Here is a 71,389-nt window from a genome sequence, read left to right as displayed (position 1 = left end):
AAAAAGACATATTTGTAAATATGGGCCATTGAAAATTGTTTTAAAAAGTTATGTAATAATGAAATATAAATAGTATTTTACTCCATTTTAATGAATGAATGAATTAGCACACAAACTATTTGGGCAGATAAATAGCATTTTCCAAAAAGACAAAATAAAGCAAAACCTGGTTGTATTCGTTATTTAAACATATGATAGAATAGTTGCCAAAACCTAGGAAGGTTTTGAATATATCAAGTAAGATTTAGAAAGTTTGTAGCATGCGACATCAGGTTAGGACTCTTCTTGGTATAGACATGCTCCCCCAGACTCTCACAGAGGTCCCCAGGTGGACCTGGAAGAGTCTGGCCTCTATCTAGTCCATAGGACACACACCTGGAGACATTCTGTCTTGGCCACCATGCCTGTCCTTACCTTTTCCTCAGTTTCTCTGGAGAAGCACTCTAGTCAAACATGCTGGAAAATGACCTGGTGGCTCTGGAGAGGGAAGAGCTGAGTAAACACAGGTTTCTGATGCAGAGTTCAAACGTGCAGTTGCTTTTTTGTTCTGACTGCCTGGCAGCTGCATACAGAATTGTGAAATCTGAGGGTGCCCTATCTTTAAGGGCTCACAGATGTACATTAATTAGTAATGAAGACCTTGAATAATTTAAGGCCATGCTTATGTCTCTGTTTCAAAGAGCCATTTTCCTATTAGTTTTGTGTGTAGGAGAGGCAGGTAGAACACCTTTCAGTGCTACTGAGAGCAGGGCTTACCTCAGGATCAGGAAGCATAAGAAGGGCTCCTACTCCAGGTATCCACCACATTACAAACCATCCCAGACAGGAACGACCTAGGAATGTAATCAAATTCATTTTATTAATTCCTTTCTAAACACAGTGATATGATTACACATCTTTAAAAAGACACTAAATATAATGCAATTCTTCAGAATGATGATAATAATTCATTATGAATGCATATTTTCTCTTAAATTTTAGCTGTAATCTACAAATGCCTTATTTCTAAAGAAGTTTAGATGAAAAGAAACCTGTTTTCCTCCTAATAGGGCTTTTAAAACGTGATGTCATGTGAACCAAATGTACTGGAACTTCACCATGAATGCCTTCAGGCTGCTGAGAAGTAGGGGAGTTGATTTTAATGTCTTTCAAAAATGTTAGAAACCAAAGAGTACATGTGTTACTCCAGGAACAGCACCTGGCGAACCAGCAGGTCTGGGAACTCAAGTCCCAACTGATACACTTAGAACACCTATGATGCTACGTGACCCAGGTTCACTCTAGAATGTCCTGTAAAAAAAAAAAAATCAGTTTTGCAAAGTGAGTATAATATCCAAGGACAGCTAACTTATTATTTTCTTTTTGAAACATATTAGTATCACATTATTGGTTTCTTAAAAACTGAAACTTGGCAGGGCATGGTGGCTCAAGCCTGTAATCCCAGCACTTTGGGAGGCTGAGGTGAGGGGATTGCCTGAGCCCACGGGCTTGAGAACAACCTGGGCAACTTGGCAAGACTTCATCTCTACAATAAATCAAAAAATTAGCTGGGCTTGGTAGCGTGCGCCTGTAATTCTGTCTACTTTGGAAGGCTGAGGCAGAAAGGTTGCCTGAGCCCAGTAGGTTAATACTGGGGTGGTCATGAGTATGCCACTGCACTCCAGCCTGGGCAATGGAGTGATACCCCAACTCATCCCCCTACCCCCAATAAACATACTTGTGCAGGTATCTTTTTTATAGAGTGAATTGAGTTCTTCAGGGTTTATTCCCAGTAGGGGGATTGCGGGGTCATAAGGAAGGTTGATTTTTAGAGCTTTAGGAATCGCCACACTGATTTCCACAGAGGCTGCACTAGTTTACACTCCCACCAACAGTGTAGAAGTGTTCCCTTTTCACCACACCCTCTCCAGCAACTGTTATTTTTTGAGTTATTGATAATGGCTGTTCTAACTGGAGTTAGGTGGTATCTCAGTGTAGTTTTAATTTGCATCTTCTTGATGACTAGTGAGGTTGAACATTTCTTCATGTATCTGTTGGCTGCTCGCATATTTATCACAGCATTGTTCACAATAGCAAGATCATGGAACCAACCATGCTGTCCATCAAAAGAGGACTGGATTAAAAAAATGTGGTACATATACATGATGGAATATTACACAGCCATAAAAAAGAACAAAATCATGAATTTTGCAGCAACCTGGATGGAATTAGAGTTTATAATACTGAGTGATCTCTCACAGAAACAAAGATCTGAGCATCACATGTTCTCACTCATAAGTGGACCTTGTACAACTACTGTAATACTATAAGAAAAGGATTGACAGTGGCGGGAAACTATTGAGGGGGGACAGAGAGGGGAAGGGAGGTGGGATTAATGGTAGTCAATATCTGTCTGGGGAAAGGGGGGCACACCTCATCAACAAGGGTACCTGCACAATGAATATTTGTATATCTAACCCTTAACTAACTTTAAAATAAAAAAATTTATATTCAAAAAAATAAAATAAAAAATAATTTAAAAGAAAAAACTCCAGAAACAAACAACCCATAAAACTGAAACTTCGGGCATTTTGAAAAACAGAAATTGATAAGCTATGGGGCAAGAATAGGACTGAGTGAAGGGAGACAAAACCTAATATTTGGCTTTACCTAATAAAAGATGTTGGTTTTCTGGAGGCAGGTAAGGCAAAAGCCTAGGAAGAGGGAAAGTCTATCCCAATGGAATCTCTGTTTGAGTGCTGCAGATGCAAAGTTAAATTGTATTTCAAATTTTCATTTTATGTCATGTCTGCATCAAGACACACTGTAGCATCTGATATCTTGGCAACAGCACGAGGTTTGAACATTTGTCTGAGACCTGCCATGTTCAGATCCAGTAGACCTCCGACACTGACTCATTCTGTGAATCAAGAATCTTGGTACCAAAAAAAAAAAAGGTTCAGTCAAAATAACATAATTAAATAGACACATGTTTAAGTACATAAGAATTAACCAGAGTGTGCTGGAAAGTAACTGAGGCAGGTGAGCATTGGTCATTCTGAGCTCATAACGTGACTGGCCTTTGGACAGGCTTAGAGAACATCAGGGCTATCTTGGTTTTTGCTTCTGTCAGCAGGAACTCTGTGGATACTGCTGCCCAGAAAGACCTAGCATGAAAGACCAGTTCTTTTCTTCCAGTAAAGCTTTTTGAGCTATAAATCAAAACCAGTTTTTTTTCTTTCTGTAAATGTTTTGGGTTATCATCACATTTATGATCTTAGAAGATCATAAATAACTAACAAGGTGGCATGTATTGCTAGCTGGTCACTGACACTTTGCCTTCTGAAATAACCTACCTCGAGCAAGCAGGGAGCAAGAGGTTGCCATCTCTGACCCACAGCTGGCCCAGCATGGGTAGACAGGTCCCACACAGCCTGCGACTGGCCGGCGCTCCTTCCCATGTATAGGACTGCTTCCAGTCACTCTCCTCTGAGGGTCTGTCTACATGCATTTGAAGACTGCAACTCTGGGAAGAAAGAGGGTCTATATACATGATGAATAATTTCAGAGAAAAAAATTAAATTGCTAAAATTGACTCAAAAAAAAAAAAAAGAAAACATATATCAAGGAAGAGACAGCAAATGAGCTTAACATATAATGTTCTGAGCCCAGATCATTATATGAGTCAACACTTTGAAGCTTTAAAAAGCAAAAGCTTCTTACACTATGAAAATGGTTAAAACTCTAAGAGTATCAAATTAATTTTATGAAACCAGCAAAATAATGTATGGCAAAATGACAAAGCAATGATAATCTCTTTCTGTCTCTTTCTCTCTATTCCACACATACTCTCATACAAAAAATATATGGGTCAATGTTTTTTATACATATGGATGAAAAAAACCCTAAATAAAGAACATCGGCACCATATATTAAAGGAATAATTGAACCACAACTGAGTAGGTTTTATTCTAGGAATAAGAAGATGCTTGATATTTGGAAATTTATAACATAATTTAACTTATTAATAGATTTAATAAGAGAAATTAAGCGATAATTTCTGTAGATGTTGCAAAGACACTTGATATGATTATTTCAAATTAGTTAATTATTTAAACTGACAAATAAAAATTGCGTATGTGTATTGTGTGCAAAATTATGTTTTGAAATATGTATACATTATGGAATGACTAACAAAAGCTAGTTAACGTGCATTATTTCATGTACTCATTTTTGGGATGAGAACACTTAATGTCTACTCTCTTCGTGATTTTTCAAGAATACAACACAGTGTTATTAACTATAGTTACCATCTTGTACAATAGATCTTTTGATCTTATTCTGCTTGCCTAAGTGAAATTTTATATTCTCTAATCAGCGTTTTCCCAACCTCTCCCTCACCTCAACTCCTGGGAGCCACCATTCTACTCTCTGCTGCTATAAGTTCAGCTTTTTCAGTTTAGGTTGCATGTGTAAGTGATATCATGGAAATATGTGTCTTTCTGTGCCTAGATTATTTCATTTAATGTAATGTCCTCTAGGCTCATTCATTTTGTTGCAAATTTATATGACTGAAGAGTATTTCATTGTGTATAACCACATTTTCTTTATCCATTTGTCCTTTGATGGACACTTAAGTTGCTTCCATATCTTGGCTATTGCAAATAATGTTGCAATGAACATGGAAGTGCAGATATCTCTTTGATATATTGATTTTATTTTCTTTGGATAAATACCCAGTAGTGGGATTGCTGAATAATATGATAGTTCTATTTTTAACTTTTTAAGGAATCTCCATACCATTTTCTGTGATGGCTGTATTAATCTACATTCCCACCAACAATGTGAGAGTGTTCCCTTTTTCCCACTTTCTCGCCAAAACTTATTGTTTGTCTTTTTGGCAATAGCCATTCTAACAGGTGTGAGGTGATCTCTCATTATGGCTTTAATCTGCATTTCCCTGATGATCAGCAATTTTGAGCATTTTTCCATAAACCTGCTGGTCATTTGCCTGTCTTCTTTTGAGAAATATCTATTCAGATCTATTGCCCATTTTCAAATCAGGCTATTTGGTTTCTTGCTATTTAGTTGTTTAAGTGTCTTATATATTTTGGATATTAACTCCTTATTAGATATACAGTTTGCAAATATTTTCTCCCATTCTGTGGGTTGTGTCTTCACTCTGTTGATTATTTCCTTTGCTGTGTAGAAGCATTCTAATTTGATGTAATCTCATTTGTCTATTTTTGCTTTAGTTGCCTGTGTTTCTGGGGTCAAATAAAAAAAGTCATTGGCCAAACCAATGTCATAGAGATTTCACTCTATGTTTTCTTTTTTTTCTCCCCCACATTCATGCTCTATGTTTTCTCTTTAGTAGTTTTACAGTTTTGAGTCTTATGTTTTAAGTCTTTAATACATTGTGAGTTTAATTTTTTGTATATGGTGTGAGATAATTTTATTCTTCTCCTTGTGACTATCCAGTTGTCCTGACACTATTATTGAAGAGACAGTCCTTTCCCCATTGCATGTTCTTGGCACCATTATAGAAAACTGACCATAAATATGTGGATTTGTTTCTGGGCTCTCGGTTCTATTCCACTGATTTAAGTGTCTTTTTATGCCAATATTCTGCTGTTTTGATTACTATAGGTTTGGAATATATTTTGAAGTCAGACAGTGTGATGCCTCTGGCTATGTTCTTTTGTTTTAAGATTGTTTCACCTATTTGGGAGACCTTTGTGGTTCCATACCAATTTTGGGATTTTTTTTCTATTTCTGTGAAAAATGTCATTGGGATTTTGAAAGGGATTGTATTGAATCTGTAGATCACTCTGGGCAGTATGAAGATTTTAACAATATTGATTCTTCCAATCCATAAGCATCAGATATCTTTTTATTTATTTGTGTTTTGTTCAATTTCTTTCATCAATGTCTTACAGCTTTCAGTGTACAGCTGTTTCATTTACTTGGTAAAATGGTACAATAATAATAACACCACCTATATCATTATTTTCTCCATTTTACTGAAGCCTCATTTATTCTAAACTATATTATTATATGGTTGTGGATTTTCTAGGTGTTATTACCTGTAAATAATTACAGCTTTATATTTTTCCTGTTGTTTACATCTTCCATTTCTTGTTTCATGGCATTGGTCACTGTTTTCAGAACAAGTTACACACGTAAAAAAAAAAAGAAAAATTCAGTTAGAGAATATAACAGAAAGATTTAATTCACGGTTTGACAGAGATTTTAAAATATTTTTTAGTAGAAAACTACCAGAGGCTATGAATTCATGGCCGGGGCTTCTAAAATTTTATATCAGAATTATCAATGACTTCCTTCTTGCTAAATCCAAAGTATCTTTTTACCTCCATTGTAGCTTTTTATTATTAAACTTGAATTTTTCAGTTTCAAAATACATAAAAGTTGGAAAAATAGTACAAATAACTTTCATATACCTTTCATTTGGATTTACCAAGTGTTGTTATATAAATATATGTACGGAGACATATATATTGTGATTTTTTTGAAGCTTTTTTGAGTAAGTTGTGAACATTTTGGCCCTTTACTCTGATGTACTTTAACTTGAGTTTCGTAAGGAAAAAAAATTCCTTTCCATAGCCACTGTATAAATTTTAAAGTCAGGAAATGTAACATTGATACAATACTATTATCACCTAGATCGTTTTTAAAATTTTCATATAATATTCTTTACAGCAATTTTTTCCTGGCCCAGGATCTAATCCAGCATCACACATTGCCTTTAGCTGTCATATTTCTTTGATCCCCTGCAACTGAGTCTAATTCCTCAACCTCTCCTTGTTGATCATGCAGTTAACAGTTTTGAATAGCACAGGTCAATTAGTTTATAGAAAGTCCATTAAATGAGTTTGCTTATTTTTTCTCTGTGATTCTTTTCAATTTTTATGTTTTGTACACAGGGATACCATCAAAGATGCTTTGTCCTTCTCAGCACATCACATCAGGAGGCACATGGTATGAGTTCATCTAATTACTGGGTGATATGACAAATGTATATTTGCTTAATGTCTTTTCAAGCTGGTGTCTGTATCCTTTAGACATGTCTCACTTAATTTTTTTTTTTTTTAGTATTTCTTTATTTTCTATCTCAGCAAGATATTGCAGATTTATCATATATCTTTCCTGTGCCAGTCCTAGAATCAATCATTTCTTCAAAAAGGCTTCATTTCTTCTGATGGAAAATGGCTTTGGAACCCAAAATTCAGGTGCTAGATGTGTCCATTGCTATGAGGATGCCTTTCACAAGTTTATGGTAGCTTCAATTCCAGTCCAACTATCCAGAACCAAAGGATTCTTCTTTTCTTCCTCCATCCCATATCTGTTTCACCATTCTCCAATACTGATCATCCTGGCTTCCCGAAACATTGATATATGTGTTCATTTGCTCGATCTTTAGCTTATCATTTAAGCTTTTTCCCTTTAAAACTCTCTCTCTTGAACTCTGCTATGCCACTCTACAGGTTCTCCTCCCACCTGAGGGCTGTTTCTTCTGAGTCTTTTTTGTTGACCCACCTGTTCATCAAATATTGGAGTGTCTTCAGGATAGGTCTTGGGCTTCCTTCCTTTCCCTTCCCTTCCTACACATGTTGTATAGTGTCTAGATCCCGTACCTCCTTTAAGTTAGTAATTCACAAATTGATAACTCTAGCCCTGGCCTCTTTTCAGAACTGTAGATTTACTGATAACTTGGCATCTCCATTTAGGTGTTAAACCTGGCATGCTCCTGATTGTCTATCCTCAAGTCTGTTCTCCTGTTATTACACATATCAGAAAATGGCATTACCATCCACCCAGGTATTCAAACTGAAACCAGGTAATCTTTTATTTCTCCTTGTTATTCACCTTTCTTTCTATTTTCATTATGTATTCAAATCCCATGAAGACTACCTTCAGAATACATCTTAGATTTTCCATTTCTCCCCATCCCTGCTGCTACCACCTCATCTAAGTCGACACCCCTCACATGGACTCTTGTAATGGTCTCCTTGCCTCTGTTCTTGCATGACTCCCAAGTTTTCTTTATAAGGCACTTACAGTGGCTTCAGAATCCAAATTACCTACAAAAAGACTGAATGAAACCTTCCATGAACTGTCTCTTTCTTAAAACCTATCCCATACCTTTCTTACACACATATGGGCTAGTTTCTTTTTGTATTTAAAAGCTAACTAGTTGACCGGGATTGGTGACTCAGCCTATAATCCCAGCACTTTGGGAGGCTGAGGCGAGTGGGTTACCTGAGCCCGCGGGTTCAAGACTAGCCTGGGCAACTTGGTGAAACCTCGTCTCTACAATAAATCAAAAATTAACCAGGTGGTAGCACGCGCCTGTAGTTCCAGCTACTTGGAAGGCTGAGACGAAAGGATGGCCGGAGCCCAGCAGGTCGAGGTTGCGGTGGCCGGTAGCGTGCCACTGCACTCCAGTCTGGGCGACAGAGTGAGATTCCAACTCAAAAAAAAAAAAAGCTAACTAGTCTCCTCACTGACCCCCTGTGCACAGGGCCTTTGCACTTGCTATTGTCCTTCCTTGGAATGCTTCTTCCAACTCATCTCATGACTGTCCCACCTTCATCCTTCAGGTTTTTCTGAGGTCTTCCATGACAACCCTATCTGAAGTAGCTTTAACACATCACTCCATATCATTCATAACTCTTAGCTCAACCTGTTGAGGCAGGAGATAGCTAAAGAAAGCCTAGGCAGACAGACAGGCCCAGTCCTCAGGTAACAATGTAGCAAATTTCCTGCAGGCCTCTCAGGCTGATACATTGCATTGGTAAACAAACTCCCTAAGAACCTCTGAAACTAGAGCTTAAGTATTCACTGCTGGGATAGAAAAATGACTAATCAGCTCACAGCTAGTGCTAGCCAGTCAGCTCAGTCTTAGGGCTAAATAAGCCCCAGGTTTCAGTTTCAAATCGGCAACCCCTTTGGGTCCCCTCCCACTTGTGGGCACTTTTCTCTCAATAAATCCTGCTTTCTTACTTTCTGGTTGTCCGTGTCCCTTATTTTTCCTGAGCATGAAATTTTTGTTGCTTATAAGCTATCAGTCAATGGTATTTTGTTGTAATGGCCTGATTGGATTAAGGCATTTGTCAAATGCTACTGTTAGGTCAAGTTGACATGCGATCTGCAAGCTCATCATGGAATGTTGAAAACATAGTGATAATTGGGGGTGCTGAAAGCTTGATTTAATGGCATTAGTTGAGTATGACTAGTGTGTGTTGGTCTTGAGCAAGACACCCTAGGGCTTGTAGCTGCTTTCCCAGAGAAGGCGGGAGACTGGACATGCCACAAAACCCTTGCTATGGCCCCTTTGTGTAGGAATCATGCTTTTTAGTACCAATGGAGAGACTTCTGATTACATATCTCTGTGGGCTCATAATTTCTCCCAAGAAGTTAATATTAGGGGGCAGAATAGCTGCTCACTATTGGGAGGCTACAGTTTGCTTCTAGACACTCCTCTGCAAACTTGGGTGACTTTTCTGTGTCCACTGTAGATGGGGCAACATTCAGCTTTGGCCCAGGAGCATCTGAGAGTTAAAAATGTTCATTTTAAGGTCAGCAAAGAAGCAAATGGAAGTTACATATGACATTTTACAAGTACCCTGGTAGGATGTAGAGGGAGGAATAGTCTTTATTCAATTTCTTTCTCTTAGAATCTCATAATTATTTTCTCCCTGAAACAAAAAGAAATACATAATGGTTTGGTTAAGAGAGGAAAGAACACTCCACTGTGTCAGACCTAAAGAGGTTCAGTGGAATGAGGTTTGAGAACACTCCAGGCAGGGCAGATGATATGTGTAAAGGCAGGGAGACAGCAACCCCAAGACTCCTAGGACAGTTTGGATGGCCTTAGGAAATGCTAAACAGTTTACTGGTAAGCTTGGATAAAGTCAAAGTCAGAAAGTGAAATCCAGATTAAAGCATGTGGGGTGTAGGGAGCTGGGGAGGGGCTGACTCGAGGGGTGATGGCCACCGTCTAGGGCAGTGGTCATCAAATGCACATTCTTGGGCCCCACCTCAGACTTACTGAATCATAAACTCTGGAGAAGAGGCCAGCAATCTGTTTTAACGAGTGATTCTGATTCACACTAATGTTGAAAATCCCTGGTCTAGGACTGAGCGAGGCTGATGGCATTTACTAGGTGGTATTAGGGGACGATATAAAAAAGATAGGAGTCAACACAGGTTTTGAGCCTGGCTGGGTGGAAAGTCAGTTGTTTAAATTATCTGGATATTTTTCTTAATTCCCTTAAAACAAATATTGAAAGACATTTCCCTATTAAGTTACATACCTGTGAACAAGTATATATAGACATTGTTGATAAGCAACAAAAACCACAATTAACAAGACTTGAAATAAAGTTATTTACTGTTTGACAGAAATTCTGGAGTTGGTCCAAGGTTGTGTCAGAGGCTCATTAGGATCACTGAAGCCTCAGGCTTAGGTAACAGGCCTTTCCCTTCTGCTCTGCTATTGCCCATGCTGGTCTCTTTCCTCATGACCACAGAACAGCTGCCCAACCTTCATGCTGTCCTGAGAACAGCATTTTAAGCAGAAAGGAAGTGGGGGGAGCAAAGTGCTTTCTTCCTGCATACTATTCTTTCTCAATCTGTGTCTCTGAAACTGTCTCTCTGAATCTCTGTTTCTTTCCATCTGTCTTTCTTAATCCCTCTGTCTCTCTCTGTGTGTCTCTCTCTCAATCTGTCTCTTGGTGCCTCTCTCACACGTCCAGACTTCTTATGTATTGTTGTCCAAAACTGGCCCACATACCTGCCCCTGAATCAATTTCTGGCAAATGGGGCTATATCAGGTATCTCAATATCTACTGGGACCAGTAGTGTTGGGCCCATTAGCATCCCCCCATCCCAACAAAATCAGAATTCTGTTAGTCAAGAGGATGGGGCAGGGCTGTGGGAAGGACAACCTAGTGCTGGTTACAGTCACAGAATGTATATAAACCTAACTCATGTTCCAGTGACACACAAAGTAATCGCTTTATTCATATAATGTCTTTCTCCAAATCATACTCTAATTTTCCTACTGAATATTGCTCCATCTTTTACCATGATAGTTTTCACACATACATTGTTTTTAATACCCTCACATTAAAATTACTTCTAATGGAAAAGCAGACTTGAGAGGTCCCAGTATATATATGCCACATTATATACCACAGGCCACTGTGGTAAGAGCTAGTGCATCTGCTGGGGGGGGGGGGGGGGGGGGGGATCTCCCTGAAAAATATCTTTGAAGTGACACCATCATTATTTTAAAAATAAACAGAAAACATGAATACTCTTCCCCCCAGTGTAATTCCAGACTTATATTAATTTGGGACAAATGTATGGTGGTATATAGGGAATAAAGTTAATTCTAGGACACCTGGCTACCCTGCAGTGCTCTACACACATGGCTGTCCTCATTCATGCAAGACGGCTGGGGCAGGGGCTAAATGGGCTCCTAAAGGGGAGAAAACTGTGTGGGTCTCTCCCTAGTCCTTCCCAGATGTCCACTGAGTGGAGAAGAGCTTAGGTTTGACATTCTGGGAGGTCTACGGGGCAGGACCAAGACATGGAAAGGTGACGTGTATGCATGGCTGCATCCTCCCCTGCTCCCAGGAGGGAGTGACTCATGTGACTGACTTGAGAGTGTGTGGGGGAAGACTTGCTGGGGCTGCATCTTGGTTTCCAGTCTCACTCACTTTTATCATGAGAGCCCTGCCTGTTGAGAGCACCGCCATAATGTGTGCCGCTTGTGCAGAGTACCGCCTGATGTTCACCCAATCACTGTCCTCTGTGGTCATATTCCCATGGCTGAGGACCCCACAAGGACAGGCAGCGGCAGGGGTGACATTAGGGCGCAAAGCCCATGTTCTTGACACAGACACTGTGCTCTCCTCACAGTAGCATCAAGTGCTGACGGGAACAAGCAAAGGCCACCATGGCACTGAAATCAGCTATTTGTTATGGCAGTGCTGAGGCAACGCAGGAGACCTTACATTCCCTGAGTTTTCAGAACATCATCTGCACTTAAGAGCTAGTAGAAAGACAAAGCAAAGATATCAGCAGTTTTTAACCTGACTCATAGGCCTTCAAAAATTCATAACTGGCATTTGTGAGGGTCTGGAAAATAATTGAGCATACTGGTTTGACTACTACTGCTTTAATAAAAGATGATTTTTTACTTAAACCATGCAATTATATAGGAAAAATTATACTTTCTTTCAAAATTCAGTTTATTAAAGCTGCATCTGGTGTCAAGAAGCAGAAGCCAATTCACTCTAAGCTAAAGAGGTGATGTGTTGCACAAATTGTATGCCACACAAACCCAAGGAGAAGTAGCCCACAGCTGGGTCTTGTGAAGGTGGTGTTATGGCCAGTTCTGTAGATCCCATGGCAGGTCCTTCATTGCCATTAACCCGATGCAGATACCAGCTCACTCAGCCACTGCTTCTGTGCACATTTTTTGAGAGAGAGAGGAAATAGGAGTGGCTCCCCTAGTTTATGGTGCACATATTTGGCCTGGTCAGCTGAGACCATGGAGGCGAGGACACTTGAGCAATTGTAGCCACAGAGGCCACGTCCTGGGATCAGCCAGTGGAAGGAGCAGGCTCTCCCAGGAATATTATGGGCAAGGGGTAATGACAGAAAACTCTGTTCAGCATAGTTCAAAAAATAGCCATTGATACCAAAATACTTGAGACAATATAATTATTAATAAGCAAACAGTAGAGGGTCAGGTGACAGAGTGGCTGAGCTCTGATTTCTGGGCCATCAGTTACTGAAACGCCTGCATAGTATCATCTGAGACTGAAGTAAACCTTTCAAATTATCCTTCCTAAACACAGACATTCACATATATTCTTTGCATATTTATTGCACTACCAAACATTTTATATTTGGTCTGATTTGATCTGTAAGGGTTCCACAATTTGCCTTCAAACTCTGTAAAAAGAACAGAAATGAAAAAACATAACTATTTAAAAAACACATCAGGGCCTATGCTATGTTTTACTGGCTTTTCTTCAGCTCCCTCCTCCCTTGCTTCCCGGATTCTGGCATTTACAGATTAGCGGCAGTGAAAGAGCATGAGTTGGGGGGAGTCTACTGGAGACAAAGCCAGAGCTACTGGCAGACATGTTCACACAATGAGTCAACTGGCCTCTTGCGCCCATTCCCCATCCAACTTGTATATGGCTGCCGGCAGCACCTTGTCTCTTGGCTATGCTTGTCCTCCAATTCCCACTCCCCATGATCAGCCCTGTTCCAAGGCCCATCACACTGAGTATTTCAGAGTGAAAGATGCATGAAACTGAGTTCGTTTAGCTGGACAATTGTGAGAAAGAGTGAGGTCTTGGGTGAACATTGTGGTGGCAGTCATAGGGAAGCCACACCAGTCCTGTTTTCAGCTCAGCTGTACACATGAAAGCCTGGACATGCAGGTTGGTTGTGTCCACTTCCTGTTCATTGTGAAGGAAAGATGATGTTCTCCCTGTTAGGGCTTGGTCGTGAGAAAGCCCTATCCTCTGCCACCCGGCTCTACTGCATAACAGGAAGATACTTGTTGATGCTTTGTGTACTACCTACCATTGCAGGCTCACGGGTCTGGCTTTTCAGAGGCTTGAGAATCTGATTTTAAAAATCCACTGCAGTAAACAGAGAAGTAAAATAATGGTTTTCTGTATTAAAGTGCATGTTCTGCAGTTATTCTCATTTCTCTATCTTGTTCCTTCCACTCTCCAGGCCCTTGAATGCACTGCCCTCCTAGGAGCTGCAGATGCTGGGCCCCTTCACATGGTATCTCAGCCCATGACAGGCTGAGATTGGCTCTGTTGTCCAGGCACAAGGCTCAGTGCCACCTCCTCCCACCCCCTCCCCTTGGAGCCCCAGGTTACTAGGTAACTCCTCAGGGCTGCCAGCCTTCTACAGAGGTTCCAGTGAGAAGGGGGTCAAAGTGGAGACAGACTGAAGTATTATTTTTTGATATATGATTTGTATAGGGAGATTTAGAAAATCTATAATTCTCTACATAAATATCTGCAAGTGTTCACACACACACACACACACACACACACACTTGACAGCACCAGGCTGGGGGACCAACCCCACACAGTCAAATAATCTGTGCATAATTTTTGACTTCCCCAAAACTTTACTAACAATAGCCTACTGTTGCCTGGAAGCCTTGCTGACAACATAGTCAATTAACACATATTTTGTAGATTTTATGTAGTATAGACTGTATTCTAAAGAAAAGAAAATGTCATTAAGAAAATCATAAAAGCTGGGCTCGGTGGCTCAGCCTGTAATCCCGCGCCTTTGGGAGGCTGAGGTGAGTGGATTGCCTGAGCCCGCGGGTTCGAGACCCGCCTGGGCAACTTGGCGAGACCCCATCTCTACAATAAATCAAAATGAGCCGGGCGTGGTAGCGCGTGCCTGTATTTCCAGCAACTTGGAAGGCTGAGGCGGAAGGATCACCGGAGCCTGGCAGGTCAAGGTCGCGGTGGCCGGGAGCGGCCACTGCACTCCAGTCTAGGAGACAGAGTGAGACTCCAACTCAAAAAAAAAAGAAAAAAAAGAAAATCATAAGAAAGAGAAAATGTCTTTACTATTCTTTAAGTGAAAGTGGATCGTCATCAAGATCTGCATCCTTATCATCTTCATGTTGAGTAGGTGGAGGAGTAGAGGGGCTGGTCTTGCCATCTCAGGGGTAGCAGAGATGGAAGAAAAGCCATGTGTAAGTGGACCTGTGCTGTTCAAATCCGTGTTGTTCAAGGGTCAACTGTTTATATATGTGTGTGTGTGTGTTTGTACATATATATATACATGTGTGCACATATATGTGATGAGGCATACACATATACATGGAGATTAATCTCCCAGCTCTTCCCTGTTAAGAGAATTATGAGGTGGCTCTGTCAGTCCTGTCTTCTGGGGAAGAGCCTGTCTTGCCACATGCTATGTCAGGCTTTGTAATGAAGAACTGAGGAGAAAGCGAAAGTGAGAAGGAAGAGACATAGGGACAGAGCTGAGCTTAGAGGATTGGGGAGAGTTCATAGTGAGTAGGACATGGGTGCAGTTTTATTAAAAAAATTTTGCTGACCTTTTTATCCCCCATTCAAAGTGCTTATAAAGCATAAGAAAATAAATGGAGTCAATAAAAAATCACTTCAGTTGCTGGGCTGTGCTCTCCTGAACACAGCATCATCCTTTAAGGCTGGATGCACCAGCCACAGCTGTTGGGAATCACAGTCTGTCCATGACCCTGCACTTACCATCCAACATAGCTAAGTCCTTCTCTTCGTCTTGGACTATATCAGAATATAAGCTATCTTTATGTCCTGAAACTAGAATTAAACAAAGCATATTGGGTTTAGAATATAACCAATGACTCAGGAGAGAGTTTAAATCAATATTTTTCAAATTGTGTTGACCACAATAGACAGAAGACACATTTTACATTAGAGTCCAGCATGTGTACTTGTGTATGTATCAATGAAATGAAAAGTTACAATAATACCCTTTTCCAACCTAATCTTGACCCTTTTCTACCTTTCTACTTACCTTTTTCATCCTCCCCTCCTATCCTAGTTTATTGGAAAACAAATAGGGTCTTCTTACTCTTTTTAAAAATCAGTTTTATTCTATATTAATGAGGACAATGCTTGTGAGTAAATTGATTTCATTAACCACTTACTCTTTTTTACAATCCACCAGAGGTTATGACACACTGCAACACCTCATACTGCATTGCCCTACTCCTGGAAAATCATGTCGCCCTATCCATAGGAGGCCACAGCTCCTTCCTTGCATGGTGCTTAACACCTGCTGGGCCACTGGCAGCAAGAGCACTACCACCCAGATGTCAGAACCCTGTCTAGCCCCTTGAGGGTCAGTCTGCTGGGGTTGAGCTCACCAGCTCCTGGGGACAGTTTCCAAGCCACATAGGGGGCTCTCAGGCTCATGGCCAGCCACGTTAGTCATCTAAACCTAATCCATCTCCTTCATGTGTCATCCCGCCACTCATACCCACTGGGCACATGACTGACTAACCTCAGCCAAACCACAGGTGTCCCATTCCTTTGCACCTGGGATCCAGCCCAGTCACCCTGCTGAATATTTTCCGAATACAGCTTTTTACCACCCGGACTGTGGTTCTGGTCCTGCCTGATCACCTGAGATGACTCCTCTGTTGAATCTGCATCCCCAGAGGGAGGGCTCAGTGAGTATCTGACCATGTCCTCCAGAGATTTAAGCAGATTCTAAACATGATCTCTGTGAGTACAGGATGAGGGCACTTCACGGCTGGTAGGAAACTCCATTTCTTCTCTGACATTTGGTGGGAACCTTTGGAAAAAAGAGCCATTTCTTTCTAGTGCGTGTACCTACCACCTGGGATTTGCTGCTTTTCCTGGTTGTCATCTGTGATGGGTAAGGAGATCTTGGAGATCTTTTGATCTTGTTTGGCTAGTTCAGTTTCTAAAAGTCAGATTAAATATTGAGTTAACAAGGGAATTAAACAAAACTCATACTCGGATCATCTGCCCCAGAGACCTCTACACTGCAAGTAGCAACCATGCTCTGTTTTCAGAGACCTCCAAGCATGGGGGGTGGCCACATTATGACTGTTGTCAACACCCTGGGATAATGGTTTGGGAGCAAAATTCGAAGGTGACAGAGTCAGAACCAAACAGATACATATATACTTGACCAGCTTTTTTGTTTTTTGTTTTTTTGAATTGGAGTCTCACTCTGGAGCACAGTAGCATACTCACAGCCACCCCAGCATTGACTTGCTAGGCTCTGGAGATCCTTCAGCCTCAGCCTTCCAATAGCCGGGACTATAGGAGGGCACTAGCCGGCTAATTTTTTTTTTTTTGTAGAGACAAGGTCTCGCCAAGTTGCCTGGGTTGATCTCGAACCTGTAGGCTCAGGCAATCCACTCACCTTGGCTTCCCAAAGTGCTGGGATTACAGGCTGAGCCCCCAAGCCCAGCCTACCTGACTAGCATTAACTTGTTTTTCACAAAACTCTCTATCATGCAAGTGTAGATGAGTAATGTAGACTAATCACTAGTGGAGGTGTTTTAGAGCCACTGCTCTGTAGCTCATACTCTGGAAGGAAGCTCACAGCAAAAGGTCCTACATCCTGAGAGTCAGAGTTGGAGCCACCTGCTCACTGGATTCTCGTGCCCCTGGCCTGCGCCCCCAGCTTTCCAGTGGCAGTGCAGGCTGTTGCGGGTCCCCACCTGGAAATAGGGAAGGCAGGACTCCAGAGGGCACTGGATTAGAGATCTGTGCATAAATAAATGCATTTATTTCTGAATGTCTTTTTCTACATTTAAGATGGAAGTTCTTTTAAGGCAAAGAAGGTAGCCTTCCTTATGAGCTTATGATTAAAGAAAATGCCAAAAAGAAAAATAAGCTTATTAAAGTTTATCAATAAAAAATATTTTTTACAGTGTTGTGTGTTGAATTGTGTTTCCAGAAAGAGATGCTGAAATCCTAACCCAGGCATCTGTGAACATGACCCTACTGGGAAACAGTCTTAGCAGACATAATCAATTTAAGCTGGGGTCATACTGGATTCAGGTGGGTCCTACACACATTGGTTGATATCCAAGTAAAGAGAGGAGACTTGGAGACACAGACACTCATAGAAAGAGGACAGATGGGAGGGGGGAAGTGGAGGTCAGGGTGACATGGCTGCAATCCAAGAACCAAGCATAGCCTCTGGAGACTGGAGGAGGCACAGAGCCTCCTTCCCTGGAGCCTTCCCAGGAGGCAGAGCCCTCCTGACATCCTGAGATAGGTCTGGCCTCCTGAGCTGTGAGCAATATTCTCACACACTGCAACACCTCACACTGCAATATTCTCTTATTCGAAGTCACCCAGTTTGTAGCAATTGCTGATGGTACTTGTAGAGAACTGATAATTCTGGTATGCACAAAATTTATAAAATCAGAGTGTTAAGATGTGTTTTCTTTGACATTCTTAGGAGATGTTTTATTTCAAGGGACACACTGAATTAGCAATTTATTTTGTCTTGAATTTAGGTTAGAAATGATAAAATGTGGAGTTATTTATATTAATAGTGATTCATTTATAACAAATATTTTAATACTCCTTTAATAGCAGCACAACAAGATCTCACATCTAAGAGATTACCTGATTGGTATGGCTGAAAATTCATCTTTACTCCAAGTGCAACAAGCTTCTCCTGTTGGAAAATTTTACCGTCAGAAAATTAAATTACCACAATTTCTGACCTAAAAATGTTGTGATTTAAAAACCCTTTGACTCCTGATTTAAAAGTAGCCAACAAATATTTTTTATATGCCAGAAATTATATAACTAAATGGGCTCTATTCTTCTGCTGATTTCTTCAAAATTTTCTTGCCTCATTGTTTTTAGGAACAAAAATGGAACCCACAGAAAACCAATATATTTGTTGTCTAGGAGAACCAGTTAAGGCCATTATCAAAGTCCCTGTGCCTCTTCCCTTGTCTACTCTGACATTACCTCAATCAGGTCATTTGTTATTCTGGTCATTATCTTTTCACTTATTTCAACATCTTCGAGGTCTGTCAGAACCACCCATGTTCCATTCTCAAATTTCACAGGCATAGAAAAGACAATCTCTGTAGGAATCCCAAACTGGCCTGCAGTGGGGAAACAAGGCAGAGTAGGTCAGAGAACTCTGAGAGGGAAGGCCTTCCTGCCAAGCACTGTAGAGAAGGGCAGACCATGAGACTCAGCTTCTAATAACAACGATGGGATAATGTTTCTGGGGGTTCCTCTCCAGAGAGGGCTGAGACACCTATTGGAAGTGTTGATTGAGCACCCACCCACGTTTGGACAACCCTCCCGTCCACACCCCCATCTCATACAGGGGTAATGCAGCCCTTTTCTTTCAAGCCTCATCTATTCCTCCTGTCCCCACATCTTTTCCTTGACCCTTTGTGCAGTCCAAGAGTCATCAGTGGTTCACTTTGACCTTCCACTCTCTTGCCTATTATGGCAGTCACATGGCCAGGTATGAGGGAGGAAACAGAAGGCAGGGGAAGGATGAGAAACAAAAAATTCGGTTATTTCTCTGTAACCCCAGATCCCCATCTGGATGTGCTCAAAATAATAAGACTGAAGATATTACTGAGTACCACTCAGACAGAACTGCCTCCCTCTTGGTGCCTCAATCACTTAACGGAATTACTCCTGCCATTCTAGACATCAATAATGTTGTCACCAGGGAAAAACATTGAGGACAGTCAAGAAACTAAGATGAGTTGCTCCTCAGAGGGCTCCTTAGTTCTCCCGTCATTCTGTTTGTTTTATCAGTAAAGAGCCTGCCTCATGGGCAGACAGTGTGTGAGGGTTCACCTCTCAGGTACGTTTTAGGGAGCCCATGATCACCTGACCCCTCCTCCAGTATTGCAATGTTTATTTTCTAATTTAATTTAATTTAATTTTTTTTTGAGTCAGGGTCTCACTCTGTCACCCAAGCAGGAATGCAGTGGCATGATTATGGCTCACTGCAGGGATTATGGCTCAACCTCCTGGGCTCAGGCGACCCTTCAACTCCAGCCTCCTGAGTAGCTAGGACTACACTTGGCTTATTTTATTTTTGAATAAAATGTCTACAGATATTAAACTTTCTTTCTACAAATGAAGATAAGGTTTAAAATGCCCACTTCCCTAAAAAGATAATACACAGGTTGGAATTCACATTCTGACAATGTTCATGCCCTTCAACCTCAAGTGAACATGTTTCACATGTGTAAATGCGGCTTCTAAGAAGGTACAGAAAGACAACCCAGACAAAGACCCTGCCTCAGGGTATACCACTCTAATGAAGGGGACACAAGCAACTAATCACTCTGTCAAAGAGGGCAGACTCCAGTACACTCCAGACAGAGGAACACAGTGGACAAATGCTCTTCAAGTATGGGGGAGGCAGATGGATTCTGACTTGGGGGTTCTGGAAGGTCTCCTCAACCTCAGCACAGTCACTGAGACAGTGGGGATATAAAGATGCAAGAGTGGGTCAGATTGGGAGGGGCAGCATGCAAGCCTAGAGGATGTGGGACAGAAGTGACAATTGGCTTTCAGGTGGCAGCGCCTCACAGGTTGGAGCTAGGCAAAAGCCTGGGTTGGAGCCCTGGGAGGGAAGAGGCTCACTAAGGGAAACTAAAACATGAAGGGAAGAGATGCCAGAGACAGAACCGACAGAGACACAACATCAGCTGTTCCCTCCCCTCTTGTAAAAGGGCGAACATCTTCTGGATGGCACTCAGTAGACTGAAGTACGGAGGCTATAAATGTGTAGAAAACATTTGTGGATGGAGGCAACCTACCCACAACCCTGTGCCACCTGGTGCCCTGTAGCCTCTGAGTCCTGTATTCTGCACCTGCATGCCCCCACAGCATCTCCAGGGTAGCGCTGTGCACATCTGGGTGTCCTGGCAGGCCATCTTCTTTATAAGCTGCCTTGATGCCTCCTGCCCCTGCCTGACATGGTGTTATGATCCTTTCTTGGCTAGCACAGCAAGGAATCTCACAAGACCACTGTGTCCTGAAGGCTGAGGCCAGGTCCATTTCCTGTGTGTGTTCCCAGGGCACTCACACAAAACACTGCTGAAGTTCTGAAGGAATGAATGACTTTTTGAATTTCTGAATGAGTTCATGGACGATTATGGAACTGTGAAAGTCCAGATAGCATACAGATGATAATGACAGTGAGACAGGTGGGACAGAGGATGAGGGGCACAGGCATCTATGGAGGTTCAAATATCATGAGATGAGAAAACCCAGGCTTACCTTCACTCAACACTCCCAGAGACATGATCTCCCCAGGTGGCGAGCCATGGTACCAGTACTTCAACGTTGTGGCTATACTGTGTGCAGCCAAAATGCCTCCAAATTGTCTGCCTGTAGTAGTCAAGTTTTTAAGAGTTGCTACAAATTCCCTGTTTAGCCACTCGCTGTAAGGAGAGAAAAAACCCAACCTTACAAGGGAGAGAGGAAAGGAAATGAAAAAAGACATTCCCTGGGCTGATGGAACAAGGGATAAGGAGTCTCATCCCAGTCAAACAGAAACATGGCTTCATGAGCCCTTCTTCAAAGTCTCCAATCACGCAAGAAGCCCATGGTGAAATGAAATGTCCCAAGATGCAAAACTAAAATAATGCTCATGTAAATCTGGAACACAGAAAAGTGGCCAAAGATGTCAGTAGCAATTACCTCAATACAAATAACTTGTTCTATGCAGATACTGTCTTGGAACCAGTGGTAGCCTTCATTTTAAACAAAATAAGTTCATAAAACATTGAATTACAAGTTGGGTATCCCTCATCTCAAATGCTCAGGGCCAGAAATGCTTCTGACTTTTTAGGATTTTGGATTTTGGGATACCTGCATACACACAATGAGATATCCTGGGGATGGAACTCGGGTCCAAAGTAAAATTCATCCACGTTTCACATACACCTTACACATAGAGTCTGAATGTCATTTTGTGTAATATTTGTAATAATCTTGTGCATGAAACAGCTTGTATGCTTGGCCTTCGGAAGCAAGAGAGTCAGGTGTGGGAATTTCCACATGTGTCGTGCTGGCACTCAAAGTTTTGGGTTTGGGGGGCATCTCGGATTTCTGAGTTTGGGATGCAGGAATTAGGAAGATGATGATGTCCCTGTGATCCAGAGTCTAAACTCAGGGACCATCCAGCTGGACTAGAACTAGGGCTGAGAGCATCTGGCCTGCCCTGTGCAACACTACTCTAAGACCCTGGCCTGGAGTCGTGCACATGGGAGGTGAGCCTGACAGTAGTCCCATGCTGGATGGAGCTGCTGTGGCCTGAGGAAGAACTGAAGTGAAGGATGAGGAAGCTGTTGTTGTAGCTGGGAAAGTGCCATGGGGTGCGGAAACAGGCTTTGAAGGCACCCCGCCTGCTCCTCCCCTGCCCTTGCACCACACTGGTGTCCACTGAGGCCGGCGCACTCCCAGGCCTTCACCCAGAGGAATCCATTTCATCCTCCTCACAAGGCTGTTTCCCCTTGGCAGATGAAAACATGAGGGCACAGAGAGGCTAAGTAATTTCTCTAGAGTCACGCAGCTAAACCATGGCTGGTGAATTAATTTCAGGCTAGCTTGGTACCGGGACAGTGCTCTGCCTCTCCTGGGACAGAGCACCCTACACGACCTGGGCCTACTCATCATCTTAATTCCTCTTCCTCAAAAATGTTTCCACTAATTTCAACTTGCATACACACCCTTGTCTTTACACAAAATAAGACTCCCTACAGATGCCTGCTTTAGAGATAACTTTAGAGCAATGTATGAGCTATTGGGTAATCTGAAGTATAAAAATTCATAATTTCAAAATCAAATAAATTGGAGGTGAGGATTAACTAGTTGATATTCTGTGGAATTTTTTGTTTCTTCAACAGAGAGCACAAATACAGGTTTGGACAATGCAAGTTGTTTTTGTACAAAGATTTAAAAGATTGTAACAACCATTATACACTTAATTAACATTATTGATACTTGACTTAAAAATATATTGTACCTGTCAAAAATCACGTCTAAAACGGGGCGTGGATATCGAAGTGGTCCCCAAATGGCACTATCGTATCTGTAAACCTTTGTTTTTCTCAAATCAACATAGTTATTTCCACTGATATTACCCCAAATTATCACATCTTTAATATCTGTGAAGAACAGAAATAAAAAATAATCATAAAAATGTACATTACTATAAAAAATTACCTGAAGCCTGTGTGTGTGTGTGTGTGTGTGTGTGTGTGTGTGTGTGTGTGTGTGTGTATGTGTTTTAGGATTGATCTTTTGCTATAAAATGAATCTAAGTGGTTGGGCGAGGTGGCTCACACCTGTAATCCCAGCACTTTGGGAAGATGAAGGACTGCTTTAGGCCAGGAGCTTGAGGTTGCAGTGAGCCATGATTGTGCTACTGCAGTTCTGCCTGGGTGACAGAGTAAGACAAGTTTCAAAAAATAAAATCTGGTCGGGTTTGGTGGCTCAGCCTGTAATCCCAGCACTTTGGGAGACCGAGGCGAGTGGATTGCCTGAGTCTGCGGGTTTGAGATCAGCCTGGGCAACTGGGCAAGACCTCGTCTCTACAGTAATCAAAACTTAGCCAGGTGGAGCAGCACATGCCTGCAGTTCCAGCTACTTGGAAGGCCAAGGTGGAAGGATTGCCGGAGCCCAGCAGGTTGACACTGCGGTGACCATGAGTGTGCCACTGCACTCTAGCCTGGGCGACACTGTGAGATTCCAACTTAAATAAAGAAAGAAAGAAAGAAAGAATAAATAAATAAATAAATAAAAGATCTGGGTCACCTTAAAAAAAAAATCTAGGTTTATGCTTCTTAAAACTGTACAAAACATGTAATCATCTCTCTAACTATTGGGGTTTGGCAATCCCTAACAACAAATACTCTGGGAAGTGTGGGTTTATGAGTAAATTCAAGGAATAATGAAATGTTACCTGGAAAAAACTGTTACTGAAAATTATATCACTGGTGTTTGTCCTCACTTTATTACTTCACTTGCTTCTGAGTCTTAAATAAATAGATCTTGGCATATCAAATACTTGTTTATTAATTTTTATAATAATGGACAAAGTCAGTCAAAAATTGTCTGCACAGTGGCCAAATCACAGAACAAGAAGTTCTTTGTATCTGCTTTATACTTCTATTGCAGACACTCAGAATAACCCTAGAAGGCAAAATTGCCTTGTAAAATAATAAAGGTCCACAGGTCAGGAATGTAATATGGCCTGAATTTAGTGAAGACCTAAATTCTAGATGTTTGTTATACTTATTTTTTCTCCTTGACCTTTGCTCTCTCCATGTCCTAGTCCCCAGGGCTGCCTGCAAGATCAACCAACTTGCTTTTCTCTTGAAGAACTGTGGCCTGTGGGTCATGCCAACTTCCTTGATGGCATGCACAAGTAGAATTGGCCAAGGGTCTGAGCAGTGTCAATCACCAGGCTTCCCCTCTTGCATCCACTGTTCACAAGATCTGTAACTTCCCTGATTGCTCCTACACATCTCACAAACCTAAACTGGTATTGGAGATGTTTTTCAGACTCTGCATTCTGGTAGACCATCTGATGCCACCTGGATCAGTGATGCCTGATCCCCACCCAGACACTGACTTGGTGCAGGAAGACAATCTCAGCTCGTGATTTCATTCCCAACCAATCACCAGTCCCAACTCTCTGCAGGCCCCTACCACCAAATTACTCTTAAAAATGCATGTCTGGCTGGATAGGTGGCTCACACCTGCAATCTTAGCACTTTGGGAGGCCCAGATGGGAGGACTACTTGAGCCCAGGAGTTTGAGACCAGCTTAGGCAACATAGCTAGACCTCTTCTTTACAAAAAATCAAAAAAATAGCTGAGTCCAGTGGCCACGCCTATAGTCTCAGCTACTCAGGAGGCTGAAGCGGAAGGACTGCCTAAGCCCAGGAGCCCGAAGCTCCTCTCTCTCTCAACCTCTGAGTTCTTGGGGAGGAGGATTTGAGAAGCCTCTCCCGTCCCTACCTCCCTGCTCAGCTGCGCATGATTGTTACTAAAAAGGACATCAGCCTACACCAGTACCCCGTGTTCTCTGGCTGCTCTGAAATCCAGCTGTCAAAACCCAACAGAGTGCTGCACTCACGGGCGGGTGTTGTCCTCAGCCGCCTGGCGAGGGCAGCCTTGACCTGCCCTTCCACACCCAGCGCCACAGCCACGATGCTGCGAACCAGTCTCGGTGCAAACGTTGTCAGCAGCAGCACCCGGAGGTTCACGAAGCTCTTCCCCGCCACGACCACCCGTACGGAGGAACTCGCATTGCGCTCCAGCAGGCGCCCGTCACGCCGGCATCGCAGCAGCTCCTGGTGGAGGCGGGCCTCTAGGCTGGGGGCATCGCGCAATGCGCAGGGCTCCAGCACCACCACTACGTGTGCCCCGCGGAAGGCCTCCTGCGCTCGTGTGCACACAGACACACTACGCAGCACTTGCGACGCCAGGTAACAGATCTCTGTCGCCAGGTCCTGCAGGTCCTCCTCTGTGTCCTCATCATCAAAGAGAACCAGGCTGAGCTCGGAGTGTGCCCCAAACACCTCCCCACTGACCAGGAGGGGAATGAGGCTGCGGCAGGCAGTGGTAGATGCGCTGGGAAAAACGCAAGGCCAGACATGAATGGTCAGCTCCCCCAAGCCTCGACTCATAAGGAACACTTCTGCAGGGCATTGACAGGGCGACTTAGCATTTTAAATAAGCACGCACATGGCTGCATTGCCATCTTAAGGCTAGAAATAAAAAGTGGAACAAAAAAAATTCTCACTATTCATCCCTGCTCTGGTCATCTGAAAACAATCCAAAATAAGACATGTAACAGTTGTTAGGTTTTTCAAGTAAAACAGAATTCCCCATATGCTAAAGGCAAAATTTCAAAGATCTAGATCATATTACTCTAGTTACATGTTTACGTTTCCTCTCAAAAAGATAAAGACAAGTTTCAGTTAATCAGAATTCATTACCAAAAAAAAAAATACTCTTATCTACCCAGTAATGACAGTTTCTGGAAAGGACCATCTTTTCCAAATTTTTACAAAAAAACATCTTTACAAAGACAGCTAGGCTGCACACAGGCCATGCATGGCGTGTCTGTACCACAGTTATGCAAGGGCTTGGGCACTCTGCAGCTGTGACTTCCAGCTGTGAGCTGTGATGACCCCGTGAGGAATTCAGAGGTGTATCTGGGCATTTCTGGTGTTCAGTGGCTTTGGAAGGGGTACAGTGGGGGTTTCAACAGTTTCTGTACCCTTTTAATCCTGTAAAAAATAGGGAAGATGTAAATCAGTAAATCAGGTGACAGGGTCATGGATAAAAGTTTATGATATCACTCTCAATTCTTTTCTGCATTTGAAATCTCTTATAATAATTAATACTTTTCAAAATGAATGTACCTATTAGGATACACACATGTGTAGTGAGGACAGTGTGAAACAGACTAAGGGATAAGGAAGGGCAGGGGATGGGAGAGCAAGAAAGGCTGCAGAGATAGAAGACAACAAAGAAGGCAAGGCCCCTGGGAGCCCAAAGGAAGGAGAGAAGTGGGAGGAACAAGGTGAGGGCAGGTCCTGGGAGGGAGCAGGTGCATGGAGAGGAGCCAAGGAAAGCTCTAGCAGTGGGAAGAGGGAGAGAACAACAGCCAGAGAGAGTGACTGTGCAAAGCAGCACTACTATGGAGTTGCTTTAGGGGTAGGTGTGTGTATGTGTGTGTTGTATAAAACCTAAAGCTCACTCATGGGTTATATTGGAGGGGATATAGATACACACACACACACATATACATACATATGTATATATATATATATATTCATAATATACACATGTATATACATGTGCCTATACATACAAGTATATACTCACACACATCTTAGGCCCTGACATTCAGGTATTCTTCCATCACGAAGTCAATCCCATCCCCCTGTTCTTCCTAAACATAAACAGCCAATCTCAAGAAGCCTGGGTGTGATGGTCCCACCTGGTGATCCAGACCTGCAGCGGGCTGATAAGACCCTTCAGCACCTCCTCCTCCTGCTTTTTTTCTATGTTTGCCCCCAGGTTCTCTTGAGCAATCAGCATCATCAGCTGGGTCGTCATGCTAGAGGTGACACCATAATATAGCTAGGCCCAGGAAAGAGAAAGTCAACACCAGAGAACAGATAATTAGCTGATGATGGCTATGATGGAAATAATACAAGGCTGGGCGCAGTGGCTCATGTTTATAATCCTAGCACTTTGGGAGGTGGAGGCAGGAGGATCACTCGATCTCAGGAGTTGGTGACCAGCCTGGGCAACATAGTGAGAACTGGTCTCTAATAAAAAACAAACTAGCCAGGTATGGTGGTGTGCACCTGTAGTCCCAGCTACTTGGAAGGCTGAAGAAGGAGAATCGCTTGTTTCCAGGAGTTCAAGACCAGCCTGGACGACCATCTCCACACACAAAAAAAATAGCCAAGCATGGTGGCATGTACCTGTAGTCCCAGGTACTCGGGAGGCTCAAGAGAGAGAACCGATTGAGCTCAGGAGTTTGAAGTTGCAGTGAGCTATGACTGTGTCACAGCTCTCCAGTCTGGGTGATAGAGTGAGACCCTGCTTCTATAAAAAAAAAAAAGTAAAAGCAAGAAACTTGAAAGTGAAAATAATGTAAGAGAATGACAATTGTCTGAGCAGAGAACTCAAGTGCATGCACACCTGGGCATGCTCTAGGAATTCATTATAGCCTCCCAGAAGCAAGCCCTTCCCACCGCGGTCCAGCAGCTCTCTCCAGATGATGGGGGACTTCTCATGGTTCCACCTATTCTGCTTACACAGGTCCTTTAGCCACTCCTGTTGAATGACATTCAAAGGAAACCATGTGTTGAAAATGCCTGAGAACTCAGTTTAATATTTCATAACTCAAACATGAAGATACCAAGTTTTCTTTAGCATCACTACATCCATTCAGTTATCTTTAAACAATAAAATTTAAATACAGAAAATAGTGATGAGTTAGTAACAAATAAGTAAGAAATTGATTATGTAACGTTATTATTGATAAAGTAGCAAAGAATCAAATACAGAATATTCTTCAAATTCATTGACCAAATAAAGGTACTAAATGTTCTTTTTGCTGAGAAGACTTGGAATGCAAGTGTTTAGCTTAAAGAGAGGCCACATTTCCAATTCATCTGATTTTTAAAAAACATTCAACTTATTTTGCCCTTATTCTTCATATATAAGAGATATTTTCAGTCTTAAGACCATATACATTTTTATACTGATTTTCAAATCTGTGGGTGTGGTTTATATAGTTCAGGCTGACTTAATGAACTAAAAGTTACCTGGGGATTTCTAATAATATTTATCTGAAAAGTCTAAATTGTTATTATCTGGTTTGTGTGGACCAGGTCTTTCAATGCCAAGATCCACACGGGGACAAAGTAGCATTCTCATGGTCAAGACACAGCAGCAGCCTTGAGCCATGCTGTTGGAAGCACATGACTGAGGCTACTGCACAGTAAAATCTTGGAGACAATTTCTCCTGCTGGTATCGACCATCTCCCCGCATTTATCCCACTTAAAGCAACCAATGCTATGAGGTGAGGAGGCCATCATGGCCCTCCAGTCACAGTACAGCCTGACCTGGGAAGCGCAAGCTTGGGGAGGGAAGGACTCACCACAAAGGCCCTTCAGCACCATGCAGAGATGGGACACCCCAGCAAGAGCTGGGAGGGTGCATGTGGCCTGGCTCCTGAGGGTGCTGAGTCAAGACTTGTTCATGAAGTTAGACAAGGGAGTACATGTCAGAATCAGTCACTCTTCTGCAATTCAAGTGGGGGACACTCAGCAGAGCATGGATGCTTGCCCCTCTTTCCTCTAGAAAGACACCACCCAGAATCCTGGAGGAGCTGCCCCACGGCAGTGTGAATTCCTCGTGGGCTCAGGGGTGGCTGATGACAAGTGCTGTCACGTGCAGTCCCCATCACACCCACAACAGAGGCCCTTGTCCCGAAGCCACGAGGTGCATCACTGACTGCTGTGACTCAGGACTGGCTCAATCCTCTCTCTGCAAATTGACTCCAGCCACAGAGAATGGCTTTGCCTAAGGAAAGTCCCTTCCTGGGGCAGCCGCATCAGGGCCTAGCTCAGGTGGGAGTGCAAAGTCTCAGGTTCTGGGCCTCACTGTAACACTGCTGCAGGGCCATCCACAGAGAGCTCTCTGCAGGATGGCTGAGCCCTGCTGCAGCTTCTTCTTCACCCAATCCTATCAACCTCACTCCTCGGGACACTGCTCCCAAGAACACTTCCCAAGAAAGCCCTTCACCAAGATCTCCATCTCAGAATCTGTTTCTGGGGAAACACTGTTCCAAAGATAGGTATTTCAAATAAACAAGTCCCTCAGGTCATTAGAAATCAACATGCTAGGCAATGAAAGTTAACAGGTGCAATATAAGCTATGTGGAATCTTGGAGGCTGCAGCCAAATTTATTCTACTCATTGGTTAGGCTCTCATTTGTTTCACTAGGGACTAGGAAAAGTAGAGACACTGTGTTGAGACTGGTAAGTAGGGACTCATCTTACTAGTACTCAAGTGTCAGTGGTATGTGAACACCCATCCCTGGAAGCATTCTGAGGCACTGGCTAAGACTTAACCAAATTAAAATGTATTTTTGTGTATGTGTGAGTTTAACAAACTATAAAGGCTTCTTACCTCCCAAACTTCAGGATGTTGTGTAATTTTATGTATCCGAAAATCAGGAAGATTCTTCTGTAAATAGTCTGCCAGAAGTTCTGCTTTAGCATAGTATGGACAATCTGCTCTACCTAAAAGAGTTCAAATTAGCAATATCCTCTCATCATGCAGAAATTATTATGCAGTTCTAAGTATTTGCCATGCTATATCAGAACTAATCATAGTTATGATATAATTTCATAACATAAAGTTAAAAACTGCCACAGCATAAACTTCTAATTTTTATTAAATCAAAAAAATAAAGTACATTTCAAAGGAGGTCAGAATCTTAAGTAATATGGAAAGGAAAAAAATATTGAATATTTTCCTTGCCTTAGAATGCTTCCATGGGTGGGTGTTCATGTACCACTGACACTTGAGTACTTGTAAGATGAGTTTCTAATTACCAATCTCGATAGTGTTTCTATTTTTCCCAGTCCCTAGTAGAAGTAAGTCAACTACTACTAACTAAGCATGAACTACTAACAATGATTCTCATTAATAGTCACTAAAAGGTAGTCAAGTAATGAGTAGTGGTAATATCACTTCTGGATTTGCTATGCATGGGGATTTTGGAGGAAGGAGAGAGAGTAGCCTAGGATGACTTACATTTTCTGGTTTGGGTGGATGGCCCTGACCTTGCTAGAGAGAAGTGTGGAAGAGAAGTTTAACTTAGACAAGTACAGTTAGAGGTGTCTGCCGTGCAGCTATGTGGGTATGATCAGAGAGTAGTCTGACGTGCAGAAGCCTTGTAAGGGTTTTAGACACCATTATATAGTCACTGTACCCAGGATATTAAAGCCACCTCCAGAAAATGGGATTGAGCGTCTGATAGAGCAGGGAACAAGTTCAAGGCAGAGCTGTCTCTGCAGCATCTTCCTTAGCAACTCCCAGGAGCCAGGTCGTCAGCCTCAAGGGAACTCCTGTCATCAACCCCTTGAGTCCTGCCATCTAATTCAAATCCACGGCTTATTCCTTCAAACCACACTACAGTTCATGTCTTAAATGATCTTATCTCACTGTCTTTTGGGAAATCAGCCCAGCACATGCCTCTCACCCTGGATGAACCCAGTTACCTGCCTTTTCTGTGCCTGGGTCCTACCTACTGGGTACACCAGGGAAACATGGTGGAACCAAGCAGAGGGCATCACCACAAAGTCAAGGGCACCAGCTGTGGCTGGCCCTTCTATTCCCCACAGTGACTATCCAAACTCTGCCCTCCTCCTCCAAATCCCTTCTCTCTGCTCAACACTTTTCTAAATGATCAGAAGACAACAGATAATCTGTTTTCTACTTTATAGAAACCAAACCAAACCAAACCAAACCACAGGAACACCCCCAACCTCCTCCCATCACCCCATGAGCCCATCTGCATTTGGATGTATCCTGTCCTCCTTTCTCCTGTCAAGTCTAACTCATCACTCACGCTCAGAAGCCCACCCTCTCCTGCCTGCCTCCTCAGGGATCTTGCCTAAAGAATTAACCTCTTTCTAGAATCCTCTCTTTCTAGATGTCCCTTTCCATCCTATGTAAATACATTCATTGTACTTATGCTTTTCCTGTCCTAAAAATAAAGAGCCCATGTCTCTCACGAGTCCCTTTATAGAACAACCTCTTGGAAGAGTCTCTACACTTTCTATTCCCCATTCTTCACTCCCTTAATTCTCATCCCACTGCAGTGCTTCTACCACAATCCTCTAGGAGGTCACTAAGGACCTCTGCACCACTACTTCCGATGGACACTTTTTGGTCCTTTTCTTGCTACTGCCTCCTCACACCCTTTGGGAAAACCCACCACTCTGGGACATCCTCCAGGTTCTCCTCCTACTTCTCTGTCATTCCCTTCTATACCCCCTAGGTATTAGCCCATTGAAAGGCATCCTTCTTATAGGCATCTTACCTTCACACACCATCTGCTTCCCAGGCCAGTCTCCTCCACTCCCTAGGGTTCAAGCAGCAATCTGGCTGTCTGGCTTGGACCGCTCTCTGCACCCAGACATCTGCCTCCATCTGTCTCTTTCTAAATGTTTCCCAGGTGCTCAGCAGGTCTATGCTGGATTCTGCCACCACTCTCCTACCAAAGCTTCATCTCCTATGTCTCACATCCATCCCCCAGGTATCTAAGAGTATTAAGAGTATCCAGAGGATTAGGCCTACTTTTCTGCTTATTATTATTATTATTTTTTCAGTGACTCCTAATCCACTGCTTGGGAGTAATTTTAAACTCCTTCTTCTGTTTCCCCCACCGTCCTCCACTCAATTAGGCATGTGGTATTATAGATTCTGCCTCCCGAATATCTCTCCAATCCATTCCTCTCCATCTCCATTGTTCACCACTCTGGACCAGGCCACCATCAACTCCTTCCTGGACCACAGTGCCAGTCTCCTCACTGGTCTCCTGGCATCCAGTCTTCCTCTTCCACACCACAGCCACAGCACTCAGCTAGAAGGCAAATTTGGTGCTGCTCTCCTCTTCCAAAAGCCTCCTGTGTACTTTGGATAAGGTCTAAACCACTGAGCATGGCTTACAGGAGTCTACATTTTCTATCTCTGCCCTCATCTTGACACTTTTCCTTGGACGATTTGCTCCAATCCTATGAAACTTACTTCAATTTCTGCTTGTTTTATATTCTCAGCTATCACCAAACCAGTTCTCCTCACTCTAAATCCATTCCCTGTTACCCAGGCCTAAATGCTCTCCTTCTTACCTCTTCTCTGTCGTAAACTCTTTCTCATCTTTCAGGTATCTCCCTAGAATATCTCCCTCTGGGAAGCCCATAACTGACCAAGGAAGGTCCTCGTCACAGTTCCTATGGAATCCTGCCCTGCCCCGTCACACATTTTCTGTAAGTTTCTTTTCTACTGTCTTCCTGGAGTACAGTTAGTCAGTGCTAAAAACAAAACAAAACAAAAAAACTCTTCTGAATGATTAAAGAAGCAAAGGAAATAGCTTTTTAGGTAAACGGTGAATGTCAATTGTGTCAATGTATCAAAGAGGTCAAATATGACAAGAACCAAACAGCTTCTAGAAAAGTCGTCGGTGCCTCTGGTGGGGAAGCTTCTGTAAGGAGGCAGGAGTAGAAGCCAGCTGGAGTAAAGGAAGAAGGGGATGGGTGAGCAGGCTACTTTTAAGGAACTGGCTGAAAAGGGGAGGAGGCAGGTACAGTGAATGGTTGCAATAGAATCCCCCAGCGATTTTGAAGGGCCACCACCAGGCACTAGCAAACCATTATCCCCTCCTTTTTCCTGGAAAGGGGCCCAAACCCAGCCCCCGCCTAAAATGGCGACCCGGCAAACAAAGGGGGCGTCTGAAACGGCACCTTCCGGATTCTTCTTCTACAGTCCGGCTCACCTTTTCCCGCGCCCGTGGAAAATCCACCAACCTGGATGGAGCTCTGTCAGCCAACCAATAATCGACTGATAGGTCGCCCTAAACCCCCATAAAGGCTGGCGTGCCCTTGCTTCAGCGCTACAGCCTGACCCTCAGGTCCTGTAGCCCACCACGTTCGACCCATTAAATCTCTTGGCCTTAACGGGTGTTGAGTCTCACTGTGTGCCACCGTCTTTCAGGTTTCCTTTCTAAAATGTTTCAGCGACTCCTCGTTGCTCTGAAGACAAGTTCAAACACCGTTTCTCGGACACGAGAGGCACGAGGCCCTGGCACGAGGACCTGGCTCCGCTCCGGTTCTGGCCCGGCTCCTGTCATTCCCATCCCACCCCCCATATCTAATCCTTCCTCCGTGACTAGCCTCGTGACCTTATCTGGAGCAGCCTCTCCGGTTCAAACCTCCCCTCTCAGCTCCAGTAGCCCTCCCAGCGAGTTCCCTGTGTCCACCCCCTCCCAGGTCAGGGCTCCATTCTCCGAGACCCGTGCACGGCTCCCTTGTGGCGTCCATTGCGCTATATGCAGAGCGCTTGTTGTCAAGCTCTGTGCCCAAGAGAATGAAACTCCCGGAGGAGGGGATACGTCCCCCGTGCGTCCCAATGTCGAGCATCCCCTTCTATAACCACCTTGCACAAAGGCCTAAGAGAGCATGGTGGTTCACAGAGGCTGGCCTTGCAGGAATACGAAGACCCTTAACAGGCGGGGCGCAGGCTGAAGCAGGACACTCACCTGCAATAACGAACTTAGCCATAGCTGGCGAGGACCTGAGTTGTCGCGGTTTCCTAGCAACCACGCCACGTGGCGCAGGCGCGCTGCGAGCCCTGCGCACGCGCACTACGGGCCTGGTGCCCGCAGAGAGGTTTAAATTAGAGTGAGCGTGCTGCGTGTGGCTCACAGAAACACGTTGCCATATGAACTCCCTGACTCCCCAACCCTATTCCCGCGTCCAGGAAGATTAGCATCTTCCACGGCGGGTTTTCTTCTCCTTATTGCAATACCTCCATTCGCCGCCGCGAACACGCCTTTTCTGATCCGTGAAGGGCGCCTTAAGTCTCGCGATACGCGCGACTCCCGGGACTATCATGGCCGCGCCGGTTAGAGACGTGGGGATTTGCTCGGAGGTGAGCGGAGAGCGGGCCACGGCGGCGCGGCTGGCGGCGGCTCGTGCTAGACTTTGTGCCCTGCGCTGGAGAGTCTCGGGAATCGCCTGGTGCTGAGTCTAGGGAGGCAGGCTGGTCTGGGCGTCCGCGGGTCTCTGGGCTCCGGGACGCGGGACTCCGTCTTTGTGCGCAGGCCACGCGGTCCCGCATCCTCCCCAGAGCACCTGCCTGCCCTTGCCAGTTCAGGTCCCTGCCGTCCCCCTCCCGCCCCGGCCTCTCTCCTGGTAACCCGGGGTCGGTCCTTGCTGAGCCCTCGTGTGGAGGGTTGCCCGTCAGTGTTTACTAGGGAGCCCCATGCAACGCCAACACAGCCCCAAATCCCGCCCGCAGAAGCGGCTGGCCGGACGCCTTTCCACCAGAGAGTCTCCTAAAAAACTTAATGTATAAACCAGCTGCTTCGGGAGTAACCGGACTTTTGGACACTGTACAGTGTATAGAAGTGGAGGGAACCCGAGCTGGGGACAGAGTTTTGCGGGTTTAACACAAATCTTTAATGGCCCCATGGGTTCCCATTTTCTCCTCTGTTTGGTGCATTTCATGTAAATAAATGTGCTTTTACTTGTTTTTCTGTTGCCCCTTCCCGTACAGGAGTACAGCAGTATGCGTTCTTTTCTCCAGTAGAAGTAGCATTTGATTCATACGACTGTGAGTCATCGAAGGTGACAGCAGAAAGCAAAATGAGTAACAAAGCAGGCTCCTTTCTGTGGAACCTCAGACAATTCAGTACTCTAGTTCCAACAGGCAAAACTGTGAGACTGTGTCCTTTGGGATTTTGCAGACCAAAAATTGTTCATCCAAACTGGAACCTAAGAAACCTTCCGTTAAGTGGTTTTGATGACAGAATGCGATCATCTGTCAGACATCTCCTTCAGGGTATGTGCGTTTTTAAGTCAGGGAATGATGGCTTTCTAACTGAGGGTGTAGGCACTACAGCAGTCCTCATGGTGGATAGACTATGTGGTCCTAGGAGACTATCCTTGGACTCAAAACCTCCTCTTGTCTCTGTTGGTAGTTCTGGTAATGGATTGAAGAAAGTAAACTTTCATCATGAAGTCTTCAGTGAAGATGTTCTCACCAAGGAAACAAAACCCACCCCCACTGATAGTAGAAAATTGTCTCAGGAGTGTAGTTCCCTGAGTGATGTGTTGGACATGTTTTCAAAAGCACCTACATTTCCTAGTAGTAACTATTTCACAGCCATGTGGACAATTGCCAAAAGAATGTCTGAAGACCAGATGCGCTTTGAAAAGCACCTGATGTTTAGCCACCCTGCGTTTCACCAACTCTGTGAGCATATGATGAGAGAGGCCAAGATCATGCGCTATAACCACCTATTGTTCAGTCTTCATGCCATAGTGAAGCTTGGAATCCCTCAGAACACTCTCCTGGTGCAGACACTACTGAGGGTGATCCAGGTGAGAAGAAAGGAGGTTTAAACGTGCTTCCATTTGGGTAGGAGAACTTGAAAGGATGAGAGAAAATAGATATATAGCCTTTTTAAAAGAGACCATCAAATGGAGTGGGAGTTACCTTTATATTTATTTCTATTTCTGCATGCATGTTGTGTGATTTAGAGACCTTAAGTTAGCTGAGTCTTCCTTTTAGTGTGGAAGCTTATGAAAGCCTGCCGCATTTACCTACTCCAGGATTGAGCAGTAGTGACAAAGCTAAAATGAAGAAAGGTTGGGAAATTAAAGGAAGGAGAGATAGGAAGGGAGGGAAGGGAACCTAGTCCATTCTGGAATTGGAATTCAAACCCAGTGGGAGGTGATGCCCAAGCTGATGAAAGGTTGATAGTGAAGTGGGTGATGTTTCCAGCAGAGCAGATCTCGCATACCCTGACATCCTAGAGGAAAGGTTTGACAGTCAGGGAGTTGAAGGTAGTTTGGTGAGACTAAAGTGCAGGATGATTGGGTTGTGTGTTTGAGGGGGTAGGGAGGAAGTCGCATAGTGGTGGTAAAGCAGGAGGGGTAAGGGGCATACTGGCAGGACACAAGGCTAGATAAACAGGAGCGAATCCTAAATAACCTTTTATGTATGGCTAAGGAATTTATATTTATCTGTAGGCAGTGGGAATCCACTGAATGATTTTAAGCAGTGTTCGAATTTGTATTTTAGATTACTGAAGGAGTGGGAAATGGATTGGAGGAAGGATGAAATTGGATGGAGGGAGCCATTTCTACTTAAAAACTAGAATATGGTGCCCTGCTTGCTGTCATTCCAGATTCAAGGATTGGGTTCATAGGTGGAGAGTTTTTAACTTTTTTACATTACGTGATTTCTATATGTCCTCAACCAAGAACTAATTTTCATTGTGTGTGTGTGTGTGTGTGTGTGTGTGTGTGTGTGTGTTTAAACCACAGAATAATCCATGTTTATTTGGGACTGTGTATTAGCTTATATGTGTATATAGTTAAGAGTGATTATGAGTCTCCTTATCTAGTCAGTGATGCTCATACTAGATTTTAGACAGGTGTTCACATCAGCATGACACTTGTGTTGGTGAGGCATGAGCAGTGGATTTTTGGAGTCAGAATGTGTGCGTGTAGGATTGTGTCTCACTGACATGTTAGAATGTTGTGAAAACATTTTAACTTAGAGCAGAAAGGACTGTGTACCATTGATGAACTTGCCCTGCAAACTCTGGACTTTGTTTTCACAGCAGATGTTGAAGAGTACTGTAAATTGTTAAGGAAACCCTCCCATGAGTAGGAAGCTTTTTTTTTTCTTTCAGACTTACCCACTTCTTATCATTATCTGGTTCTGACTTGAGACTTTGTGACTGGTTAGTCATGTGATTTTAGCAAAAGAGCATAACTATCCCAGGCTGAGTTCCTCGGATGTGGTCTTTACTCTTGTGAGGTTCATAGACTAATTGTGATTAAATCATAGCTACTGTAGGTAAACTGTGTTATTCTTATTCACTTTCCAAATTGTGCCTACTGCTACTTCTGAAATCTCAATTAGTGCTCTAAGTAGAGAGAACTGGAAGAAGAATCTGTGGATCCTGGGCTCCCCTTGAGCTTAGATAGTGGTGGTGGAGATGTGAATCCGCAGATTCACAACTGAGGCTTCAGCTTGATACCCGGGAAAGTACAGAGGGAAATTGTAAGGGCACAGCTGTCTAAGGATCTTTAGGGATGGGCAGGTTGCCTTGTGTACCACAGTAACTCTTGGCACTTGAGCTGTTTCATATTCATGACCTTGCGTTCTAAGAAGAGGTAAAAATAATGTTTGCTAAAAGTTGTTTCAGAAGCAGTAGAATATAATCAATGTCAATGACTTTTCAGTGAGAATGGTGAAGGTAAAAAAGTGTTGATGCATAAAAGGATATATATCAGTTGGAAAACTCACTTAAGTATAACATCTTATTTTCAAAAGAGGCTGTTCATTGTGGGCTGATTACAGGAGTTCTTGATGTGATAACTTCAGCCGTAATTTACTCAATGCATCAATTCAGTGGTTTTGCTTGGGTGAGGTAGTCTACTATGAGCTCATCAACCGTAGTGTCTTGTTATTATATTTCTTTTTTTTGTTGTTGTTATTATATTTCAATAGGAACGGATCAATGAGTGTGATGAGAAATGTCTTTCGGTTTTGTCAACTCTTATAGACGCCATGGAGCCATGCAAGAACGTGCATGTTCTTCGAGCAGGATTGAGGTGAGGGCTCTCTTAACGCTTTCTTCTTCTGGCTTTCGTTGTTCTTAGATCTGGAATAAAAGTTGAGATGAAAACTAATCTGCTTTTTTGGGGAGAAGCTGGGAAGCTTTGTTGGCAGTTACAGTCTTTAATGTCCTATAAAGGTTAAAATCCTGACTCTGGTTGAGATAAAGCTTGAAATAATACTTCTTTTAGGGTCTACCATAAAGATATGAGTAACAATGAAGTCTATATTAATTTATCCTTTTTTTTTGAGTTGGAGTCTCACTCTGTCACCCAGGCTGGAGTGCAGTGGCACACTCATGGGTACCCCAGCGTTGACTTGCTGGGCTCCGGTGATCCTTCTGCCTCAGCCTTCCAAGTTGCTGGAACTACAGGTGCATGCTACTGTGCCCAGCCAATTTTTTTATTTATTGTAGGGATGAGGTCTTCCCAAGCTGCCCAGGCTGGTCTTGAACATGTGGGCTCAAGCAGTCCACTCACCTTGGTCTCCCAAAGTGCTGGAATTACAGGCTGAGCCACCGAGCCTGGCCTAAATTAATCTTACAATCTATTATTGATGTGGGCTGGGAGAACAGATTTGTATATCTAACTCAGAATAGTTATTTGAGTACTGTATGAGAGTTGCGGGACCCTGGCCCTGCTAGAAAAGGCATTTATAAAAGTGATCAAATGTCATAGATGAGTGAAAAGAACACTTAGTTCTGCTTTTCATTGGCTGCGTAGAATGTCTTAACTGTAATCTCCTGATGTGATTCATTCATTAATGAAGAAAGCATAGCGAGAGGGAATAGACTGGTTTTGGATCTTTTGCTGGCTTACACTTTCTTGGGCATGTAGATATTCCTTGCCTATAAGAAATCGGAGCTGGACCAAGTGAAATTTTAAAATTTCTCTTGACAGTTCTAGGATTGTAATATTTATTGTTTGATGACAGCATACTAGTTGATCAGCAAATATGGAAAATAGACCGTGTCTTCACATTACAAGCTGTGATGAAATGCATTGGAAAAGACGCACCAGTTGCTCTTAAAAAGAAGCTGGAGGTAAACATCTGAATTTTCTCTAGCGGATGAGATTTTAAAAAATTAATTCTTGTGACCTGCTATCACTTTGAAGTCAATGTTTTCGGACGATGTTGCTGTGTGTTTGGCTTTAGTTTTGCTAAAATGAATTAATAGACATAGACTTATATTTATCTATATATATATAAATATATGTTTTTCTGTTTGAGTCATTTTCCCTCAACTTCACCTTTTTTATTATAAAATAAAGGTTTAGTTTATTTTGCCACAAATAATAAATTAAGTTTGTTCTTCTCTAGATGAAAGCTTTAAGGAAATTAGACAGATTTTCAGTTTTGAATAGCCAGCACATGTTTGGGGTGCTAGCTGCCATGAATCATCGCTCTGTGATACTCCTGAATGAATGTAGCAGGGTGGTCATAGGTAAGGAGTTTTCCATTTGTGACTTGTAGCATCTGCCCTATTGTTTTTGACTGTATTTATTTTGTTTGTTTGAAAAACTTTAATCTTACATGAAAAAATAGTATGAAGCATCTTGAATCTTACATTAAAATGATCTGGTAATTTTTGTTTATTTTTCTCATTCTTAAAGATAATATCCATGGGTGTCCTTTTAAAATATTGGTCAGCATATTGCAGTCCTGCAAAGAGCTCCAGTACCGTAATGTAGCACTCTTCAAGGGCATAGCAGATTATGTGGCTACAACTTTTGACATCTGGAAGTTGAAACAGGTATGTTAACAGGTAGAATAAGCCTCGGAACAAAAAGCATACTACTTCATTAGTGTTTTAAGTGTTTCCCTTTTACCTTATAACAGTTAAGATGCCAGAATATTCCAGTGCTAAACTGACCTCTGTAAAATAAGATCCTTATTTTAAAATTAGCTTCTTATTTCTGTCTGGGAGCTACTTGCCTATATAGTCCATTTGATTTAGGATTTTCTGACTTTTCCATGGTGTGAAAGGATAAATATTCCATAGAAATCATACTTGAATTTTGATCCTTTTCTGGGTTAGCAATATGTGTATGATGTTCTTTTGTGGTGCTGAGCAGAGACTGAGAGCCATAGCTCCCAGTAAACAACTGATGTTGTGCTCTACAGTGTACTGTGTTCAATAACTTATGTGAGATTTTTAGCGCTTTATTATAATGTAAGCTTTGTGTTAGATGTTGTTGCCCAGTTGTGGACCGATGTGGGTATTCTGAGCCATGTAAGGCAGGCTAGGCTCAGCTCTGATGTTCAGTAGGTTAGGTGCATTGAGTGCATTTTGACTTAAAATATTTTAATTTTCTGTTGGGTTTCTCAGCCTGCAACCCCATCGTAAGTCAAGGGTCATCTGTATACTATTCAGCCTGGATCATATTTTATCTGAAACAAAAATTACATTTTCCAAAGTCTGCTCTTTTATATGGTTTTCAAAGGCCGTATGGTACTTTGGTTAAATATGTAGCATTATTTCTGTGTTTATATTTTTCTTGTTTGATTTTGAATAATTAAGATGGATAATGCAGCAGGCTTATGGTTTTTGCAGAAGAAAATATCATCACTGAATGATTATGTTCCTTGTTTCATCCAGAGTAAAAGCCTTTAAATCCAGGGGCTTTGTTAATAATAGATACATTTAAATGAAGCAGTTGGTAAAAACTTATTTTTGCAATGAAGTAGGTGGTGAATATGTTAGATCACTAGGTTGAATTTACTTTGGGAAGTAAGATAAAGATTGAGTTTACTATGGAAACTGTTAATGGAGAAGTAATAAAAGGTTTGGGAGTGGGAGGAGTTCAAGACTTCAGAAAAGGTATGTTCGAAAGTAATTTTCAGATAGGTTGTGTGGAAAGCATGTAGGAAAGGATTTATTTTTAAATGAGGTGGAAATATGTATGTACATATTGTGTGCCTTTGTTCTTAGCTTGTAAAAAGAGATTGTTAACTTGACACCCGATTTAAGAATCGGTGGAACAGATTTTGTGAGGGAAAGATACTTGTTCTTCCTTAGGGCGTATTCTGTTGATCAAGACGATTGTATTGCTGTTTATATATTTTGGGATCTAAAAAAATTACTGTTATCTTATTGTAATTATTAAAAAGTTTCCCCTCATTCTCTCTCTTTTTAAGGTTCTTTTTCTCCTCATTTTATTTGAAAACATTGGCTTTCACCCTCCTGGTTTGATGGACTTGTTTCTGAAGAAAGTAATAGAGGAACCTGAATTCCTAAACATGCAAAGTATTGTCTCTGTTCTTCATGTGTACTCTTCTCTCAATCATGTCTACGAATGCCAGAACAGAGAGTATGTGCTATTCTTTTTTCTTGTTTTATTGCTGCATAAAATAGTTATAAAAAGATTACAGATCATCAGTTTATTCGTTATCACAAGAGAACACATCTATAGCCATTATCCATGTCAGTAAATAAAACATAGTGTTCTTACTCTTTTATAAAGTTTAACAGAATTTTATTTCATCTTTGCTGCTCTTTGTCTTGCTTGTTTCTTTGTTCTTTATAGTATACTGGTTAATTCATTCTAGGAGTTTTCATTTCAAACTCTCCCAGCTTATCTTCTCAGCTCCTAAGTTCATAGTTCAGTTTTTTTTAACTTTATTGAAAAATTGAGAAGCATATCGTAAGCATTTTTGTTGTTGGTTTTTAAAATTGTGGTAAGAGCATTTAATAAATGTTTAAGTGTGCAGTGCTGTATGGTTAACTATAGACATAGCGTTGTCCAGTGGATCTCTAGAACTTACCACCTTGCATGACTGTACTTCATACCTGTTGAGCATTTCCCCATTTTCTCCTGCCTTCGTCCCTCACCCCTGACAACCAACAACCAACATTATACTCTTTTTTTTATAACTTTGACTTCTTTGGTACCTCATATAAGTGGAGTCATGCAGTATGTGTCCTTCTGTGACTAGCTTATTTCTCTTAGCATAATACTATGTAGCATATGGTAGGATTTCCATCTTTTGAAGACTGAATAATATTCCATTGATGTATATAGCACACTTTCTTATCCATTCTTCTGTTAATAGACATTTAAGTTTATTCCATGTCTTGGGTGTTGTGAATAATGCTGCAGTGAACATGGAAGCACAGATTATCTCTTTGAGATCTTGATATCAATTCTTATGACTTGAAATATACTCAGAAGTAGGATTGCTGGATCATATGGTAATTCTGCTTTAAAATTTTTAGAATCTTCATGCTGTTTTCCATGCACCATTTGTATTCCTACCATCAGTATGCCCGGGTTCCAATTTCTCCACATCTTCTCCAACACTGATTTTTTTTTTTGTAATAGTCCTCGTAATAGGTGTGAAGTGATATCTCACTGTGGTTTTGATTTGCATTTTCTTGATGATTAGTGATGTTGACTATATTTTTTGTTGGCCATTTGTATGTCTCCTTTAGAGAAATGTCTGTTTAAGTCCTTTGCCCATTTTTAAATTATATTTACCTCTTTTTTTTTTTTTCGCTATTGAGTTATGGAGATTTCTTATGTATTTTGGATATTAACCCCTTATCGGATATATAGTTTGCAAATATAGTCTCCCATTCTGTAGGTTACCTTTTCACTTTATTGATTGTTTCTTTGTTGGGCAAGAAGGGTTAAAGGTTTTTTTTTTTTGAGGGAGGTGTTTATTGTTGTAACTTCCTTATTATTTCTGCTTTTTCTACGTCTCATAATATTTGATATGTTGTGTTTTCAATTTTATTTGTCTTTGGTATTTTAAAATTTGCTTTTTTATTTCTTTTTTGATTTTTTGGTCATTCAGTAATATGTTGTTTAATTTCCACATATTTGTGAATTTTCTGTTTTTCCTTTTGTTATTGACTACTGATTTTTTTTCCATTGTGATCAGAAAGGATACTTGGTCTGTTTTCAGTTTTCTTAAATTTATTAAGCCTTGTTTTGTGACCTAACATATAATCTGTTCTTGAGAATGATCTTTGTGTACTTGAGAAGAATGTGTGTTCTGGTACTGTTGGCTAGAATGTTCTGTATATGTCTTTTACATCCTTTTGATCTGTAGTGCTGTTCAAGTCCTTTGTTTCTTTATTGATTTCTGTCTGGGTGTCCTATTCATTATTGAAAGTAGGGTATTGAAGTCTTCTTCTATTGTATTAGTGTCTATTCTCCCTTCAGATATGTCAGTTTTTGCTTTAGAAATTTAGGTACCCTGATGTTGGGTGCATATATATTTATAATTTTATATCTTCCTATTGAGTTGACCCTTTTATCATTATATAATGATTTTATATGTCTCTGTGACAGTTTCTGACTTAAAGTCTATTTTGTCTGATATAAATGTAACTATCCCTGCTGTCTTTTGGTTACTATTTGCATGGAATATCCTTTTCCATTCCTTCCCATTCTGACTATATATGTCCTTAAATCTAAAGTGAGTATCTTGTAAACAGGTTATAGTTTGGTCTTGCTTTTTTATCCATTCAGCCACTCTGTGTTTTTAGATTGGGGAGGCTTAAATCCAGTTATGTTTAAAGTAATTATTGATAGAGGACTTACTATTACCTTTTTGATGTTTTCTTGTCTACAGTTCTCATTTCTATCTTCTCCTCTCTTGCTCTCTTCCATTGCAACTTGTTAATGTCTTGCACTGAGAGGATTGAAGTCTTTTTTCTTTTTCTTTTGTGTACTCTCTGTATGTATTTTATTTGCAGTTACCATTGGGCTTACATAATACATTTTTTTTATAGTCAATATTTTTTATTATGATGTTGTGGGGTACAGTTAAGGGTTAGGTATACAAATACGTTTCATTCAGGCACCCTGTTGATAAGAGGTGTTTACATAATACATTTCTTAAGGTTATAACAACTTAGCTTCACTTGCACATAAAACTGTACACTTTTACTTGTCTCCCACACATTTTGTTATTGATATCACATTTACATCTTTTTATATTGTGTATTCATTCACAAGTTTTTATAGTTAAAGTAATTCTTTTTTAATATAACTTTATTTTATTATAGAGATTTGGGGTACAAGTCAGGATTAGGCACATAGTCTATATACAGGTGAAGTCTGGACCTTCAACTGGTCACTAGTCCTCACTTCTAGTTTGGGATCAGGTACGCTTTGTGTTGTAACATTCCACCACTACCCTGGCAGTGTTCTGCTATTGCCAATCCCTCTCTTATGCTATTGTGATTAATGGTCAGGTTCCACTTATGGGTGAGACCATGTGGTATTCAGTTCTTTGTTTCTGGGATAAGTATGATGGTCTCCAATTCCATCCAATTTATTGTGAAGTCCATAGGCTTGTCCTTCTTTTTGGCTGCATAATACTCCATTGTGTATATGTGCCACATTTTCTTTATCCAGTCCACCTTTGATGGGCAGTCATGTTGGTTCTGTGTTTTTGCCATTGTGAATAGTGTGGCTGTAAACATGCATGTGCAGGTGTTTTTTTGTTTTTTGGGTTTTTTTTGGAGTTGGAGTCTCACTCTGTCACTCAGACTGGAGTGCATTGGCTGCTCCCGGCCACTGCAGCCTTTACCTGCTGGGCTCTGGCGATGCTTCCACCTCAGCCTTCCGAGTACCTGGAACTACAGGCGTGCGCTACCACGCCTGGCTAATTTTTGATTTATTGTAGAGGTGAGGTCTCGTCAAGTTGCCCAGGCAGGTCTTGTTTTTGTATTTTATTTTATTTATTTATTTTTTTGAGTTGGAGTCTCACTATGTCGCCCAGACTGGAGTGCAGTGGCCACTCCCGGCCACCGCAGCCTCGACCTGCTGGGCTCCGGCAATCCTTCTGTGTCAGCCTTCCAAGAAGCCGGAATTACAGGCATGCACTACCACGCCAGCTGTTTTTTTTGATTTATTGTAGTGATGAGGTCTCGCTGCCCAGGCAGGTCTCGAACCCGCGGGCTCAGTCAATCCACTCACCTCAGCCTACCAAAGGCGCGGGATTACAGGTTGAGCCACCAAGCCCAGCTGGGTCTTGTTTTTTTAATGGAGCAAATATATTCCTCTGGGTATGTTCCAGAAGGGGGATTGCTAGATCATATGGAAAGTCACTTTCTAGTTATTTAGGAATCACCACACTGTATTATGTAGAGGCTGAAAAATTTTGCACTACTACCAATGATGTAAAAGTGTTCCCTTTTCTCTGCTCCCATTCCAGCATCTGTTGTTTTTTGATTTATTAATGATGACCATCCTTACTGGAGTTAGGTTATATCATGGTGTGATTTTGATTTGCATTTCTCTGACGATGATTAGTGAGGCTGTTTTTTTTTCATGTAACTGTTGGTTGCTCATATATCTTCTTTTGAGAAATGTCTGTTGATGTCTTTTGCCCACTTTTTTGTTGTTGTTTAAATCAAAATTTTTAATTTTAATATTGTGGGGTACAGTTAAGGGTTAGGTATGAAATATGCATTGTTCAGGCACCCTTGTTGATAAGGGATGTCTCCCTGTCCCCAGACAGATATTGACTACCGTTAATCCCACCTCCTCCCCCCCATAGTTCCCCCCACTGTCAATCCTTTTCTTATAGTATTATGTTAGATGTTCAAGGTCCACTATATGAGTGAGAACATGTGATACTCAGATCTTTGTTTCTGTGAGAGATCGCTCAGTATTATAGACTCTGTCTAGTTCCGTCCAGGTTGCTGTGAAATTCAAGATTTTGTTCTTTTTCATGACTGCCTTAGGTAGATTGCCTTAGGTAGAATGGACATCTTGATAATGTTGATTCTTCCAATCCTTGAGCATGGGATATTTTTTCACCTGTTTGTGTCATCCTTGATTTCTTTGAGCAGTGTTTTGTAGTTTTCATTGTAAAGGTCTTTCACATCTCTGGTTAGGAAGATGCCAAGGTATTTCATTTTTTTTGTGTGGCTATTGTGAATGGGATTGTGTTTTTTATTTGTCCATCGTGTATATGTACCACATTTTTTAAATCCAGTTCTCTTTTGATGGACAGCATGGTTGGTTCCAGGTTCTTGCTATTGTGAGCAATGCGGCAGTAAACATACGTGTGCAGGTATCTTTTTTATAGAGTGATTTGAGTTCTTCAGGGTATATTCCCAGTAGGGGGATTACGGGGTCATATGAGAGGTCTATATTTAGAGCTTTTAGGAATCGCCACACTGTTTTCCACAGAGGTTGCACTAGTTTGCACTCTCACCAACAGTATAGAAGTCTTCCCTTTTCACCACACCCTCTCCAGCAACTGTTATTTTTTGAGTTATTGATAATTGCCATTCTGACTGGAGTTAGGTGGTATCTCAGTGTGGTTTTGATTTGTATCTCCTTGATGATTAGTGAGGTTGAACATTTCTTCATGTGTCTGTTGGCTACTCGGGTGTCTTCCTTTGAGAAGTATCTGTTCATATCTTTTGCTCACTTTATAATACGGTTGTTTGTTTTTTTCTTTTCAGCACATTTGAGTTCCTTGTAGATCCAAGATGTTAGGCCTTTGTCAGACCTGGAGTTGGCAAATACTTTTTCCCAGTCTGTGGGCTGTCTCCCGCTCTCTTGATGGCTTTTTGGCTTTGCAGAAGCTTGTCAGTTAAATGAGGTCCCACTTGTCTATCTTCTCTCTTAAGGCCTGTGGGTTTCGGGTTTTGTTCAGGAATTGGATGACAGTTCCAATTTCCGTAAGAGTGTGTCCTGCATTTTCTAAGGTTCTTATGGTTTGAGGTTTTACATTTAGGTCTCTGATCCATTTAGAATTAATTTTTGTGTATGTAGATAGATAGGGTCTTGTTTGAGTCTTCTGCATGTGGTCAGCCAGTTTTCCCAGCACCATTTACTAAATAGGTTCTCCTTTTCCCAGTGGTAGGTGGTGGAGGCTTTGTCAAAGATGAGTTGGTTGAGAAATTGAGGTTTTGCTTCTGGAATCTCAATTCTATTCCATTGGTCTATATGCCTGTTCCTGTACCAATACCAAGCTGTTTTGATTATTGTAGCTTTATAGTAAAGTTTGAAGTCTGGTAATGTGATACCACCTGCTTTGTTTTTTTTCCTGAGGATTGTTCTGGCTATTCTTGGTCGTTTGTGTTTCCATATGAATTCCTGTATTGTTTGTTCTAGTTCTGAGAAGAATGTTGCTGGTAATTTGATGGGTATTGCATTAAATCTGTAGATTGCCTTAGGTAGAATGGACATCTTGATAATGTTGATTCTTCCAATCCTTGAGCATGGGATATTTTTTCACCTGTTTGTGTCATCCTTGATTTCTTTGAGCAGTGTTTTGTAGTTTTCATTGTAAAGGTCTTTCACATCTCTGGTTAGGAAGATGCCAAGGTATTTCATTTTTTTTGTGTGGCTATTGTGAATGGGATTGTGTTTTTTATTTGAGTTTCTGTTTGTTTATTATTGATTTAAAGAAGTGCAATTGTCTTTTTTACATTTATTTTATACCCTGAGACTTTGCCAAAGTCCTTTATCAGTGCAAGGAGGCTTTTGACAGATTCTCTTGGGTTTTCAAGGTACACAATCATGTTAGCAAAGAGGGATAACTTGACTTTCTCTTTTCCTATTTGGATACCCCTGATTGCCTTCTCTTTTCTGATTGCTCTAGTGAGGACGTCCAATACTATATTGAACAGGAGGGGAGAGAGTGACATCCTTGTTTGTTCCAGTTTTCAGGGAAAAAGGTTCCAATTTTTGTCTGTTTAGGAGTATGCTAGCTGTGGGTTTCTCGTAGATGGCTTTTACTATTTTGAGGTATGTTCCATGTATGCCTAGGTGTTTGAGGGTTTTTATCAGGAAGGGGTGCTGGATTTTGTCAAAAGCTTTTTCTGCATCTAATGATGTAGTCATGTGGTTTTTGTTCTGATGTCTGTTGATGTATTTAATTGCATTTATTGTCTTGTGAATGTTGAACCAGCCTTGCATACCAGGGATGAAGCCTACTTGGTCATGATGGATGATTTTTGAGATGTGTTGTAGAATCTGGTTTGCTAGAATCTTGTTGAGAATTTTGGCATCTGTGTTCATCAAAGATATTGGTCTGTAGTTCTCTTTCTTTGTTGGATCTTTACCTGGCTTGGGTATCAATGTGATGTTAGCTTCATAAAATGATTTGGGGAGGGTTCCATCTTTCTCCGTCACCTGGAATACTTTCAGTAGGATTGATATCAGTTCCTCCTTAAATGTCTTACAGAATTCTGCTGGAAAGCCATCTGGTCCAGGGCTTTTTTTGTAGGTAGTTTTCTTATTACATAGTCAATTTCCTTGATTGTTATTAGTCTATTTAGGGTCTCGATTTCTTCTTGTTTCAACCTGGGCAGGTTGTGTGATATCAGAAAGTCTTCCATTTCCTTAAGGTTTTCCAGTTTGTTTCCGCACAAGTGTACATAGTAGTCTCTAATGATCTTTTGTATTTCTTCGGGGTCAGATGTGATTTTATCTTTTGTGTTTTTGATTGTATTTATTTGGGCGTTTTCTCTTTTTTTCTTGATCAGCCTAGCTAAGGGACCATCGATCTTGTTTATTCTTTCAAAGAACGAGCTTTTTGTTTCATTGATTTTTTTGTATTATCTTTTTGTCTTCTATATCCCGGATTTGGGCTTTTATTTTAGTGATCTGGATTCTTCTGCTGCAGTTAGGCTTTTGGTGATCTTGCTTTTCCAACTTCCTAAGGTGACTTGTTAGGCTGTTGATTTGTGATCCTTCCATTTTCTTCATGTGTGTTTGCAGGGATATGAATTACACCTCTTACTACAGCTTTCATGGCATCCCAGAGATTTTGATAAGATGTCTTTTCATTTGTTTCCAGGTATCTTTTAATCTCTGTTTTGATTTCATTGTTGACTCAGGAGTTGTTTAGCATCATGCTGTTTAGTGTCCATATCTTTGTGGGTTTGGGGGGAAGCTTGTTGGTGTTGATGTTTATTTTTATTCCATTGTGGTCTGAGAAGGTGCATGACAAAATTTCGATCTTTTGAAATTTGTTTATGTTTGATTTATGGCCAAGTATGTGGTCAATCTTAGAATATGTTCCATGTGGTGCTGAGTAGAATGTATATTCTGCAGTCGTTGGGTGGAGTGTTCTGTAGGTATCAATTAAGTCCATTTGGTCAAGAGTCACTTTGAGGTTCTGGATCTCTTTGCTGATTTTTTGTACTGATGATCTGTCTAGGGTTGTGAGTGGCGTATTAAAGTCCCCAGCTATGATGGTGTTAGAGTCAATATCTTTCTTTAGTTTTCCTAGAAGCTGCTTTATGAAAGTTGGTGCTCCTATATTGGGTGCATATATGTTTAGGATAGATATTTCTTGTTGATGGAGTGAACCTTTTATCATTATGTAGTGGCCTTCTGTATCTTTTAAATTTTTGATAGTTTAAATGGTATTTTGTCTGAAATTAGGATCGTGACTCCTCCTTTCTTTTGTGTTTCATTCACCTGAAAATTTGTTTCCCAACCTCTTTGAGTCTGTGTGTGTCCTTTCTAGTGAGATGGGTCTCTTGAAGGCAGTATATTGTTGCCTGGTGATATTTATCCATTTTGCCATTCTGTGTCTTTTCAGTGGTACACTTAGTCCATTCACATTCAGGTTAATTATTGAAATGTGAAAGTTGGTCCCTATCAAAAAGTTCTTATAGAGTTGTTGTTGTTCCTCTTTGTTTGTTGTCTTTCTTTTGGTTTTGGGGTTGGTTTGTTTGTGTTTTACTCTTTTTCCTGTACTCTTGTGAAGAACGTTGTTGTTCTTTTTTCCTTTTCTTCTGTGTTTAGTACTTTCTTAAGTGTTTCTTGTAGAGGTGGCCTGGTGGGAGCGTAAGTTATTAGGGATTGCATATCTGGGAAAGAATTTAATTCTCCCTCACTGATGAAGCTTAGCTTGGCTGGGTAGATTATTCTTGGTTGAAATTGTTTATCTTTTAGGACTTTGAAGATAGGGCTCCAAGCTCTCCTAGCCTGCAGGGTTTCTGTAGATAAGTCTGCTGCTGTTCTAATTGGTCTTTCGTGGTAGGTGATCTAGCCTTTTTTTCTCTTGCTGCCTTTAGGATTTTTCTTTTATACCTACTTTGTTTAGGCGAATTATTATGTGTCTAGGAGTTGGTCTTCTCATTTGTTGTTTTGCAGGGGTTCTCGGAATCTCTTGTGTGTGAATTTTTGCATCACTGATAAGATGAGGGAAGTTTTCTTCAATAATCTCATAGAATGTTTGTTCCAAGGTGGTTTCTGTTTCTCTTTCTGTTTCAGGAAGGCCAATTACTCTTAGGTTCTTTCTCTTGAAGTAATTGCTCATCTCTTGAAGGTTTTGTTCTGTCTTTTTAAGCGTGTTTTTAACAGTTTGGATTAGTTCTATATTTTGGTCCTTAAGCTCTGAGATTCTTCTGCTTGGCTAATTCTGCTTTCCATGCTTATCAGTTTGTTATTTATTTCATTCACAGTATTCTTTGTTACTGTTATCTTAGTTATCAACTCCTTCCTAGTTTCTTCTTGTCTCTCCTCAATTCTTTTTAATCTCTCTATTAATGTCTTGATATCTAGGTTTGTAGTTTGAGACCAGTCATTCTGGGGGCTCTTCATTGTTTGCATTCCAAAGTCAGTTTTCTCAATGTCCGTTCTTCCACGGGTCTGGGAGAGACCCATATTCTTCTTTTCGTTTTTCTTCCATTTGTGTAGATTTTTCTCTCTCTCCCCCTTTCCCTCCCCTTCTTTAATTCTGTTTTTCAGGGGAGGTGTGGTTGCTTTTGCTTCGCTTGTGCAATCTCCTGTTCTTCCTTATGAGGGTCCTCTGGCTTTGTTCACTTTTGAGGCAGGAGTGTGGGCTGAGGGCTGTACTTTTTGCAGTTTTGAGGTTTAATTGAGGGGGAAGCTATTATTCAGAATCTATTTGCTGATTCCAGTATCCACCAACAGGTGTATGGGCACTCTGGAACCTATTTCCCACTGACTTACAATCTGTCTTTGCAGCGGGTTTTAGGTTTGGTCATTGGAACAATAGGAGGTATGAAAGAAGAAAATAATGGAGGAAGGGGGGTCAATAGGAAGTTAGAAAGAGAGAAGCGTGAGAGGGAAAACAGACATACATACCAACTAACAGGTGAAAAAGAGACACACGGCCAGAGGGGAGTGAAAAAGACACACAGGCAAAATTCCCTAAAGTATACCGGTAGCAACAGAAAGACAGTCCAATAAAATCATGTCTTTTGATGCGTTTTCCCCAACACAAACAGATAATCTAAGTCAAAAAGCAAACAAAAGTGAGCAAAACAAACAGTCAAAATGATAAAATCAAAAGTCAAAATAAGAAATCAGACTAGCTCTGGAATCTTTCCTGAGTGTCTAAAGTCTCTTCAGCTCTGATCTCCAGCCTCTCCCCTTTGCTTTCATTGCAGGCAGATAGATTTACTCACAGCTTGGGTTTGTTCTTGTAGCCTGCTGCCTTGAGAGGTCTGCGACGCTGTGCTGCCTGCGTCTGATTCAGCGTAGGGGAGGGGATTTGTCTCCTGTGTAGTGCCATTACCTTAGAAACTGAGGTGGAGGCTGTTCGTAGTGAGCAGGCAGTGTAAATGTCTGCCTGGAAAATGACCGAGGTGGGCAGCTCCTCTGTCGCGGATCCTTTTTCTCTGCTTGTCTGAGTCCCTGGGTGATCCACTATGACAGGCTGTGGTGGTATGTTAGGCACCAGGGATCAGCTGCACAGCTGGGCACTGAATCTGGTGTGCCACCAGCAGCCTTGGGTGGAGGAGGAAGCTGGGAGTTCCCTCTTCTGGAGCTGAGAACGGCTGATCAGCACCTCCTTAAGATATGCTGTTCCCTTACACAAGCATGGGGTCCTATGCTGGGTCCCAGCCATGGTGGCCCCAGAGCTCCATAGGGCAGGTGGTGAGCAGTGAGAGTGGCTTTGGGCCCCTCCCAGGGTACTTCAGTCAGAAATGGAGCTGGTATCTCTGAGGGGTGGGTGCCTAGAGCCTCCAGCATAGTTAAGAGGCTCTGGCGCTTGATACTTGGGTTCCAGTACTGTCTCTGCTTCTTCCCTGGCTGTATGTTCTTGGGCAAGTTACTCAATTCCCCTGAGCCTGTTTACTTATTTTTATTGTGAGAATGATAATGTCCCATTGAGTTTAATGGGAACGACATGGGTGGCATTTGTCAGACATTTGTCCTGTGCAGGCAGAGCAGCAGCCAACAATTACTGAACATGCACACTTGGATGAGATGGCCGCCTGCCCAGAGTGCTGGGGGGAGGGGCACTTGGGTTGCTTTTTGCAAGCCTGGTATTCTTGCCTCTTTTCTCTGGGATCCTTAAAGATCTTAGTTCTGTGGCACCTCACTAACTGTACCATGACCCTGCCTTTTTATATTTGAAAATGAACTTTCTGTTGTTCCAGGCAATTCCTGGGGGTTATGGCTAGCGCTCTGACAGCCTGTCTCCCCCACATCTCCTCTGAAAACCTGTTGAATGCTGTGTGGTCATTTTGCTTGATGAATTATTTTCCCCTCGCTCCTGTGAATCAGCTTCTCCAAAAGGATGTCATCAGTGAGTTGCTGGCATCAGGTAGGGTGTCTGTGCACACCGGGGACCAAAATGTGATTCTGAGCAGGCTTAGTTGGAGTGTTGTTAGTTAAGGTTTGCAGAGCATATTTCAGTGAGGAAAGGGCCGATGATGGTGAAATCAGGTTGGCACTTGCTTTCATGAAGACCCTGTATGTAGAGGGCACGAGCAGGAAGGCATCCTCACTACCCTTCTGTCACTGAGGCTGCCTCTGCAGAGGCTAAGTGTTCCTGTTCTCAGTGCCTCCATCAGGGCTGTTGCCTTTGAAGCTACAAACACCTGGTCATTTGGTGGCCTGTCTGAGGGCATGCCTGCTAGATCAAGAAACCAGACAGATACCAAATTAGCTAGTTCACTTACTCTTGGAACTAAATCAACAGTTAGCTTTTAGTCTTAACTAGTCAACAAGGAAGAGCAATAACCAGGTTGATGTGGAAAACTTGATGATGTGTTTGAGAATAGTTTGAATTGTTTTAAAAAACAATGTTATAAAATCTCAAAATGGAACTATGAAGAGTCAACACCATGTGCTGATTTTTCAGGCCATGTGATATTGAAGAGACAGCTTTGAGCCTAGGAAACCTAGATTGGAGTCCCAGTTTTGCCTTTAATTCATCTTGAGGGTTTTAACGTTCCTGGACATGTCCCCATCTGTAACACGGAGGGTTCAGACTAAATGACCACTAAAGAGATATTAAACCCTAAAGCATTAGTGAGTGAAAGGCTTTGATCTAGACAGTGGGAATGAAGGAGAAAAAGATTCCTAGAGATAAGAAAGAAGTCACTGGAAATGCAGTTGCATTAATACTGTTTTAAAATGTGGTATCAGTATGTTTTCTTAATGATTTATTTCTTCCTTTTTTGTTTTAGATGACATGGAGAGAAATGTGCACAAGCTGCGTCTCTTGGAAACTTGTCTAGAGCTTGACGATACTCCTTACCACAAGCCCATAGACTTGCCACTCCCACAGCTGCCTCGGATGCCACAGTATCAACATGTGAAGGTGGCTCAGGTGCTGAGCAGCCTGCTGGGTGGAGACAGGTTCTTCTCAGAGAATGTGCAGCTGCCGCACGATTATCATGTTGGTATGGGACACGTGATTTCCCTTCATTTCATTTATTGTTCTTTTTTTCTGACAAAAGATGAGGTGTTTATGGCAGCAATTCAGTGACATGTAACATGACCTCGTTGGGTTGACTTCGTGCTCTGCAGCTTGTAAGTGCTGTGGTTGTAGGCCCTTGCTAGCCTCACTTTCCTTCTCTATGATGGCAACATTCACCCCTGCCTTGTAAGGTTCTGTGACCAGGAACTGAAACTCCATGTGGATCCCTAGGCTGGTGTCTGGCATGTGACGGCTGTCAGTGTATTTGAGCTACTGCCATTCTCGATGTTGATAGCAGTATTTGATGTCATGAAACAAAAATTACAATGAACACTGTTTGAAAAATTAATATCAGTTCTTTCCTTTCAGATTTTGAAATCCGAATGAACACTGACAGGACTCAGGTGCTTCCCTTTTCTGATGTGGATGCAGCTTCTACAGATATTCAAAGGTTGCTTACATGTTCTCACTTGCTGGACTTTCTGAGATTAAATCCTAAATCTGAAAGAGTTCATGGTAGTAATACTAAGATCTCATATTTATAAGGAGCTTGAACACTCCAAGGGATCTCATCCATGAGTCTCCTCCTTGGGTGTGGATATGGGCAGTGCACTTGAATATAGGGGACTGGGGTGGGCCATTTAATGAAAACTGAATTTTGAAGATAAACATTTGAGTAAGGCAATGCTAACGTTGCAAAACCATCAGTGCAGTGCAAACTTCTGATAAGACAATTTAATAGTGATCATAAAGACTTGAGACTTCTACAAAAGTCAGATACCCAAGAAATACTTGACTCCATCACCAAGACTCTTGCAGAGGTTGAGGATCCTTGTTAATGAGGCTGTATGTGTATGAGTCAGAGCACACTGAATTGAATCCTAAGTTGTTTTCTTGACTAACATGTGGCCAGGAAGGTGTTCTTGGGAGAAGTGTGATGCTACCCTATGAGGGAATGTCCACCTCTTGAGTAACTGTGTGCAGTCATGTGATCTTTGCACTCGGTGTATGGAAGACTGTCAGGCCCTGGGGCATGAAGATGAGGCAGCCGCAGATCTTGACCCCAGAAGCTCCTGTCTCCTGTTACTCTACTGGAGAGATGAACAGAGAAAGCTCAGACTCTTATCTGCCCACCTCTCCACTGCTGTGCAGCTCCATGACTTCTAGCCCTTCCAAGTCTTTCAGCTTGTTCCTTGGACCATCTGTCTCACCTGTTGCCTTTCCTTCCATGTTCCCCGTTCCCCACCAAAAGACTTGTTCTTGGACCCCACACAGAGATCCTTTTTCTTTTCTAGGTATTCCACTCTCCCAGCAAAATAAAGTACCATAGTAGTTCTCAGCATGCAATTCTGTGAAGAGTATGAACATTCCTTTAAAAGTAGCAATTTATCTTGTTATGACAGCGGAGTATAGGAGAGGACAGTAAGGATATAAATGTCTTTTATGTTTTTCTTTTATCTCCCACTGAACTTAATATTTCCAGAGTGCCAGGAACAATGGAAAAACAAATTATATCTTCCACGTTTTTGTTACATTGACAGATGTTATGTTTTTTGCAGTCTTGCCTTTCTCTTAGGATTTTCTTTGCATTTGGTCTCCCATCTCTGGTGTTTAAATGCTCTCTTTTGGAGACAATATGCACAAAAAGAGCATTCACTGTTGGGTGTTATCTACACCAATACTTCTACTGGTAGTATAAATACTTACATTCAGATCAGAGATTGACATGGCATCGACTTAAGTCCCTTAAAATGGGTGGTTTCATATCTGAAAATTTTCCTTATCAAAGGTGTAGCCATCCTTAGAGGTGGCTGAGAATAGCTGTTTGGGTAAAGCATTATTATGTACTTTTAGTTTATAATATAGCCTTGGTCCTAGAATATCTGCAGAGATCAAGCACAGTAATTAAGGATGAGCCATTTGGGAGTGGTAAGGAGTGTGAGCCATGGAACTTGGCTTTGAAATTTTCGAAGATCAAGGCTGCAGCAAGACTGGATGGTCATCTTGGTAACTGTTCTTGTTTTGTTTGTTTCCAGAGTAGCTGTACTCTGTGTTCCTAGGTCTGCATATTGTTTGGGTTTGAGCCATCCCAGAGGATTCCTTGCTAAGAAAATGCAGCATTTGAATATAATGGGTTTTCACGTGATCTTGGTAAGAAAAAATGCAAATAAATATTCTTCCATGACTGATGTATATTCTCACAGCTGCCAAGAGTCTTGTGGGTGAAGCTGCTTACTAGAACTCTGGAGGAATTGTCAACATTTATTGTGATAAATGTCTTAGTTATTGTTTTCTTTGAAAAAGAACATTTCTGGTAGATGATTTAGATTCTGCCTAGCTGATTCCTATAATTGGGCTTTTATAAATGTTATTTTTGTCTGCCTTGATCCTTTTTGCTAAGAGGAAGAGTATAAATAATTTATTTTCTTATTTAATTGAAGACACATGAAACCTTATTCAGTTTTCAGGTTATCTTTAAGGGAAGAGAAGATGTCAAGACTTTATTTTCCTGGCCAGGGTGAGCTTGTTGTAGGTAGGGTATGTGTCCCTAGAGGAGGCTGAATGGTTGAAAGGACACGTCTCCTCCTGCTTCTGATGCTCTCTGATTCCTGCAGCATAACCTCTTCGGATGTCTCTGTGCAGCAGGAATCTTATGCATAAATCTGTATATGTGAAGTGCTGGGACCATCTAAGTGCTGGGTTCTGCATGTAGTATGAGGTGGAAACAGTCTGCTTTCATGGCACCTTAGCGTCCAAAAGTGAGTGATGCATGGGTTGTTGAGGTTAAGATGGCCCCTTCTCTTGGTGGTCTGCTGGTTAAGACTGTTGTACATACTTGTGATTATTTTAAGGAAGATTTTCTCAAGATAGTAATTTTTGCACCATTTAGAGATCCTTAGGATTTTAATTATTTTTACTGCTAGAGTTTTTGTCAGCCCTAACATATAGTCTCATTAGGCCTTTATAATAGGAGTACTTATAAGGTGCCATTTCCTTTTTTTTTTTTTTTATGAGCCATTTATTTTTATCTAATATTACTACATTATGCTTTATTCAGTTTTAACATCACATTCAATTCTATTCTTTCAACCATTTGCTTTTAAAAAAACAGTTGATGTTCCTTTTCTGTGTTTGGGTCTCTAAGTTGGCTTTTATTTTTTGTGTGTTGCCATCACCTCACAAGCTGATTGTTGTCCTCTCTCGTAAGGTTAATAACTGGGAGATGGACAGGCTGGACATGGAGGAGGCAGCCACCCTCTTGAAGACTAAAATCTACTTGGGAGAAGCCCTGCCTGCGGCTGGTGTCAATTTGCAAAGCACATGATCAAGTAAAACTCAACCTTTTCATATTAGGAGACATGTATTTGTAAAAATAACTAATAAAAACGACATTTTGGTGTCTGTTGAATTAACCCTGCTGTTCACTGTAACAAAATGTGTTACTTAAGTTCATGGCTAGGATTAATTTTAAGGACGTAAGAAGTGTTGTTACTGGCATTTTAGAACATGCTGAGAAAATTCCAGGAGGGTCGTTTTTTCAACCACACTTCTTTTCCCTATTGCCCAGACATTTGAGGAAGTTGGTGGGCTGTTCTCATTAGCTTTGATGCATGGATGCATTAGACACTGGATTCCTAATTGTGAGGAGTCACAGGCAAGTTAGATGGGGAGTCCTCATGTTTGGAACCTGGATGTTTATATTCCTGCTCTGGGCTATTCTTATACTTGGGGCTGTACCTTTACCTCATTCCCAAGCACTGGTAAGTGAACTGCCTTCTTTTAAGATTGCCACACGTGTGAGTTAGTGAGGTAGCATGTTAAAATGGGTGAGGACAGCATTCGTGTTTGAAACAAGCACTAAGAGTGTTTCCTGGGCCCCAATAAGAGATAAACAGGAGATAATGACAGGTGACTGGGAGCCACGTTTGTTCAATCCGCAGGCTGTGAGTTGTGATATGTGACTCTTGCTGAGGCATCCCTTTCTCCTGCTTTCATTCCCTTCCATATCAGGATGTCTTTTAAATTAAATGCACACTGAGCTGTGTTGTAGACCAGTCCTGAGGACTGTTTTTCAATTAGGTTTGTTCATTCTTCGTTCTAGTAGTTGTCTAAGTTTGGTTGTTTTGGTCAGTCTACCTGTCTAGCAGGTGTTTGACTTGCTGGTGTGCGATTATGAGGGCCTGGGCTTTTGCAGGGTGGTGTGTCCACCCCAGCCACAGATGCACTGTGTCGGGTGCTGCTCAGCACTTTATTGTAGCAGCCCTTCAAGGGCAGCAGTTACCCTGGTTCTCTCTGGACCTTCCTCTCTTTATCTCTAAAATGAGGGGAGTTAGTTCCTATGACCATGGAGAGGGCAGGGCAGGAGTGTGGGCTGCTGATGTGGGCTTACAAGAAAAGTAGCTGAGGAACCCAGGCTGACAATACAGGAGCTGCAGCAGCATGACAGCTGGTGCAGCTTGCTTCTAGAAAGGAATGGGATGGGAGTGAAGCAATCGTGACATCCCTCCCTCATTTCCTAGTGAGGAGGCCAAGGCCCAGGGATTACTCTTCTGAGTCACGGCAGTGCTGTTGACCCACGTCATTGCGTTTGCTGCTCATCAGCTCCCATCCCAGGAGACCTGGCTTTGAGCTACTGAGAGGACATCACTAGCTTCATGTGCTGGGTCAAGCGATGGAGCCTTCACAAGCTTCAGGACAAGATGAAAATTCTTTTATTAAAGATATGAAGGCTTTTTCTTTCAGTGTCAAGTGTGTGTCTGTTTCTTCTAGTGGCTAATTATGATTCACTGAAAGAATTGGACAAATGTATGGCTACTTATAACTACCTTCAGCATGCACTAATCGACGTGGCAGATGGAAAGGCTCCACAGCATTCCACATTTGAGTGTCAGCACTTTTCACTGCTCTTTGTTAGTGAAGGACAACTGGGCAAAGTGCTGGTCAGCCTGGAAACATTTCAGTCTCCTGTAGAGACATGTACATGCAGACAAGCAAGAGTGTTGGTTTCACATCAGCAGGGCTTTTCTCCTTGGAGAATTCAGTGCTGACAGGGATTGGCTGCTGGTGAAATGTGAATTCATACCTTTCTGGAATGCACTTTGTGACTGGTTTCCATAGTTTAAAAAAATAGTGTTATTAAAGTATAATTGACATACTATTAGCTATATATGTTAAACTGCACAGTTGGGTAAGTTTTGACAGGTGTGCACAAACACCTATAATACCATCACCACAATCAAGATCATTACTGTTCCCATCACCTCTGCAAGGTTCCTTTGTTCCCTAAAAAGCACTGATCTGTGGCACACATGGAACGTGATACACTTCTATAGCTCCGGCTGCAAAGCACTTGGGGTGTCTATTTGGCACCTGGTGGAAAAAAATGTTTTCTTTATATGATAAGAAATAGCATCAGCAAAATATAGGGAAGATATTAAAAGTTGAAATTTCCACATAAATTTTATTCAGAATCCTCAATGCAAAACTTGATCTTGCTTTCTAGACATAAGGAAGGATTAAATATCAGGTTGTGTGCTTGAAATGGCTATGTACAGTTTTTTTTAACTTAATTTTATTTTTGTAGAGATGAAGTCTCCCTATTTTGCCCAGACTGCTCTCACCCTCCTGGGCTCAATGCATCCTCCTGTTTCAACCTCCCAAGTAGCTGGAACTACAGGTGTATACTGCCACACCCAACTCAGTTCTTTTCTCTTTTTTTTTGAGTCAGGGTCTGACTCTTGTCACCCAAGCTGGAGTGTGTGACACAATCGTGACTCACCACAGCCTCAACCTCCTGGACTCAGGCTATCCTTCTGCTTTAGCTTCTTGTAGCTGGGGCTACAGGTGTATACCACCACTCCTGGCTCAATCCCTAGTCAAGACATATTAATCCTCCCGAGTTTTTGGTAGGTAGTTACCACTGACAAGAAACTTTGTTGACACAAGTAGCTGAAAACAATGTAAAACTTTTAAAAAGTCATTCAGATGTTGAAAACTAGATGTAGTATGTGTCTGAACAGCTCTCCTTTTTCTGTCATTGCCAAAGTGTGTTCATGGTGTTTTTGGTGATAATGCAAGCAGATCTCAGATGCAGTTGAGTTTTTCATATGGAGTATTTCCAAGTCATGGTGAAGTCCATATGTGTACGAAGCACATGTGTTGAACAGCCTTGGCCACCAGCCTGGCTTCTCCAAGCTCACCGAGGTGCCCAAGAGACAGAGACTGGAGCATCCTCCCAGAGCTGGACCTTTGAGGCCAGCCCTCCTCACGGCCCACTGCTGCACTGGCCTGTGGGAGTGTCCACTCCCAGATGGACCTTTCCATGGTACTGGGGCTTCCCTCTGCAGCAGGCTGCTTGTGCATCCACCCAGGCTTTGCAAATTGCAGCAGAGTGAGGCCTGAGAGGTGGGCTGTCAGACCCCAGCCTGGCAGCCCTCTGGGAACCCCAAGTGAGGAGTCTTCTGACCCAGAGTCTGAGGACGTCGACGTGTCTTGACACGTGTAGCCTTTGCATGTGTGATGTCTACGTTTCCCAGAGTCCCTTCAGCTTGCGCTCCAAGACATGCCTGTGGAGAACTGGAAATAGTGTGAAGAGGGTGGAGCCAAGCTCCTGTTCTGCTGACTGGCAGCCAGAGTGCTTGGTTTCTAAACAACAGTAGCAAGGGTCCTGGGTGTGGGATGGTGGCTCAGGCCATGTGGCCCTGGAACCAGCCACAGGGCCGTGTGGTCATGACTTCCACTTTCCAGGTGTCAGAGGAGGAACAGATCTGAAGGCCAGTTGTGGACAGTGTGGCATCAGTTCTGCAGGCATCACTTTGGCCCATCTATCTTCTGTGCAGCCAAGGCCCAGCATGGCCGGAGGTTACCTTCGAGTGCAGCGTTTAAGCTAGATGAAGCGGCCTCTGTTGTCACAACCGAGTCCTGATGGACACACACTATGACACCTGTGCACATGTACAGATATATGTTGTAGAATCTTTCTTTAAACTGTTCTGAATTTGACTTTAAAGAGTTTCTCTCAAGGTCAGACATGCAAGATGTTACTGAGACTCCCAGGGCACTGCTGCTGCCTTTTGTGTGGCCACACCCTTGGTCCCAACTGTTGAGGGAAATGCTGCCCCCCACCTTATTTTCTCCATGTTCCTGCCCAGTTTCCACCACACCCCCACTCTCTTGACTCCACCAAGCTTCTCAGGTGGTGTCTATACCAGCGCCTTCCTTGGCCTGGATGGGAAAGGAAGGCAGCACCAAGCTTTTCCCAGTTTTCTCAGGAAATCCATTGTTTATTTTTGCTAAAACAATGCATAACCTAAGAAAGATGAAATGTGCTAAGTATATAGGTCTGAGTTTCATCTTGTCATCCATTTTAAGTGAGACTCACACTTGGGCCATCTGTGAAGTGCTTGGATGTCTTCTCAGCTCCTTGGAAAACACTCATGCTTATCAGATGTGGGTCCCAGAGAAGATCTGGAAAGAAAATTGTAACGGCAGCCAGACCCTCCACCAGCGTGAGGTTCAGAACTGTTCCTTGTGGCTGGAGCTGCTGGGGCTGCAGATAGTGGTGACAGAGCATGGTCCAGTCCACAGGCCACAATGTCTCCAGAGAGGATAGTGCCGCTCCTGGTGCTTTCAGGAGCTCCGAACACCATGGCCACCTTCCACACACCACAGGCCAAGGTCAGGGTGGCAGGCTGTCCAGATGCACCCTCACTAGGCTCAGTGGTTCCTCAGGTGATTGTGATGAGGGTGTAGCTGAACGAGAGTGGGCAGCCAGGCTGTGCTGGTCAGCTACTGAGGGTGTGATCGTCAGATTTCCCATGAGCTCAGGGACTGATCTTATAAAGGACTGCCTCTACTTCCAGGCTGTAGGGTCTCGCCTTCGTGCTCTTGGTCACAGCAGCACAAGCCAAACGACTTGGTAAAATCCATTTAACATAAAATGTACCATCTTGGCTACATTTAAGTGTACAGCTCAGTGGTATTGAGTACTTCATGTTGCTGTATAGCCATAATCACCCTCCATCCCCAGAGCTTTTCATCTTGCAAAATGGAGGCTCTATCCATTAAACAATAACTCTCCTCTGCCTCCCCCAGCTCCTGGCACCCACCATTTCTTTGTCTCTGTGCTTTAATGCTTCTAGATACTTCGTACATATGGAATCATACAGTGTTTATCCTTTTGTGCCTGGCTTATTTCACTTAGCATAGTGTTTACTGGTTTGTCTATATTTTAGTGAGTGTCAGAATTTCTTTTGAGTCAGGGTCTCACTCTGTTGTCCAGGCTGGAGTGCAGTGGCAACATGTCACTGCAGCCTCCAACTCCTGGGCTCAAGTGATTCTCTTGCATCAGCCTCCCAAGTAACTGGAACTACAGATACCACCACATCTGGCTGATCTTTTAAATTTATTTTTTTTTAGAGACAGTCTCACTATGTTGCCCAGGGTAGTCTCAAACTTCTGGGCTCAAGCAATCCTCCCACCTCGGCCTCCTAAAGTGCTAGAATTACAGGCATGAGCCATTGTGCCTGGTTAGAATCTCTTCCTTTATAAAATGGAATAATATTATATTGTATGCATATACCACATTTTAAAGTTCATTTATTTGTAGATGGGCACTTCTAGCTTCTACCTTTTTTATTTTTTCATTTTTTATTTTTATTTTTTGATTTGAAATCTCACTCTTGTTGCCCAGGCTGGAGTGCCAGTGGCATGCTCTTGGCCACCACAGCCTTGACCTGTTGGGCTTAGGTGATCCTTTTCCGCCTTAGCCTTCCAAGTAGCTGGAACTACAGATGCACACCACCATGTCCGGCTAGTTTCTATGATTTATTGTAGAGACGAGGTCTCACCAAGTTGCCCAGGCTGGTCAGGCTTCTTAGCCTCCTGGTGCTCACAGCCACTATGCTTAATGGACATGCTTGCTGACCAAGAGGCAGATTTGCAGGGGCCTGGAGGTTGCTGTCCAACCTCATGAGTGGGGAGCCAAGACCCCGCCAGCCCCTCCTCCTAGCAGCTGGTCAGCTGGATCTGGAAGCCGAATCAATGCCGGACAGATGAACACAAGAAGAGTGTGCACATTGTATGAGCTCTCGTGTATGTGGGCATTGTCACAGCAGAGTAGAGTCTGAAGAAGTGACCAAAATGTTTTATACTTTTTTGACAGAAACAATACATTTGAGAAGAAATGGTAGGACAAAGGGCATCTGGTGCAGGGTACATTTTCCAGAGATCCCCAGGAGGCTGTGGGGTCTTGCAAACAGGAAGATGAGGGCTGTGCTGTGCATGTTCAGGTCCACTGCAGCTACCCTTGCCCAGGCCTGGGTGGGCTGGCACCCCTCCCAGAGGAATCTTTGTTGCTCGAAGTACATGAGACAGCAGCTCGCCCCTCTGACACTGTACCTTCTCAGCACCTCACCTGGAAACATGCAGTGCACTGTCCTGGCGTGTCTGGGACAGCATGTCCTTCATCTCCCAATGGTATCTGCCATGTTTTCCTGAAGCATGTAACATGTAACATGCTTCTAAGGTGATGGGACTGTGTGGTGCAGCTCACAGATGACTCCAAAGGCAGCTCCTATGTAAGAGAATCATTGGTCAGTGTGGCAGAATAGGTTTCAGAGTGGCTTCTTAGAAGAATGAGATTTGTTTGGACATTCTGCTTTATAGTCTTTAAAAGAAGCAGCTTCACCACTCCATAGGCTCAGTGCAGAGCAGGCTAGAGATGGCATTTTGCAGTGAAAAGAAAAAGTCCACCTAGGGTTGCGATCCTGAATAAGTCTCTCAACTTCTCAGAACCTTAGTTTCTTCATCTGTAAAATGAGGACGCTAATGGCCAATTTGAAAGACTACTGTACATATTAGTAATAAATGTATATGCCCCGTCATGCACCGAATGCTTTGTAACTGATGGTTCTTATAATGATAGAGCACCCTCTGGCGGCATGTCATGAGCACGAACCGCACCCTCGGAGGCCGGTGAAGTCTCCCTAGCTGTAATGCAGAGAAACTCCTTTCCTTTTCTCATGGTGATGGGGCACAGAAACAGGAATTTTATAGTGGAAAGAGCGAGGAGTGAGGGGTGGCAGCTCCTAGGTGAGGCTGAGGCATCGTGAACAGGGTGACAGGACTGGCATTTTCAGAGGTGACCCTCTGGTTTGAATTTCAAATCAGAGCAGGACAGCTCTCTAGGATGTCTGGGGAAATGACCAGGCACTAAGAACCTTTTCAGTAGGGCTTTGTACACAGGGCTCTGCCTGTGAGGCCCACCGAGGCCTACCAGGTCAGGGGTTTGCTGTAGTTGGAAGCAGGAAGCAAGATCAGGCAGCCTGTGTTTGCTGGTAGCTGTGGGAGCTGTGGCTGATTCTGACAGACCGGAGGCTGTTTACAGCAGGGCTGTGGGAATAGGCTCACCTGGGATGTTGGTGCCAGTCCCACAAGGACTCCGGGAGTAGGCATATGTGCATTTTAATGAGCTTCAAGAACAGCCCGTTGCTGCACCACTTGGCTGTGCCCATCCTTCCAGTCTTGATCATGGGCAGCTACTTGTTCTTTTTTTTTTAATTTAAAATTTTTTTATTTTAAAGATGTGGGATACAACTAAAAGGATGCCTTTTCTTTTGACCTCAGATGCAGCAGCATCTGAGAAGTGCCTGATGGGTTCTATTTGCACCCTTCTCGACTGCCAGATCCTAGGAAGGAAGCTAGGATGCTCCAGAGCTGGCTCAGGCAGATACACCTGTCCTTGAGGTCCTGCTGATGGGGCAGGAGGCCAGCCAGAGCCGCCAGCAAAATGTGACTTTGGTTTCCAGGAGACAGAGTTCCCGCGTGCTAAAACATCTCTGTTGGGAAGTTGCTATGTGTTCTCCACTGAAACCTCTGCCCTCCCTTCCCAATTTCAGCTAAGATGTCTGTGGAGGTAACCATAGCAACTAAGCTTATTCAGAAGTGGCTGGGCCTAGGCAGTGGGGGAGGGAGCCACTGTGGCATTCTTCCTAGGATACTCATGGGATAACAGCGGTTCTAAGAGCTGTGTGGGCTGAGTATTCCCTTCTCTGTGCCAGGCAATGTTGACTTCAAGATGCTTGGTCCTCACATCAGCTCTAAGAGGGGCCATGGTCACCCTTTAATAACTGAGAGAATTCATAGCACAGGGATTTCAGGGACTGGCCAGTGCTGCACAGTGAGCTAACTCAGCTGGGTCCAGGAGTAAGTTCTTTCTTCTGTATGGACCATCTTAGGAGAACTGGAGAGAAGTCTTCCAGGGTTCACTTGCAGGGAGTGAAAGTGAGTCGCAGAAAAATGGGCATTGTTTACAGCAAGGACAGAGCTGCAGACCCTCTACCCCTACCTGCTGACATCTTTCTGTGGGGAGTAGCTTTAGAGCTTCCCAAATTATCTACAGCTCATGTCATGTCTTGGTGATTATTGTATCTATTTATAGATGAGGACATTAAGACATGAGGAAGTTGAATAGCATCTCCCAAGATCACCAAATACCATATTGAAGATTAAGAAATAAAATCCATCTCTAATTCTCTGCTGCCTTCCTAGATATGGTGCCTTAAGAATATTTCATCTGTTCATCTGTTCACCATCCCATCCGTCCATCTACCTGTTAATCCATTTCATAAGAATTTATGAATATACTAGGTACCATATATTGTGTGTGGTAGACAAGATTTTCAGGATTAACTTTAATTCGAAATACATTTTATTGTTTGTCTACTGAGGTTATCCTTGTGGAAATACTGTTTATGAGTATAAATGCTTGAATATGAGAATTACGTATTCTATTCTAATGAATCTATTCTAATAAATCTTGGTGTCTATAGGCATGAAATTGTACATTTATCTCTGTAAATTGCCTAAGATGATGGTAGAAAAGAGTGTTATGCTTATGATTTTTAGCTGAATTGAAAGCTGAAATAATCTCAAAAGAAAACACTCTGTAGTTCCTGACAGGGTCACCTGTCCTGCAGGGGCCAGGACATGGAGGAGCTGGCTCCAACTCTGGGGGATGTCTGGTGGCCTGTCCTGGCTCACTCAGCATGGTAGAGTCACGACCCCTGAAGGGGCGCTTCAGAGTTCCCATCCTGGGTGTGGATTTGGGTGGGGACTAGTGTGGGAGGGCAGTTGGAGATGGAAACCTGAAGCGGAGGCTGCTGGAGCTGCCTCTGATGGCAGAAAGAACACAGGTGGCTGAGGGTGGGCCTTGCAGGACAGAGAGGATGGACTGGATGCCTCATGGCCTGTGGATTAAGGATGCTGGAGGAACTAGCAGGTGTGAGGCTCCTGACAGATCCCAGCACTGGAGAGCTCAGAAGCCCCAGCAGAGAGCAGCCCCTGCAGGCACATGGCGGGGTTGGCCAGTAGCTACAGCCGTGGGGGATGGGGCTCTTAAAAACGCACCAAAGTCCTCATGCGAAGAGGAACCAGCATCTGGGCATCTGGCATGCAGAGAGCAGCCTCCCAGGACACACCAATCATGCCTTGTCCCCTTCTCTTCCTCCCCACCTGTCCTGGAGGACTGGGTCAAGGAACAGGTGACAAACAGCAAGATCACTGAGGTGGGGAAAGGAAGGGTCTTATGGTGGGTGAGAGATGAGTTTTGTGAGAACAGATGAGTGGACGTGCTTCTCAGTACTGTAAATGAGGCTCTTCTAATACCTGAATATGACCAGGAACACTCTGGCATGTGCTGGGGAAGCCCACCTTGGGTGGAGTTGGGAAGCTGGCAGGCCATGTGTGGGGTAACGGCAACAGAGGAAGACCCCGCTGTTTGCAGCTTGTTGGAGCTGCTGCCTGACTGCCTTTCAGCTAGATTCTCCTAGTGAGCACCTCCAAAGCAAATAATGTCTCCTTAGGGGGACCCTGGGTCCCTGCTCCCTGCCTGGGACTGGCTCACTCCAGAAATCACATCCCATGTGTCTTTCCTGTGAACGTCCAGTAGGAACAGCCTCCCAAACTCCAGCTTGGTTTCCCATGTTCACTTTGGATTATTATTGAGGAGAGGGGTTGCTTTCCCATTAGCTGCGGCCTGAGTTGCAAACCTCCTCCAGGCACCTTTGCTGGGGTTTCAGGGGAGGTTAGAGGAAGGCAGTAGACATTACAGCGAGAGGAAGTGATCTCTTGCAATAAAACATTCCTCTGTACTGTTGGGAACAGAACAGAGTATTGCACTGTGTGGGGACCAAACTGGATGTATTCACCCATGAGTGTTCATGCTCCCCAAGGAAAAGGTAACTTTGTTTTAATTGCTATTAAGTGGCAGCATCACAGTAGGGTTATAATGAGAAGGAGACATTTGAGCAAGCTGGGGGCAGGATGCTCTCCCTCAGTGCTGGAGGTCATGGTAGAATATGGAGGTGGGGTCTGTTCTGTAATGGGGCGTGTGTGTGTGTGTGTGTGTGTGTGTGTGTGTGTGTGTCTTGGGGGAGGGATTGGAGGAAGGGATGCATATATCTCAAGTAAGGACAAGAAAGGAGAGACCCAGGTGCTGCTCTCACTTCCCCAGACTGCTCTGGGTTCAAGTTTAAGAGTCATGGGGCTCTCAAAGACTTCCTTTTTTTCCTGTCCCTCCCACAGAATTAATCATGATCAGAGACTAGTGATTTATCCTGCCTGTGAAAATTCACATTTGATTGTTTCTGAGAGGCCGTATTTCTTAAAAGTTTCAGAGAATTCTGGCATCCCACGGGCTGACCTTGAGTCATCAGGCCCCGATTCTCACCTTCTCAAATTTGGAGCAGGGTTTGCTGTCATGGTTCACCCTTTCTAAGGTTTCTGAGACTGATCTAACAAGTAGAAAAGGTATCCCCTCTGCTAAAGGAAACAACTTTTTGCATTTTCTCAGTCATAGCAAGCCCTCATCCTTTCTGTCTGGCCCTGACTTCAACAAGTAGCTAAAAGTATCTTACAGTTGGCATTGGGACATGAAGTCCATGAAACTGAGTTACACTTTTTAAAAAATTAAATAGAGACATAAGGAGATGATAGTCTCTTAAGATTTAAAAAGTTCCAAAAGAAAAGTGCCCCAAATACCTTGAACAGGGCCAGAGTCATGGGAACAGGGGCGTGGCCAGTCTCCCAGGAGGGAGACTTGAAGCCCAAACTCGCATATAGAACATAAAATATAACAAGAGGTCTGTCTTTTAAGCCTTTTCCTCAAAGGTTAATTAAATAAAACAACTTTGTGGTTTAGTATTATTGTACCCAGTTTGCAAATGAAAAAACCTAGACCTAGGTTTGCTAGCTATGTGACTTTGAACTTTGACTTTATTTAATTTTTAGATTTGATTCCAGTGCCACATATAATATATTATATAACTTTGTACCAACCAAACAGAAAACAAGTCATTTTCAAGCAAATGTCTTGTCAATTTCCTGTCATTTTCATACTATGATATGAAGGTAACAATACATTGTATATAAGGGACATTTTTTCACTTTGGAATGAATTTCATCATGGATAAGAAAGTCCCTTTTTCCTTAGTTTTTGCTCTTTAAATTTTAAGGAGGTGAAGGAGAGAGAAGAAGGGCCACTGGGCAGGGCTGGAGACCTGGGGTCCAGCCCTGGCCTCTGTTGTTAAATTCTCTGGGTCTTGGTGTCACGGGCTGTACTTTGATGGAGTTGGGGTAGACCTTCCCCACAACAGGCCACTCACCCTTCTTGGCAGATAGATGCTTAGAGCCCAGATTTCCAATTCCAGTGTTTAGTCAAGAGTACTTCTCCCTTGCCCCAAACCATGACATAAGCTTTTAGGAGAGCATGCTGTCTTCCCAGGGCTAAGCATGTGCGTGCTTCATAAATCAAGTGCAGCATGAAATTGCACTGCAACAGAAAGCTTTACATGGTTCAAGTGGTGCTGCCTGGGATTTAATGAACTCTGTATGACTGACCTCTGGGAAGAAATGACTTGGGGAGCTGGAGCAGAGGTAGAGACTGAAGGCATCAGCATCTGATGTGAGTTACTTGGAAGGAAAGGAATCGGCCATGTTTTTGTAATATTGCCAAACTGGAGAAAGTAGAAGGCTCTGTAATCTGTGTGCTCACCCTCTGAAAGAATGTTGACAGGTTTCCAAAATCGTTCTTGCTCAGCAGGAAGCTGTGGAGCCCAGCAGATCCTGACTTCCTGCAGCACTCCCAGAATTCCCATGCTTGGGAGTCCATTGAGTGTCGGTCTGTCTCTCCTGTAGGACTCATTGTGGCTTCTGACTGACCACTTAGCCTGGTTTTGGTTGGCTCTGCCACCCCGAAAGATCCTGCCAAAAGCCTGACTCTGACAATGTCATTCTTCTTCCTCATTTAAAAATTCAGGGCTCCTCACTGTGCATGACTGTGAAGCTAAGCTGGCTCCAGCCTACAGGGCTGTCTTTGGACCCCATGCTCCAGCCACCTGGGGCCTTCACCAACTTTCAGATGTCATCTGCCAGCCTCTCCTTCCTTCCCCAGAGTCCCACCACCCCCGCTCACCCAGAGAACTCCCAGTCAACATGTTTTCCACACGCTCCTGCCCATCGGTGGTTAGTCTTGGCCATTTCTGTGTTCCCATAACCTTTCAATGCAACCAGGGCTGGAAAGGAGGGCTGTACCACCTTCCCCTAGTAAACTGGGAATAAAAATGTGTCTGATTCTTCCCTTTACTTACTGAAGCAGAGTATTGTTGGCTCTCAGCAAATGCTTGTTGAGTGAACAAATGAAGGAATGAATGAATGAACAAAAAGTTCTTGCAAGGAGCTCAGTCTTTTGCAGCTTCTTCACCTTATTTCTCTGATTATCCTGTATATCCTAACTTTTGTCCATTCAAGATTGATGCTATACTTAATCCTTTTTGAAGGCTTCTGTCCAAGGAAACAACCAGTGTTCCTCTGACCTCAGGAAATTGCTCTGAAGCAGGACAGAGAAGACCTAATAGGTCTGCTTGTCCTCCACCATGCTGTTGCCCCAGAACGCATGGCATGAGTGGTGGCACGTGTCTTAAGGATGAGATTTGGAGGCAGCCATTTTCTGTGACTGTTTTACAAACAGATACCCCAAATGGGAAACTGAATAAGGGCGATGATTTAGACAAGATGGGGTCCACTCAGGGTGGCATGGCTGTAAACAGAGGCAGTAATTTAGGTTTCCTAGTACAGAATAGGATTTACTTCTGATATTTTTGTTCATACCTTTATTTCAATTTATTTCTTAAACTCTGAGATACCCAGTCCACAAATCAGCCTAGTATTCTTGACACCAGATTCCGAAGATAAAGAATATTCGTATTTTTTGGGATTCTTGGGGTTGGTTATCTAAAATGAATACTCAGAAGAATTGGCAGTATATTTTAGTAGGATGCAGTAGTACTCAAGCTTGTTCTCTCATGTGATTCTTGTGACAGATGGTGAAATGGACCTGACGGAAATGAAAAATCCCTGCTCTACAGATGAGGACACAGAGCTCACAAGTGACTCACTCAGAGTCACAGAGCAGGAAGTTACTGTGCCAAGACCTGAACCCATTATAGCATTGTGGGGAACCACTTTCAAATACATGGGCTTATAAATGCAGAGGTTCATATGCTGTCGCCGAGGGTTCTGCCCCCTCTGCAAGTCTCCAGGCCCCAAGGCAGACAGTAGTCCTGGGAAAAATCAAATGTTTTTGATTAAAATTTTGATGCAAAATGCAACTGAAATCACTTAGAGGGAAAAGCAGATTGTGAGATTAGGAGTTTTTGTTGTTGTTGTTGTTTGTTTTAAACAGGACTACATCATCTTTCCCATCTCAGAGATTCAAGAACAGACAAATAAAGGCAAAGAAGAGAGTGATTTCATTTATTTGATGACCTGTGTCTTCTTCAGGAAAGGCGATCAAACGTGTTAGGAGCTCAGCTAAAAACAGCAACAAAAAAACCCTAATGTACAGTCAAAAAATCAACACATTAGGTGTTCCTTGGTTAGCCTGCTCTTGTTAGAACAGTGAGATTTGAGGGTTTAAAACATAGCTTGTTTAGAAGTGATGTGTGAGTTCCCAAAAACCTTGTTTAACATATTGCTGGAATAATGCATATGAGATGGTTAAAAATGGAATTAGAAAAAAAAAATCCCCACACCCTTAGAGTAATTTGCAATTCGTAAAGTTACTGCCAATTTTGCATTGCAGTTGCCATGGTAACCATGCTGGGCTTTTCCTTTAATGTTTCTCAGAAGGGGAAGGAATAGTATATAATAAACTCTTCAAGAGTAATTTTTTTTATTGTGGTTGAAGAACTGTGTAATTCTTCTGTGAGCTTTTTTTTTTTTTTGAGTCAAAGTCTCACTCTCTCACCCAGGCTGGAGTGCAGTGGCACGGTCACCGCCACTGCACCCTCGACCTGCTGGGTTCAGGTAATCCTTCCAGCTCAGCTTTCCAAGTAACTGGAACTGCAGGCGTGTACCACCACGCCTGGCTATCTATTGATTGATTGATTGATTGCTTGATTGTAGAGATGAGGTCTCACCATGTTGCCCAGGCTGATCTCCAACCCATGGACTCAGGCAATTCTCTCGCCTCCGTCTCCCAAAGTACCAGGATTACAGGCATGAGCCACTGCTCCCAGCCTATGTGAGCATTTTACTGATCCACAAACGTGCACTCCAGTTAGGATTCGGTGTCTTACCTCAGGGTATTTAACAGTATGTAAAAAAAAAAAAAAGGGAAAAGATGTTGGCGACTATCAACACTTGGCAATTAATTATAAAAGTAATAACAAAAACATTATCAACATAAATTAATTATAAAAGCAAAAGCTAAAAGCATTTCAAGCCCGACTCTAGTGAATGTACCCGATGAAGTGCTGACTTGCTTATTGACTGAGTGCTTTCAGGCAAGCTTTTAGCCTGTACTCAGTGTCACCCATTGGCCCCTGTGTTTCTCCTCAAAAGAATCCTGTATATTGAATAAATGAAGTATCAAAAAGAGGCAGTTGGAACAATAAGACAAAAGCAATACTTTCATTTGACCAGAATTTCCTTTCTTCTCTTTCTCTCTTTTTAAATCCTTCCTGAACTCTGCAGGCTGTCTCCTAGGTGGGGTGTGCATTACTGCTTCCACACTTCTCTCCAGGGTATCAAGCAACTGAGATTATCTGTTTTGCACTGTCTAAAATGAATTTCTTCCCCGTGATTTGCAGGTTCTCTGGCTTCACTCAGTGTATTGTAGTTTTGGGGTAATTTCTTCATGTCCTCACCACCCTCTCTAATTATTCCTCAAGAAGGCTTTGTTCTGTGTCTCTTCT

General features: G+C 42.7%; 2 protein-coding genes and 1 long non-coding RNA gene across 3 annotated transcripts; 1 reads left to right on the top strand and 2 right to left on the bottom strand.

Annotated features, from left to right (window-relative positions):
• Window positions 1-12,883: 12,883 nt before the first annotated feature.
• Window positions 12,884-13,704, bottom strand: LOC103258478. Its single transcript, XR_504186.1, has 2 exons — window positions 13,612-13,704; window positions 12,884-12,969 (listed from the first exon to the last, which is right to left on the bottom strand). It is a non-coding gene; the product is annotated as an uncharacterized LOC103258478 (long non-coding RNA).
• A 1,442-nt stretch (window positions 13,705-15,146) lies between these two features.
• Window positions 15,147-33,451, bottom strand: MDH1B (malate dehydrogenase 1B). The gene is made up of 10 exons (XM_008056145.2): window positions 33,430-33,451; window positions 29,295-29,407; window positions 27,296-27,430; window positions 26,583-26,725; window positions 24,708-25,204; window positions 22,591-22,732; window positions 20,841-21,004; window positions 18,546-18,685; window positions 18,192-18,243; window positions 15,147-15,365 (listed from the first exon to the last, which is right to left on the bottom strand). Exons 1-10 carry the CDS (start codon window positions 33,449-33,451, stop codon window positions 15,271-15,273), a joined length of 1,503 nt encoding a protein of 500 aa, XP_008054336.1. The 3' UTR covers window positions 15,147-15,270.
• A 1,074-nt stretch (window positions 33,452-34,525) lies between these two features.
• Window positions 34,526-56,460, top strand: FASTKD2 (FAST kinase domains 2). The gene is made up of 11 exons (XM_008056144.2): window positions 34,526-35,275; window positions 37,419-37,522; window positions 38,460-38,568; window positions 38,847-38,970; window positions 39,140-39,279; window positions 40,665-40,837; window positions 51,868-52,034; window positions 52,903-53,118; window positions 53,505-53,586; window positions 55,172-55,286; window positions 56,344-56,460. Exons 1-11 carry the CDS (start codon window positions 34,538-34,540, stop codon window positions 56,458-56,460), a joined length of 2,085 nt encoding a protein of 694 aa, XP_008054335.1. The 5' UTR covers window positions 34,526-34,537.
• The last annotated feature ends 14,929 nt before the right edge of the window (window positions 56,461-71,389 follow it).

The sequence above is a fragment of the Carlito syrichta genome, unplaced genomic scaffold (genome assembly GCF_000164805.1).
Source record: "Carlito syrichta isolate Samal-C Ts95f unplaced genomic scaffold, Tarsius_syrichta-2.0.1 Scaffold302257, whole genome shotgun sequence".
Taxonomy (NCBI): domain Eukaryota; kingdom Metazoa; phylum Chordata; class Mammalia; order Primates; family Tarsiidae; genus Carlito; species Carlito syrichta.
The sequence above is the reverse complement of the archived record's forward strand: the minus strand, read 5'-3'. Positions and strand labels throughout refer to the sequence as shown.

Coding starts and splice junctions, on each gene's coding strand:
- MDH1B (XM_008056145.2), bottom strand. CDS start 33,451: ATGGCTAAGTTCGTTATTGCAG. Junction 29,408..33,429: donor GGCTAAGTTCGTTATTGCAG/GTGAGTGTCCTG, acceptor GAACTCTTTTAG/GTAGAGCAGATTGTCCATAC. Junction 22,733..24,707: donor GCTGAGGACAACACCCGCCC/GTGAGTGCAGCA, acceptor TGTTCTTCACAG/ATATTAAAGATGTGATAATT.
- FASTKD2 (XM_008056144.2), top strand. CDS start 34,538: ATGAGTAACAAAGCAGGCTCCTTTCTGTGGAACCTCAGACAATTCAGT. Junction 39,280..40,664: donor ACATCTGGAAGTTGAAACAG/GTATGTTAACAG, acceptor TCTCTTTTTAAG/GTTCTTTTTCTCCTCATTTT. Junction 55,287..56,343: donor TGGGTTTTCACGTGATCTTG/GTAAGAAAAAAT, acceptor CTCTCTCGTAAG/GTTAATAACTGGGAGATGGA.